At 46.8% G+C, this 72,089-nt stretch overlaps 3 protein-coding genes across 10 annotated transcripts in view; 2 read left to right on the forward strand and 1 right to left on the reverse strand.

The window, feature by feature from the left end:
- LOC139273832 (zinc finger protein 256-like) overlaps positions 1-536 on the forward strand; it is a 12,291-nt gene extending 11,755 nt beyond the window's left edge. For all 3 annotated transcript variants that reach the window (XM_070890907.1, XM_070890906.1, XM_070890908.1), the window contains one exon: positions 1-536. This exon is cut by the window's left edge and continues 3,413 nt beyond it. The gene's annotated coding sequence lies outside the window, so the exon portion shown is untranslated.
- A 13,343-nt stretch (positions 537-13,879) lies between these two features.
- Positions 13,880-50,710, reverse strand: LOC139273842 (zinc finger protein 22-like). Of its 6 annotated transcripts, none has more exons than XM_070890919.1 (5): positions 50,643-50,710; positions 49,440-49,605; positions 24,407-24,496; positions 19,753-19,838; positions 13,880-15,022 (listed from the first exon to the last, which is right to left on the reverse strand). In XM_070890919.1, the coding sequence occupies exon 5, from the start codon at positions 14,516-14,518 to the stop codon at positions 14,153-14,155; it is 366 nt and encodes a 121-aa protein (XP_070747020.1). In that variant the 5' UTR covers positions 14,519-15,022; positions 19,753-19,838; positions 24,407-24,496; positions 49,440-49,605; positions 50,643-50,710; the 3' UTR covers positions 13,880-14,152. The 6 variants fall into 6 exon arrangements, with proteins under 6 accessions (XP_070747020.1, XP_070747022.1, XP_070747021.1 ...); XM_070890921.1 differs by lacking the exon at positions 50,643-50,710 and adding an exon at positions 50,589-50,608; XM_070890920.1 differs by lacking the exon at positions 50,643-50,710 and adding an exon at positions 49,763-50,407.
- LOC139273843 (histone H4 type VIII-like) lies at positions 28,213-28,524 on the forward strand. The gene has a single exon (XM_070890924.1). The coding sequence runs from the start codon at positions 28,213-28,215 to the stop codon at positions 28,522-28,524; it is 312 nt and encodes a 103-aa protein (XP_070747025.1).
- Positions 50,711-72,089: the final 21,379 nt, after the last annotated feature.

Below are 72,089 nucleotides of genomic sequence, written 5' to 3' on the forward strand. Positions count from 1 at the left end.
GATTACAGAGATAGGGAGGGGCGAGGCCATGGAGAGTTTTGAAACCAAGGATGAGAATTTTAAAATCGAGGCATTGCTTAACCAGGAGCCAATGTAGGTCAGTGAGCACAGGGGTGATGGGTGAAAGAGATTTTAGCAATAGGCCCTGACTTGCACATACTATTAGATGAGACCCAATCTTTGTTTGAGTGCACCAGATACTGGCTGTGTGACCATCACACTAGATCCAGCATTGTGTTCAGTATAACACTAGTGTCTGCCTCTGTTATTATTGGATCCAGCACCATCTTTGTTACTTTCACAGTGGGCCATGCATTTGCTGTTATTAATCTGGACCCTGTCTCCACTCTTATTGTATGGGACCCTGTCTCTGGAATTGTTACACTAGACCCGGCCTCTGCTATGATTTGAAAATAATCTGCCCCTGTTATTCCAGTTCTAGTGCACGCCTCTATTATTATAAATATAGATCTTGTCTCTGTTGTATTCAATAGAGTATGTTTCTGCGATTGTTAAAGTAGACCCGGCTTCTGTTAGTGTGACACTATCAGCTCTTTCAGTTATTAAAGACTTTCTAGTGTAAAACTAGGCCTTGTCTCAGTTGTTAACGCACTATACACTCTCTCTGTTTATATTTCACTAGACCCTGTCTCTGTTTATATTACACTAGACCCTGTCTCTGTTTATATTACCCGAGATCCTGTTTCTGTTTATATTACACTAGACCCTGTCTCTGTTTATATTACACTAGACCCTCTCTGTTTATATTACACTCGACCCTGTCTCTGTTTATATTACAGTGGATCCTGTCTCTGTTTATATTACAGTGGATCCTGTCTCTGTTTATACTGCACTCGGACCTATCTCAGTTTATTGAACCTCGACCATGTCTCAGTTATTGCGACACTAAACAATGTCCACAAATATTCGAAATGATTGGGGAGGAAACAGTGAAAGTAACAGTCAGAAAACAGAAGACTTGAGACAGAAATAGAGCAAATTTCTCTGGATGTGTTTCATTTCTTTCCAAACAAAGGACCTAACCAGTGAGAGAATGAGAGATTTATTAATCTCACGGCAGGTATCGGTACAGCTTCACTGTTACCATCACTGACACCAATCATCACACACTGGAGGTAAATCTCAGGAGCTCTGTGTGATGGTGAGGTGATCACTGGACAATAAAGCTCAGAGACTGGTGGGGACCTGCTCATTATCCTCGATATGATCTAATCCCCTTTCCCACTGAATACTGCGGACAGACATGGTCACCTTGGTAACAGAATGGTCAGTGTGACATCACTTTCTAAACAAGAGACACACAAGACAATGGATTATCAATAAATGGTAAAGGTATTAAACACTCTGCAATTACATTTTACATAAAAGGAAATACATTGCTGGAAAAGAATTGCTGAAGATAATTTATCTCTGTGGAATTGACTAGCAAACATTAAGAATGATGTGTTTTGTTTACACACACACACACAAACATATAAATATAGCAAAGACTGTGTGTGTGATCTTTTCGGTTGTTCTGCTACACCCAATGTGATATACTTTCTGTGGATTTTACGACCCTGTGGGAGTCATCCAGCGGTGCTTGTTGGGTCAGGATATAAAGAGACCACGTGCTGTTCCTCCTCCCACTGCCTGGGGGAATGGGTCAGATATTTAAAGGGGCAGGGACTCACCTTTCTTTGCTTATTTATTGTTAAAGGAACAGTCCAGTTTATCTTGGGGTGTCATAGGACTTCACCAACCGAGCTCCCATTAACAGTTGCTCCCTTCTGTACTGTGCAGTGATTGTAAAGCTGTTTATTTCAGTGACTTGAGTCTTTCTAAATTGTGTTGGCCCAATAAGGTGAGCCCGGGCTGGCCCACAAGGGTGAGCGCTTGTTGGCCCAATAGGGTGAGCCTGAGCTGGCCCAATAAGGTGAGCCTGTGCTGGCCCAAGGTCACCAGACAACAATCAGTACAACAAGGCTCCCTTTTGGGGGCCACTGATCTGGGCACAAACATGTGTCCAATCAAACTGACAGACAGCCTGAAACTCCGCCCACCCTTTGTCCCTGCCCAAACGGCCGTGCATCGACGCGAGACCTGCCCAGACCAAGATGGTGGCCACGGAGCCCGCTCCCTCTGCCTTGCCCAAGATGGCGGCCACTGAACCCGCTCCCCCGGGCACTCACTGACCGGGCCTGGAACCGGTGGGCAAACACGGAGCCAGCGGGCTGTGATTCAGGGCCTGGGGCCGAGCCTGGATGTGTGTGAACCGGGTGGTGCGGAGTGTTGTCTCTCGGGCCTGGGCCCACACTCGGTGTGTGTGAAGCCCGTGTGTCCCCCCCGCCCCCTCTGGGGTTTATTAACCCATGGAACTATTTCTTCTGCACTTTACTGACCGACAGATAACAAGCCCCACCCCACCTCAGAGAGCTGTGGAAGTTGGGCCATTGAATAAGTTTAAGACAGAAATAGACAGTTTCTTAATCGATAAGGGAATAAGGGGTTATGGGGAGCTGGCAGGTAAGTGGACCTGAGTCCATGATCGGATTAGCCATGATCGGATTAAATGATGGAGCAGGCTCGAGAGGCCATTTGGCCTACTCCTGCTCCTATTTCTTATGTTCTTTATGTCAAGCCACCACCTCCCCCAGCCTCCCAGACCAAATCATTCCATGCAGGTGGTGCCAAGAAGCAGCACTGGGGAGGCATGCACTTGGACTGGGGTATGACATTTCAGCTGGGGGAGGGAAGCACTTGGACAGGGTAAGACACTTTGGCTGGCCCTTGCTGTCTTCTGGGGAGCTCTGTCCTCTGTCGCTTCAGGAAGTCCAAGTGGATCGAGTTAGAATTTGCAAAGTCAGTGCGACCTTGGGATGGGCGGTTCCTGTGAAACTTCATGGTGTGGCTTATCCTCCAAGGGGACCAATCATAGACAAAGGGTGGAGCATGGTGGCCATTTTTGCAGTACAAATAAGCAAATCCTTTCTTAATCTGCTCCCTCCCTCCGCCCATCTCTCACCCACTGCGCATGCTCAGCTCACACTGCTCAGCTGATTAATGGCAGCTCCCGGCCAATAGGAAGAGTGGGGGTGGGGCTGGAGGCCTGGGCAGGAGGTTGGTCATCCAACCAATCAGAGTGTGCGAGGGGCGGGGCTTGTGACCCCCAATGGATGGGGCTGAGCCCGAATCTCCCTCATTGGCTTAAACTCTGCCCCATTGTTAAAGCTGGTTTCTCTCAAACTGCAGGAGGATACTGGACCTTTCTGTTGTGGTTTTAAACAGATGGAACCCTGTGAGGTGGAGCAAACATTGCAGCATTTGGTAGTGAAATGGATTAATTCACGCCGGACAGCGGGTATTATTTCAGGAAATAACACAGTGTAGTTGTTTCTGTTTAAACAGATGAAACCCTGTCATGGAGCAACCACGCTTCTCGTGTTCTGGTCAACCACGTGCGCAACAAGTGTCGTCATCTGGAAGAGCTCGAGCTCTGGGTTTCGGAGCTTGAGCAGCAGCGAGTGTCACTGCATCCGCGAGATTGAGAGCTACCTGGATAGCGCGTTTCAGGGGGTCATCACCTCGCAGCATAAGAGTATGCAGATAGAGAGGGAATGGGTGACTGTTAGACTGACATGGAGGACCAGGCAAGTAGTGCAGGAGACCTCTCAGTACATCTCACTCTCTATACTGGTGGTTCCTCAGGGAGTACAGCCAAGTCCAAGGCATCATGGGTGGCTCAACTGTACTGGGGAGGGGGCAGGTGCAAGGTTAGGAAGGCAATATTGAAAGGGGTTTCAATAGTTCCGGGGACAGACAGGCCTTTCTGCGGCCAGTGACATAACTCCAGGATGGTAGGTTGTCTTCTAGGTGCCAGAGTCAAGGATGTAATTGAAAGGCTGCAGGACATTCTGAGGGGCCAGCGTGAACAGCCAGATTCCTGAGGGGGTGGGGACTGTACAAGCCGGATGAGGTCACACCTCAACAGGGCTGGTACCATTATCCTCCCTGGGGGTTTGCTAATGCAGTTGGGGAGGGTTTAAACTTGCTTGGTAGGGGGATGGGAACCTGAGCGTAGATTCAGAAGGGAGAGAAGCAAAACTTGGAAATGGGAGCAGAAAATGCATCAATGAGTTTGAAAGGCAGAGGAAACAAAGGCTAGAAAATCGACAAAAAAGGAGTTTGGCAGTGCTTAATGATATATAGAAACATAGAAAATAGGTGCAGGAGTAGGCCATTCGGCCCTTCGAGCCTGCATCACCATTCAATATTATCATGGCTGATCATGCCCTTCAGTACCCCTTTCCTGCTTTCTCTCCATACCCCTTGATCCCTTTAGCTGTAAGGGCCACATCTAACTCCCTTTTGAATATATCGAATGAACTGGCCTCAACAACTTTCTGTGGTAGAGAATTCCACATGCTTACAACTCTCTGAGTGAAGAAGTTTCTCCTCATCTCGGTCCTAAATGGCTTACCCCTTATCCGTAGACTGTGACCCCTGGCTCTGGACATCCCCAACATTGGGAACATTCTTTCTGCATCTAACCTGTCCAATCCCATCTGAATTTTCTATGTTTCTATGAGATCCCCTCTCAGTCTTCTAAATTGCATTGAATATAAGCTTAGTCTGTTCAGTCTTTCTTCATATATCAGTCCTGCCATCCCGAGAATCAGTCTGGTGAACCTTCACTGCACTCCCTCAATAGCAAGAATGTCCTTCCTCAGATTAGGAGGAATATTCAAGGTGTGGCCTCACCAAGGCCCTGTACAACTGTAGTAAGACTTCCCTGCTCCTATACTCAAGTCCTCTCGCTATGAAGGCTAACATGCCATTTGCTTTCTTCACCGTCTGCTGCACTTGTATGCCAACTTTCAATGACTGATGTACCATGACACCCAGGTCTCGTTGCACCTCCCCTTTTACTAATCTGTCACCATTCAGATAATAATCTGCCTTCCTGTTTTTAACCACCTAAATGGATAACCTCACATTTATCTACATTATATCGCAATGCAAGAAGTCTAGGGAATAAGGCAGATTAAGCTGAGGTGTTACAGCAGTGAGGAGTGATGATATGTTGGAAGGATCATCAAATGAGGCCATATGTGTTGAACTGATGAACAAAAGAGGGGCAATCAAAATGTTGGGAGTGTATTATAAACAGTCAGAGAGAGATAGAAAAGCAAATATGTGGGAACATTTATATGAGAATTGGAAAACCAATTAGGCAGCAATAGTCGGGGATTTCAACTACCACAGAATCATAGAAATTTACGGCACAAAAGGGAGCCATTCGGCCCACTGTGTTTGTGCCGGTCGCTAAAGAGCTATCCAGCCTAATCCCACTTTCCAGCTCTTGCTCCACAGCCTGGTAGGTTATGACACTTCCAGTGCATATCCAAGTACGTTTCAAATGTGAGGGTTTCTGTCTCTACCACCCTTTCAGGCAGTGAGTTCCAGACCCCCACCACCCTCTGTGTGAAAAGTTTCTCCTCAACTCCCCTCTAAACCTTCCACCAATTACTTTAAATCTGTGCTCCCTGGTTATTGACCTCTCTGCGAAGGGAAATAGGTCAGTTCAGAGAAGGTTCACGAGGCAGTTCAGAGAAGGTTCATGAGGTTGATTCCTGAGATGAAGGGATTGTCATATGAAGATAAGTTGAGCAGGTTGTGCTTATACTCTTTGGAGTTTAGAAGAATAAGAGGTGATCTTATTGGAATGTATAAGATGCTGAGGGGGCTTGACAGGGTTAATGCAGAGAGCATGTTTCCCCTCGTAGGGGAATCTAGAAGTAGGAGGCATAGTTTCAGAATAAGGGGTCGCCCATTTAAAATGGAAATGAGTAAGAATTTCACTCTCAGGGGATCATGAATCTTTCGAATTCTCTACCCTGGAGAGCTGTGGAGGCTGGGTCATTGAATATATTTAAGGTGGGATAGACAGATTTTTGAATGATAAGGGAGTGAAGGGTTATGAGGAACGGGCAGGGAAGTGGAGTTGAGGCCAAGATCAGATTAGCCATGATCTTATTGAATGGTGGAGCAGGCTCGTGGAGCCAGATGGCTTACTCCTGCTCCTATTTGTTTGCCTTATGTTCGTATGTCCTTCCTATCCACTCCATCTGGGACCCTCATAATTTTGTACACAATTAAGTCTACCCTCAGCCACCTCCATACCAAAGAAATGAACACAGCCCATCCAAGCTTTCTTCATAGCTCAAATTCTTCAGTCTAGGTAACATCCTCATAAATCTCCTCTGCACCCTCTCCAGTGTAATCACATCTTTCCTGTAATGTGGGGACCAGAATGTGGCCTAACTCGTGTTTTACACAGTCCTAGCATAACCTCCAGAGTCTCGAACATACTGCCTGAAAGAGTAGTCGAGGCAGAAACCCTCATCGCTTTTACCAAAGTACGTGGATGTGCATTTGAAGTGCCATAACCTACAGGGCTATGGACCAAGAGCTGCAAAGTGGAATTAGGCTGGATAGCTCTTTTTTGGCCGCACAGACACGATGGGCCAAATGACCTCTTTCTGTGTTGTAAACTGCTGTGATTCCATGACACCAATCTCCTCCTGTCTGATATATACCAACCCCACAGTCACTGACACCAATCTCCTCCTGTCTGCTATAAACCAACCCCACAGTCACTGACACCAATCCTCTCCTGTCTGATATAAACCTATCCCACAATCACTGACACCAATCCCCTCCTGTCTGATATAGACCAACCATCATCATAAAAGGCAGTCCCTCGGAGTTGAGGATGACTTGCTTCCACATTAAAAATGAGGTCTCAGTTGTTAATGTGGGAGCTACAGTCTCTATCATAGGTTGGACAGACAGTGATTGAAAGTACATTGGTTGAAGTGCCGGCTTATTGAAGTGCTTGGGTTGTTGTTTGCTCCTTCTGCCGTATGCGCTTGGTCTCCACTTGCTGAAGAGACTCGAAGTGTTCAATGCCCTCACGGATTATTCTCTTCCATTTTCAGCGATCTTGCGCCAGGGATTTCCAGGTGTCAGTGGGGATGTTGAACTTCTTCAAGGAGGCCTTGAGGGTGTCCTTGAAGCGTTTCCTCTGCCCCCTGGGGCTCGCTTGCTATGTCGAAGCTCCGAGTAGAGCGCTTGTTTTGGGAGTCTCGTATCGGGCATATGGACGTCCATCGTAGCTGATTGAGCGTGGTCAGTGCTTCAATGCTGAGGATGTTGGCCTGTGCAAGAACAAACGTTAGTGCACCTATCCTGCCAATGGATTTGCAGGATCTTCCTGAGGCAGCGTTGATGGTACTTCTCCAGTGCTTTGATGTGCCTGCTCTATAGTCCATGTCTGAGAAGCACATATGAGGGCAGGTATCACTACTGATCTGTAGACCATAAGCTTTGTGCCGCTTTTAAGGTTCTGGTCTTCAAACACTCCATTCCTTAAGCAACCAAAGGTTGCGCTGGCACACTGAAGGCAGTGTTGGATCTTGTCTGCCCTTGTTGACAGTAGCTCCCGACGTATGAAAAATGGTTCACATTGTCCAAGGCCTCATCATGGAATTTGATAATCGGGGGAGGGGGTAGTGCTGTGTGGTGGGGGCAGGTTGATAGAGCACCTTTGCTTTCCGGATGTTTAGTGTAAGGCCTATGCTCTCAGACGCTACGGTGAACGTGTTGACGATGGTTTGCAATTCGTCCTCCGAGTGAGCGCAGACGCAAACATCATCTGCATATTGCAATTCGATGACAGAGGATGGCATGACCTTGGATCTGGTCTGAAGGCGATGGAGGTTGAACAGTTTCCCGTTTGTTCTATAGATTATCTCCACTCCAGCGGGAAGCTTACTGATGGTGAGAAGTGGTATTACAGCTGTGATAGAATCATTTAGTACCTTGCACTCCCTACATGGTCTGTGGGGATCTGCAGCTGGATCCTCTGCTGGGATCCACTGCGGGTCTCACGAGAGCAGTCAGAACCATCAAGGGTTTACTCACAGTTTTACCCCTGTGCCCTCAGCCCCACAGGTTTAACTCTATGAACAGTAAGTTCTGGAACCTAACCCTATTTAATCCGTGGTATTTCTCTATTTGGAGTTCCAGCTCCGCCTCACTCCCCTAGTTTACCAGGAGTTCACTGATCAGGTGTCCCTTAATTTATTTGCGATGGTTATTATTTTCCCCATCCTGGGATCCCGGGTCTGCAGCAGAGGTCACGGTCCGTGGTTATAATGGAATGGACACCAGATTGGAAAGTCTGTCATTCTATATCCGCCCTTCTGTCTGTTCCCTCTGCACTGCACAACTGTATGAGCGGGACGTATTTGCACTTCTAGGAGCACAGCCATTGGTCAGTCTTACCCTCCTGCCCACAACACAATTATTCTCAGACCATTCATCAAGTTCCCTCCAAACTCTCCGGGTCTCTGGCATTACAATGTGGTACAGTACACACAACAATGCCTTGTTATTATCTCATGTGTGTCCTTAATGTGAACCATTACAAACTGGGATTGCTGTTGGGTGCTGTTTATATGTTTTAACAGACCTGTTTTTGTCTATTCGGTAATATTCTACTGGCGCACGATGGCTGCAGTATGTACCATCTACAAGATGCAGAAACTCGGCAAGGCTTCCAGTACCTAGAAGGACAAGGGCAGCAGGCGCATGGGAACACCATCACCTCCAAGTTACACGCCACCCTGACTTGGAAGTATATCGCTGTTCATTCATAGTCGCTGATTCACAAACCTATAACTCCCTATCTAACCACATTATGGGAATATATTCACTCGACTGTTTAGTCTGTTTGTTCAAGGAGGCGGCTCACCACCATCTTCTCACGGGCAATAAGGGATGGCCAATAAATGCCGGCCTTGCCAGTGATGTCCTCATTCCATTAACGAATAAGAAGATCCCTCACTGCCCTGACTTTGCCTTTTTGAGGGACTGTGGCCAGGTATGTTTGTGTTCGAGAGGGAGGGGCCGCATGCCAGGGAGAGACCATAGAGAGAAAGGAGGAAAGGTAGAGAGGGACAGAAGGATAGAAAGTGGATGACTGTCACAAAGAGAGCCGGCTAATCAGAAAAAGGAACAAAAAACAAAGGAAGAGAAAAACAGATAGAGAGGGGGAAGGGGGACAGGAGAGATGGAAGATGCTAAACAGAGAAATAGAACTGGCCAGATCTTTCTCCTTGCACATTTCGTCTCTCGGGAAATTACAGACTGTTTCTATCGTAGCATCAATGCGCTCAAAGTACTCAGTTAGATCACGTCAAGCTCTCTTCATATAATGGTGGGGGTGGGGGGGAACTGCATCTCAGCATAGAACCAGTCACAGACCATTTCATAACAAGCTCTAGCATTTGTTTTCCATTTTTGGTAGTTACCCAATGAGGAACTATTTTTAATAACCGATCCAACACGATGCTGATGTCGATGGCGGTCTGGATCATTGGAGATGTCCAGTTGTGTCATAAGAAAATAAGAACATAAGAACTAGGAGCAGGATTGGGCCATTCGGCCCATCGAGCCTGTTCTACCATTCAATAAGATCATGGCTGATCTGATCATGGACTCAGTCCCATTCCCTGCCCGCTCCACATAAACCTTTACTCCCTTATCGCTCAAAAATCTGTCTATCTCCGCCTTAAATATATTCAATGACCCAGCCTCCACAGCTCTCTGATGCAGAGAATTCCACAGATTTACAACCCTCTGAGTGAAGAAACTCCTCATCTCAATTTTAAATAGGCGGCCTCTTATTCTGGGACTATGTCCCCTAGTTTTAGTTTCCCCTATGAGTGAAAATATCATAATATCACCTCTCATTCTTCTGAACTCCAATGTGTATAGGCCCAACCTACTCAACCCATCTTCAGAAGTCATAAGTGTCCTCTGGTCACTGGGTGGACTGATCCCTTGGTTGTACCTGTACACCTGCAGTTCGGCTTTACCTCTCCTGTTACTTACTGTCACCATAAGAACATAGAACTAGGAGCAGGAGTAGGCCATTTGGCCCCTCGAGCCTGATCCACTATTCAATGAGATCGTGGCTGATCTTCTACCTCAACTCCATTTTCCTGCATTATCACCATATCCCTTGATTCCCTTAGTGGGTAGGGAAGTGGAACTGAGTCCATGATCAAATCAGCCATGATCTTATTGAATGGCGTAGCAGGCTGGTTGGGCTAAATGGCCTAATCCTGCTCCTATTTCTTATGTTCTTATGACACTGCTGGACATCTCCAATGATCTCGTCCGCCATCGACATCAGCATCGAAATCTATCGATGTCTGTCTTGAATATACACAAAGACTGAACTTCCATAGCCGTCTGAGGCAGAGAATTCCAAAGATTCACCACCCTCAGAATGAAGAAATTTCTCCTCATCTCGGTCCTAAATTGCTGACCCCTTAATCTAGATTCCCTAGCCCGGAGAAACATCCTCCCTGCATTTACCCTATCAAGCCATGTAAGAATTTTGCAGGTTTCAAAGCGATTAACTCTCACTTTTCTAAACTGTAAACTACTCAATCTCTCCTCATAGGACAATCCCCACCATCCCAGGAAACAGTCTGGTGAACTTTTGTTGCACTCCTTCTATGGCAAGTATATCCTTCCTTAGGTAAGATCATCAAAACTGTACACAATACTCCAGATGTGGTCTCACCAGGGCCCTATATAATTGCGTAAGATGCGTTTACTCTTATACTTAAATCATCTTGTAATAAAGGCCAACGTACCATTTCGCTCTCTTAATTGATTGCTGTACCTGCAAGTTAACTTTCAGTGAGTCTTATATAAGGACACCCAGGTCCCTCTGAACACCAACATCTCTTACTATTTAAAAAATACTCCTCTTTTCTATTTTTCCTACCAAAGTGAGTATCTTCACATTTCTCCACATTATATTCCATTTACCATGTTCTTGCCCACTCACTTAGCCTGCCTATATTCCCTTGAAGCCTCTTTGCATCCTTCTCACAATTTGCAATCCTACCTTGCTTTGTATAGTCAGCAAATTTGGATATTTTACATTTAGTCCTCTTATCCAAATCATTGATATTATTGTGAATTGCTGAGACCCAAGCACCAATCCTAGTGGTACCCCACCAGATACAGCCTGCCAACCTAAAAATGTACCTATTCTGTTTTCTGTCAGTTAACCAATTCTCAATCCATGCAAGTATATTACCCACAATCCCATGAGCCATAATGTAATTATCTCATGTGGCACCTTATTGAATGCCTTCTGAAAATCCAAATACACCACATCCACTGGTTCCCCCTTATCTATTCTGCTAGTTACAACCTCAAAAAACTCTAAACATGATTTCCCTTTCCTAAAGCCGTATTGACTCTGCCCAATCTTATTATTTTCTATGTGCCTGTTACCACGTCCTTAATAATGGAATCTAGCATTTTCCCTATGACTGATGTCAGGCTAACTGGCCTGTAGTTCCCCGTTTTCTCTCTCCCTCGATTCTTAGATATCTCGGTTACATTTGCTACCTTCCAATCCATGGGAACCGTTCTAGAATCTATGGAATTTTGAAAGATGGCAACTAATGCATCCACTATTTCTATAGCTACCTTTTTCAATACCCTAGGATGTAGGCCATCAGGTCCAGGGGATTTATTGGCTTTCAGTCCCATTAATTTCTCCAGTACCATTTTTTTTAACTAATATTAATTTATTTCAGTTCCTCATTCTTGCTGGACCCTTGGTTCTTAAATAGTTCCGGCAAGTTTTTTGCGTCTTTTTCTGTGAAGACAGACACAAAGTATGTGTTTAATTTCCCTGCCATTTCATTGTTCCCCATTATAATTTCTCCTGTCTCAGCCTGTAGGGGACCCACAGTTACTTTTGCTAATATTTTCCTTTTTATATACCTATAGAAGCTTTTGCAGTCTGTTTTTTTGTCTCTCGCTATTTTACTCTTGTATTCTATTTTCCCTTTCTTTAGGAATTTCTTGGTCCTCCTTTGCTGAATTCTAAAATCTTCCCAACCCTCAGGCTTACTGCTCTTTTTGGCAACATTATAAGCATCTTCCTTTGATCTAATACTATCTTTAACTTCCCTTGTTGGCCACGGATGGATCACTTTTCTTGTGGGATTTTTGTGCCCTAAATGAATGTATGTTTGTTGTAAATCACGTATTAATTCTTTAAATGCTAGCCATTGCTTTTCTACCATCATACCTTTTAGTGTAGTTTCCCAATCTACCTTAACCAACTCCCCCCTCATACCTACATAGTTTCCTTTATTCAGATTTAAGACCCAAGTTTCAGATTTAACAAAATCACTTTCAAACTTAATGTAAAATTGTATCATATTATGGTCACTCTTTCCTACTATAAAAAGGTTATTAATTAACCCTTTCTTATTGCACAAAAGATCTAAAATAACCTGTTCTCTAGTTTGTTCCTCAACATACTGATCTGGAAAACCAGCTTGTATACCTTCCATGAATTCGTCCTCCAAACTATTACTGCAAATTTGGTTTGCCCAGTCTATATGCAGATTAAAGTCCCCCATGATTACTGTATTACCTTTGTTACATGCACCTCTAATTTCCTGATTTATACTGTGCCCATACATTACCACTGCGGTTTGGGGACCTATAAACAACTCCCACCAATGGTTTCTGCCCTCATTGTTTCTAAGCTCAACCCAAACTGATTCTACTTCTTGACTTTACGAGCTAAGATCCTTTCTCTCCACTGTCTTTCTCCCATTCCTTATCAGGGCTTCCCCTTCTCCTTTTCCATTATGCCATTTCTTCTAAAAGTTCCGTATCCTGGAATATTTAGTTCCCAACCGTGGTCACTTTGCAACCACGTCTCCGTAATGGCTATTAGATCAAACCTATTAATTTCTATCTGCGCTATTAATTCATCTATTTTGTTGCGAATACTTCATGCATTCAGATATAGTGCCTTTAGCTTTGACTTTCTTCTATTTTTCCTTGATGTCTCCTTAATCAGTAATGCCCTATTACCTTTGTTACTCTCTCTGTCTCTTCTTGACCCACTCTGCTTATGTTTACCCCAAACTCTGCTCGAGAGCCTTGACATATCTTTTGCTAATTTTTCTCTGTATCTAAACCATGCTGTACACTTTCCTGGATCTCCCCACCCTGCTTTCATTAGTTAAAGCCCTGTTTACTTCCCTAGTTATTCGATTCGCCAGGACACTGGTTCCTGCCCAGTTCAAGTGGAGCCCATTGCAACAGAACAACTCCCTCTTTGCCCGGTACTGGTGTCAGTGCCTGTAAAGCAAAACCCCTGCCTCTTACACCACTCTTTGAGCTATGCATTTAATGTTCTAATCTGATTATCCCTTTAACAATTGGTATGTGGCTCAGGTAACAATCCAGAGATTATTACCTTTGAGGTTCAGCTTTTTCATTTGGACCCCAACTCCTCCATCTCTTACAGCAGAAGCTCATTCCTAGTCCTACCTATGTCGTTGGTTCCTACATGGTCCGTGAATACTGGATCCTCCCCTTCCCATTCCAAGTTCTGACCCTGAGCTGCCCCAGGGAGGGGGCAGTGTGTGATGTCCCTGTGGGTGCAGTATGTTCAGTGTCTGACCCTGAGCTGCCCCAGGGAGGGGGCAGTGTGTGATGTCCCTGTGGGTGCAGTATGTTCAGTGTCTGACCCTGAGCTGCCCCAGGGAGGGGGCAGTGTGTGATGTCCCTGTGGGGTGCAGTATGTTCAGTGTCTGACCCTGAGCTGCCCTCATTCCTCCTGCTCTAGGGAGCAGTCATGTTCCTCTCAGTCGGAGTTAATTGGAGGGACTGCGTCATCTACTGGACACCGGCGGTATTTCAAGGCACATCATGTCTGGCTCCATCCCAGAGAAATCCAAAACCAAACTGCAGATTCAATTCATTTTATTATTAATTGTTAACAAAGCTTAGCTCCATTTGTTGCAGCTTTCAGTATTTGAAGAAATCCCTTTAAAGAGCTAAGTATGGATGCAAACACAATCAGCATTATTTTTATCTGACCCTTTTTCCATTGATTAAATGGCCAAATATCTAGAATATTAAACTCCAGCCCAGTTATAGGGGAATCAATATCAGCAGAAAGAAACCCCAACTGTCAGAATAGAGACTATTCAATCTGGGGTAACAGCAGAACCAAACCCTGCAGTCACTTGTGAACTCGCTGATGTCTTTGCAGGTAGGATGACCGAACGTATTCTTTCCCACACACGGAGCAGGTGAACGGCTTCTCCCGAGAGTGAACTCGCTGGTGTACCATCAGATGGGATGACCGAGCGAATCCCTCCCCACACACGGAGCAGGTGACCGGGCTCTTTCCAGAGTGAACTCGCTGGTGAGTTAGAAGGTTGGATGAACAAGTGAATTCCTCCCCACACACAGAGCAGGTGAACAGCCTGTCCCCAGTGTGAACTCGCTGGTGAGTTAGAAGGTTGGAATAACAAGTGAATCCCTCCCCACACACGGGGCAGGTGTACGGTCTCAACCCGGTGTGAATTCGCTGGTGTGTCAACATGTCGCTTGACCGAGTGAATCGATCCCCACACACGGAGCAGATGAACAGCCTCTTCGCAGTGTGACTGCGCCGATGTTTTTCCAGCTCAGACGGGGATCTGAATCCTTTCCCACAGTCCCCACATTCCCGCGATTTCTTCGTGGTGTGGGTGTCCTTGTGACTCTCCAGGTTGGAAGATCAGTTGAAGCCTCGTTCACACACAGAACACGTGCACGGTTTCTCCCCGCTGTGAATAGTGCGATGTTTTTCAGGCTGTGTAACTGGTTAACGCTCTTTCCACAGGCAGTGCACTGGACCACCCTCACTCAGGTGTGTGTGTCTCGGTGCGTTTCCAGTCACATTGATGTTTGAAATCTGTTCCCACAGACAGAATTGGCAAATATTTCTCCTTTAACATTCAAAGGCCGATGATATTTAGGTCCTGAGGAATCGAGTGACTCTGTCAGATCTTGACGTGATGTTTGGTTTGAGTTTCCCGTCTGCAAATCCTCCCCTTCTTATACCCTGGAAAATGAGTTTACGAAAATCATTACTTCAAGTACAGGACAGAAACTCAGAACAGGCAATTCTAGATTCTATGGAACATTCTTTCCTCTTGTTCCTCCAAAGCTGTAAATCCCCATCCCATGCACTCTCCGTCCTCCCTGTCCTGAAATTCAAACACATCGCATGTCTGAAGACAGCTTGTCCTCCACTCCCAGTTTTCACCACCAACTCTGTCTGGGTTCAGTTCTACACTCACTGGTTCCCCTCCCTCTCCTCCCCTGAAGGTGCTGACTCTGGCTGGGTTCAGTTCTACACTCACTGGTTCCCCTCCCCTGAAGGTGCTGACTCTGGCTGGGTTCAGTTCTACACTCACTGGTTCCCCTCCCTCTCCTCCCCTGAAGACGCTGACTCTGGCTGGGTTCACTGGGACCCTGAAGCCCCGCCCACACATTGCTCTTTTGCAAAGATGGCCACACATGGGTGCTACAACTCCATGAATCTCGATGGCAGCGCACAAACCCGCAGCTTCCTTTATTATTATTAGTAATAATAACTTTTATTTATATAGCACATTTAACGTAGTACAACACCCAAGGCACTTCACAACCGTGTTACAAGACCAGTTAGCCAAACATCTGTCGCAGGACATTTGGAAAAGCATAATTCAGTCAAGCAGAGTCAGCATGGTTTTATGAAAGGGAAAATCATGTCTGACAAGTTTTCTGGAATTCTTTGAGGATGTAATGAGCAGGGTGGATAAGGAGGAACCAGTGGATGTGGTGTATTTGGATTTCCAGAAGGTATTCGATAAGGTGCCGCATAAAAGGTTACTGCACAAGATGAAAGAAAGTTCAAGGGGTTGAGGGTATTATATTACCATGGAAAGAGGATTGGCTAACTAACAGAAAACAGAGAGTCGAGATAAATGGATCATTTTCCGTTGGCAAACAGTAACTAGTGCGGTGCCACAGGGATTGGTGCTGGGGCCTCAACTATTTACATTCTATATTAATGATTTCAATGAAGTGACCGCGTGTAATGTAGCCAAGTTTGCTGATGATACAAAGATGGGTGGGAAAGCAAGTTGTGAGGAGGACACAAAAAATCTGCAAAGGGATATAGACAGGCTAAGTGAGTGGGCAAATATTTGGCAGATGCAGTATAATGTGGGAAAGCGTGAGGTTGTCCAATTTGGCAGAAAAAATAAAAAAGCAAATTATTATTTAAATGGAGAAAAATTGCAAAGTGCTGCAGTAGAGGGACCTGGGCATCCTTATGCATGAAACATAAAAAGTTAGTATGCAGGTACAGCAAGTAACCAGGAAGGCAAATGGAATGTTGGCCTTTATTGCAAGGGGGGAAAAGAGAGGATAAAAGCAGAGAAGTCCTGCTACAACTGTACAGGGTATTGGTGAGGCCACACCTAGAGTACTGCATGCAGTTTTGGTTTCCTTATTTAAGAAAGGATATACTTGAATTGGAGGCTGTTCAGAGAAGGTCCACTAGGTTGATTCCGGAGATGAGGGGGTTGATTACGAAGAGAGGTTGAGCCTATACTCACTGGAGTTCAGAAGAATGAGAGATGATCTTATTGAAACATAAGATAATGAGGAGGCTTGACAAAATGAATGCAATGAGGATATTTTCACTCATAGGGTGAACCTAGAACTATGGGACATAGGTTCAGAATTAGGGGTCGCCCATTTAAAACTGAGATGAGGAGGAATTTACTCTCTCAGGTGGTTGTAAATCTGTGGAATTCTCTGTCCCAGAGAGCTGTGGTGGCTGGGTCATTAAATATATTTAAGGCGGAGGTAGACAGTATTTTGAGTGATAAGGGAATAAAAGGGTTATGAGGATCGGGCAGGGAAGTGGAGATGATCAGACCAGCCATGTTCTTATTAAATAGCGGAGCAGGCTCGAGGGGCCAAATGGCCTACTCCTGCTCCTATTTCTTATGTTCTTATGTTCTCATTGCACAGTACCAGATCTAAGATAGCCTGCTCCCTGGTTGGTTCCGCAGTGTACTGTTTAAGGAAACTATCCCAGATACATGCTATGCTCAAGGCTACCTTGACCTATTTGATTTGTTCAATTAATATGAAAATTAAAATTACCCATGATTATTCCCATTCATTTTTTTATAAACAAGCCTCCATTATTTCTTGATCTATACTCCATCCAACAGTGTAGCTACTGTTAGGGGGCCTATAGACTACGCCCACCAGTGAGTGTAGTATTTATTCTGTATGTGTCAGTCTCTGGTTAGCGAGTGTGGCTTTTCCTTTATACCTGTAAGTTTATGGTATGGAAGAGGGGTTTTCACTCTGTACCTGTCAATTACTGGTAAGTGAGTGTGGGTTTCATTCTGTATCTTTCAATCTCTGGTATGCGAGTGTCGGATTTACACAGTCCCTGTCATTTTCTGATATGTGAGTGTGGGTTTTACCTGTGTCTGTCTGTTTCTGATATTTGTGTGTGGGTTTTACACTCTCTCTCTGTCTATGGTATGTGAGTGTGAATTTTACTCTGTATATAACAGTTTTTGTTGTGCGAGTGTGGATTTCACTCTATAGTTGTCAGTCTGCGATTCCTCTTCGCCACTGGACCAAGACCTAGCTCTGTCAAGCCCATGTGGTGGCTGGTGTGCAATGGCTACCACACGTTAATAAAATCCATCCACAGGCATCTTCCACCCTTCAAGATGTAGTTTGGGATCTGGAATATTAGGTCCTTCATTGAAACAACTGTGAACTCATCCCTTTTTGGCATGGAAGCAAGTCATCCTCGCTTCGAGGGACTGCCTATGATGATGAATTTGCGATTCCTCTATTCCAGTCAGTTTCAGTTATGTGAATGCGAGCTGTATTCTGTACCTATCAGTTTCTGAAATGTGAGTGTGCATTTTACTCTGTCCATGTCTGTTTCTACTCTGTCATTGTGGGTTTTCCTCCGGCACTGTCAATTTTTGGTATTTGAGTGTTGATTTTCTTTATGAGTGCGGTTTTACTCTATTTGTCAGTGTTTGATATGTGAGTGAAAGTTGTAATCTGTATCTGTCAGTTACTGGTGTGTGTGTGTGTGAGTGTGGTTTTCACACTCTACCTTTCAGTCTCTGGTATATGTGTGGAATTTATCTGTAAATTTCAATCTCTGGTAGGTGAGTGTGGGCTTTACTCTCGGTCAGTTTCAGGTAATGTGGGCTTTTGTCTGTATCTGTCTGTTTCTGGTATTAGAGTGGGGCTTCATTCTGCACCTTTCAGTTTCTCTGATGCGAGTGTGGGTTTTATTCTGTATCTGCCAGTTTCTGGTATGTGAGTGTGGGTTTTGTCCTGTACCTGTGAGTTGTTTCATTCTGCACCTTTCAGTATCTCTTGTGTGAATGTGGATTTTACTCTGTACCCGTCAGCTTGTGTTATATGAGTAAGTGTTTTAATCAGTACAATAACTCCGAGTGTCTGGTGAGGGATTGCATATTTTAGTCTGTATCCATCACTCTCGACGATATGTGTGTGTTTTATTCTTTATCTGTCAGTCTCTGGGATTTGAGTGTGGGTTTTTTCTCTGTATCTGTCAGTTTCTGGTACATGGGTTTGGGTTTTATCTGTATGTGTCAATCTCAGTAACATGAATGTACATTTTTGTCTGTATCTTTCACTCTCTGGGATGGGAGTGTGCGTTTTATTCTTTACCTGTCACTCACTTTTATGAGTGTGTGGATTTTACTCTACAGCTGTCATTCTCTGGGATGAGAGTGTGATCTTCACTCTGTATCTATTAGTCTTTGGTGTGAGTGTGGGATTTACTCTGTGTCTGTCAGTCTACGGTATGTGAGTGTGGGTTTTACTCTGTATCTGTCAGTCTACGGTATGTGAATGTAAGTTTTACTCTGTATCTGTCAGTCTATGGTATGTGAGTGTGGGTTTTACTCCGTATCTATCGGTCTCTGGAATGCAAAAGTGTTTTTTTTCTGTATCTGTCAGTTTCGGCGGAGTGACTATGGAGTTCACTCTCTAACTATCTGTCCCTGGTATGTGAGTGTGAGTATTTGTCTGTAGCTGTAAGGGCCTGGTATGGGAGTGTGGGTTTCACTATCAGTCAGTCAGTCAGTCAATCTCAGGTACTGGAAGTGATTGTGATTCTCTCTCAATCTGTCATTCAATGTGTCTGAGTGTATGAATCATGATGTTTTTCTCAGTCTCTGGTGATGTGTGTGAGTGTGGGATTGATTATGTATCTGTTAGAATGGTGATGTGTGTGAGTGTGGGATTGATTATGTATCTGTTAGACTGGTGATGTGTGAGAGTGTGAGATTGATTATGTAATTGACAGTCTCTTGTACTGAGCTATTCTTCCTTCTCCACCTGCTGTACGCGGATGATAGTTTGAGATTATCGATGACTGTCTCAGGAGGAGGTTTGGTTCAGTCCACTCCTTCAGTTTCTCTGCTCTTGTATGTTAGCTGTTGGGTTTGGGAGTCAGTGTACAGACAACAATGTGGATTGACACCGTGTCAGTGTCTTTCTGTTCGTGGGAGTGAGTAAGGGAGTGAAATTGGATCTGCCTTTCAATGCGATATGATTGGACTTTGAAACAACATATTATTGTACTGCTCCAAGTGACTGTGGGATTCATAATATAACTCTGGAAATTTGGATCACTGTGGGACTGACAGCTTCTGCTGCCTGTGACAATATGATTGAAGTCAGTTCTGTGTCTCTGCACTCTGTGAGTGATAATGTACTTACTGTGTGTGAGAAGGAGCTGCCTGCACTGTTCCTTGTATTCCGAGTTGAGGAAAGATCAAATTTATTCTGTCTTGAAGTATTTTGCTCTGAGAATAATAATAAGAGAACACTATTAGATATGATATGGACAGGTGATGGAAAATATAAAAATAGTTATAATTAATGTGTTTGTTTGTAATAAAGTAAAGTATCTGGAGAGCGGAATCGTGATACAAACAGTGACATTGTCTGACCTCACTGCAGTACAGCGACACTCAGATTCACCACACCAGGTGTGTAGGACAGTTCTATAGTAAGTTATCAGCATTCAGACACAACCCAAACCCAGTACTGGTCCATGAATGGGAACACCCGATTGGCACAGTCCAGGTTTATATCTCCCACTCCCATGGGAGTACCTGTAAAATTCCTGGAATATAAGCACCGTACCTGGGCTGTACAACAATTGTTCTCAGTCTATTGAAACAGAGTTGCGGGCTTGTGACATTAACAAAATGTCACAGTGACCAGATGCTGATGTATCTGAAGGGGCGACAATGTATCTCTCGATCACCAGCAACACGGTTCTGGAGAACTCAATGCATCGAAACAAAATAACCCATTTTTGAAATGTCTCCTGTCGCACTCCTCTTCTGGTGCCTGCAATAGATGCACTTTGTGACACTCCTCACATCCTCACTGTCAGGCTGTGTTTCCACTGTTCAATGTCCAAGAACAACAGACACTGAGATTGGAACTGAATCAGGAACATTCATTACTGGTTTGGGGAAAGAAAGCAGCAATGATTTGAAAGAGCGAGGTGATTTACTTTCTCTGTTACCTTACACCGTACACACACAGCCCGAGAATGGCCTCTCCCTTCCCCCATTCACTCCATGTTCCAGAACTAGTTCCTGCTCCATTCCGCCTCTTACAGACAGCTCCCGACTGCCGCTGAACTTACCCTGGCTCAAAGCCCATCTGCGGACACAGTCCCAATGTGATGAGCTGCTGTTTGCCCCCTTACTCGGGCCCGGGATATCTCCGCTCCCTGATGTGTTCAACGATCATCAGCCCAGCAGAGAGGAAACGGCAGCCGCTGACAGAGCTGGGGGAGGGGAGCTCGCCTGGGCCCTTCCTGTCGGTTAAAACACTGTGTGGGGAGGGGAGGAGCAGCATGTATTTCGTGCATGCTCAGACCATCTTTTTGTCACAAAGTAAATTAGCAAAAATGGGATTATTTCACAAGTTGCTTTTATCACTAATTAAATGGGGCCACATTGAGAGCACGTTCGTTGTCATCCAAATTACTGAAAAAAACGATTGTGTGAGCCTGACACTGGAGTAAGAGTGCCTAAACTGTTTTACACGTTCAGTCAGTGTATTTCCCTGTCAGTTTGCAATAGGTGTGTATGGGTTTTACTTGCATATTATTGTTCGGATACGTGGGTATGGGTTTCATACGGTGCCTGTCAGTTTCTGTACCTGTGTGCTGGTTTTATTCTGTATCTGTCAGTTTCTGGTATGTGAGAGTGTGTTTTATCCTATATCTGTGAAATTTACAGATCAGAGACAACCCCAAAAGACAATAGTTTTTCACATTATATTGGACGAATGAGACTCAGAAATATTTGGAGTAGAGACGAGCTATTAGTACATTATATAAACCATATCTGTCAGGGGTACAGTGAGTGAATGTGGGATTCACTCTGTATGTGTCAGTCAGGGGTACAGTGAGTGAGTGTGGGATTTATTCTGTATCTGTCATAAATGCAAGTGTTTGTTGTTGCTGTAGAAATGAAGCTTTTCAGTTACTTAAGGTGGTTAACATTTATACATAAGAAAATGTCAGAAGCAGCCTCTTGGATAACAGTCGGGAAAGTGCTGTTACTGTATCGGTGAGATCACGATATACTCGATTTAAACTTGACATAACTCTGGAGGTGATGGAAAAGAAAGCAACATTTGGGGACGTTTGAGTGAGATGAGAAAACATAATCAGCACGAGGAGCCCGATCAGAGAGCTGGAGGACAAGAAGCATTGAGCTCCTGTTTACTGCCTGATGCTATTTCCAAAACAACGGGGAAGAACAGTCCCTGGATCTGGGAACTTGAGGAGGCCTTTCAGCACATGGAACCTGGAGGCAAATCATCCCTTCGAGCCTGTTACATAAGGAACAGGAGGAGGCCATTCAGTCCCTCGAGCCTTTTACATAAGGAACAGGAGGAGGCCATTCAGTCCCTCGAGTCTGTTACATAAGGAACAGGGGGAGGCCATTCAGTCTCTCGAGCCTGTTACATAAGGGACAGGAGGAGGTCATTCAGTCCCTCGTGTCTGTTACATTGGAACGGGGGAGGCCATTCTGCCCCATGACTATTACATTAAGAACTGGAGTGGGCTGTTCAGCCTTGGAATCTACTTTACAGGAATGGATGGACCCTATTCAGCCCCTCGAACCTGTTACAAATGAATAGGAGGCCATCCAGATCCTCGTGTTTGTTGCATAGGAACAGGAGGTGGGCATTCAGTACCTCAGCCTTGTTATAAAGGAATTAGTGGTGGCAATGCATCGACTGGATACTGTTACACAGGAATAGAGGAGGCCATTCCTCCTCTGGAGCTTTTTACTTTGGAACGGGAGGAGGCCATTCAGCCACCTCGAGCCTCTCACAGCAGAACATGAGTAGGCCATTCAGACCCTCAAGCATGTTATGTAGGAACTGGAGGAGGCCATTCAGTCCTCCGAGAATGTTATAGGAACTGGAAGAGGCCAATAAGCCAGTCGCACATGTTATATTAGAAATGGAGGAGGCCACTCACCCTGTCTAACTTATTACACAGGAACAGGAGGTGGCTGTTCAGCGCCTAGAGTTGTTAGACAGGAACAGGATGAGGCCATTCTTCGCCTCGAGCCTGTTACATTGGATCAGGAGGATGCCATTCAGCCCTTCCATTGTTACGTGGGAAGAGGAAGAGGCCAGTCAGCCTCTCTAACATTAGAAACACAAGCAGACCGCTCAGCCTTTGATTCTGTGACACGGGAACAGCAGGACATTATTCATTCCCTCGAGCTTTTTACATTAGAAACAGGAGACGACCACTCAGTCCCTCGGGTCTGTTACATAGGAATAGGAGTAGGCCAATTCCACCCCTCGGAACTGTTAACCAGGAACAGGAGGTGCCCATTCATCCCCTCGAGCCTGTTACAGAGGAACTGGAGGAGGACATTCAGCCCCTCGCGCATGTTAAATTAGGATCACAAGCAGGCCATTCAGCCCTTTGACTCTGACATGGGAGCAGGAGAAGGCCATTCAACCTTTCGAGAATGTTATATAGGAACTGGAAGAGGCCACACAGCTCCTCGAGCCTGTTACATTGGATCAGGAGGATGCCATTCAGCCCTTCCATTCTGTTACATGGGAAGAGGAAGAGGCCATTCAGCCTCTCAACATTAGAAACACGAGCAGACCACTCAGCCTTTGATTCTGTGACATGGGAACAGCAGGACGTTTTTCATCCCCTCGAGCTTCTTACATTTGGAACAGGAGGTGGCCATTCAGTCCCTCGGGTCTGTTACAGAGGAATTGGTGGAGGCCTTTCAGCCCCCTCCTGCATGTTATATAGGAACCGGAGGATGCCATTCAGCTCCTCGCGCATGTTATACAAGAACTGTAGGAGGACATTCAGCCCCTCAAGCATGTTAAATTAGGATCATGAGCAGGCCATTCAGCCCTTTGACCCTGTGACATGGGAGCAGGAGAAGGCTGTTCAACCCTTCGAGAATATTATATAGGAACAGGAGGAGGCCATTCAGCTCCTCGAGCCTATTACATTAGTAACTGGAGAGGGCCATTCAGCTCCTCGAAACTATTACATTAGTAACTGGAGAGGGCCATTCAGCAACTGGGGTTAGAAAGCAATAGGACGATGCAATTCTGCCCCTTGGGTTTGTTACATTAGGAATAGGACAAGAACATTCACGCCCACCGGACTGTTTCATGAGAACATGAGGAGGGCATTCAGCCCATCGAGCTTGTTACATAGGAACTGGAGGAGGCCAGTCAGCCCCTGGAGTCTGTTACACAGGAATAGAAGTGGCTATTCGGCCCCTGGAACCTGTTACATAAGAAGAACTAAAGGAGGCCATTCATCTCATTCTAGCCCGATATAGGTACAGTGGGAGGTCATCTGCCTCTAGAGCTTGTTATATATGAGCAGGAGGAAGCCATTATGACCCTCGTGTTTATTACATTAGGAACATGAGAAGGTTACTCAGTATCTCCAGTCTGTTAAATTAGGAACAGGAGGTGGCCATCGGCCCCCTCGGGGCTGTTACACAGGAATAGGAGGAGGCCATTCAGCACCACAGACATGTTTGTCTGTGTATCCGCACACTAGAGGCCCAGGGCAGCACGGGCCAGCCCACACTGCAAAATATGTGTGCATTAGATCCGTGCAGCAGAGCAGGTCTCCAGTCATCTTGGTTAACCCTTGCCATTGGATAAAGGCCGAGCTCTGTCAAGCCCGTGTGGTGGCTGATATGCAATGGTCACCACACATTAAAAAAATCCAAGCACAGGCATCTTCTCCCCTTCAATTGGAGTTCAGGACTGGAATATCGGGTCCTCGTTCGAGGGACCGCCTATGATGATGACACTGTGATAGGTACCATACCTACTGTGTTTACAAGGAGCCAGTTGCACTGTTCCATATGTCTCAGGTGGAAAAAACTTCACATTTGTTCCAGTTCCTTCAATTCCCTGCCTGTAGGAAGAAAAGGTATCTCTGATAATTCAAGAACAGGAAAGGTAGAAAATACAAAAGTGATGAATGTAATCGTTCACTTAATATTCATTATGAACATTCACAAAGGGAAGCCAGCGATACAAACAGTGTCAGTGTCTGACTCCATTGCAGTACTCAGCTTCTGCACACCAAGTGTGTTGGGCAGATTTACAGCAATTTACTGACATCCAGACACAACCCAACCCCTGCCCTGCTTCAGGAATGGGACGACCCGATGGAGCATGGACTTTTACACAGCTCAGATTGCTACTCCCCTCTCCCAGGGCACTAACCGCTGTTTAAAACGTGTCCTTCACATTTCTCACCCGGTGCCTGCAATAGATGCTCCTTGTATAAATCCTCAGTGTCCGGCTCTGCTTCCACTGCTCGCTGTCCAATGACAACAAACACGGTGAGACTGGAACTAAAGCAGGAACGTTCACTACTGGTTTGCAGGGAGAAAGCAGCAATGATTGTAAACAGCAGAATCCTTCCCATTCTGTCTCCCTTACCCGGGACACACGCTGTCCACACACAGCCCGAGAATGGCCTCTCCCTTCCCCCACTCACTCCACGCACTGAGACCAGTTCTTGCTTCACTCCGCCTGAACTTCCCCCGGACTCAGTGCCTATCTCTGAGCCCATCTGTGGACACGCTCCCAAAGCGATGTGCTGCTGTAAGGAGGCTACTGCTCGCTGCCTTACCCCGAGGCCGCGGTGTCTCTATTCCCGGCTGTTTAAACCATCTTCTTCCGCTCACTGAGTGAATGGCGCTCACAGGCTGGGCTGGGGGAGGGGAGGGCGCATGCGTTCTTCTGCTTCCTGGAAATCGACACAGGGGGCGGGGCTTAACCGCACATACGCAGCTCTCTGCAATAATTCAGCCTTTAAAAATCAAAGTGAACTTTTCCCGATTTACTTTTAGCAGAATCTGAACAAAGGAACTGGGCCTGGGGGGCAAGGACAGAGAATGTTTAAAGCTGGGGACCTTGCCCCCTTGGGATCATTCCGTGCAGGGTGTTTTTCTATTCATGAGCCCGTCCTCACAAAGCAATCCTGCAGAAACATCGGAGGGACGGGGGAATAGGAGTGTTTGCTGGGACTGTGCAGGAGTTAATATCTGACAGAAACTGTCCCAGTTTAATTTACTGAGAGTAATACCGAACGGCCCTGAGCTGCAAGATTACAGAGAGTACAACAGGCAAGCGAGGGTTAAATGTGGGACCTTGTTTCTCTCACTCTCTGACACTGTCCCGCAGTGTGGGATTAATAATGTGTCTGTCTGTGGTACACTATCAGTGAGAGAGGGGACTGCATCTTCTGTCCCTCCAATGGGATCTTTCAGGATAAAATCGGACCTCACAGGTCAGTCTGGAACTGATACTGTGCATGTTTCTGTGTCTCACTGCCCTGCCTCGCACTTCTCTGTCTCTCTCAGCATTCTGTCCCGCCCCGCTCTCTCTCTCTATTGCTATCCCCCTTCTCTTGTACTGTTTGGGAAGGCACGATACTGTTACTTAGCGTGGAAACACTATTGGAAGTACAACCCTGATACTCTCTTTATTCTCTCCCTGGTGCTATACATAACGGTGTGGCAGTGTTACTGAATGTAAGATGGAGACACCAATACAAAGTGTAATACATACCAATACATACTGTGCCTGTCTTCTGCTGGTACTGCTGAATGTGTGATGTGTGATACTAGTATTGAGCGTAATATGGAGACAGATAGCGTGTTTAGGATGTCTATCTCTGCCGTTCTCTAAGATAGCCATCTCTGGGTGATGAGGATGGGATGGATAGGTCACCAGTTACAGTTAAATGTCCCTCAGTTTAGGTGGAGAGACACAAAAAGAGGCTGGTGTGACGGTGAAAACATAATTTGTATTTTCACATTAATCAAACATATTTCTGCGTGCGAACAATATAACAACTTAGCAACAGATATGGGTTAAGCCAGCCACTGCTGTGATTGGCTCCTGTCCCTGAATTTGGGGAACAGACAGTGTGAGGAGCGCCAGCTTACTGAGCTGGGAGACTACAACTAACCCCGAAAATCGGCAGCACAGGCCGAACGGAGAGGAAACCCTGTGCTGGGAGCTGTAAATCTGGGACAGTTTGTGCTGTGAATGTGCAGATGTGAACATTGTGTGAGTGATAGTGTGTGTCTATTGTTATATGGTCCACGTCTCTGAGCCATACAGAAGGGCGGGTAGCACTACTGCCATGTAGACCATGAGCTTGCTGGCAGATTTGAGGGCTTGATCTTTGAAAACTCATTTTCTCAGGCAGCCGAAGGCTGCGCTGGCGCACTGGAGGCGGTGTTGAATCTCGTCCTTGATGTCTGCCCTTGTTGATAATAGGCTCCCAAGATATGGAAAGTGTTCCAAGTTGTCCAGGGCCACACTGTAGATCTTGATGGAAATCGCTGGAGGTATACCACCAATGATGTCTCCGCAAGATCCTGCAAATCCCCTGGGAGGACAGATGCACCAACATTAGCATCCTCAATCAGGCCAACATCCGCAGCATCGAAGCACTGACCACACTCGACCAGCTCTGCTGGGCAGGCCACATTGTTTGCATGCCTGACAGAAGACTCCCAAAACAAGCGCTCTACTCGGAATTCCTACACAGCAAGCGAGCCCAAGGTGGGCAGAGGACATGTTTCAAGGACACCTTCAAAGCCTCCTTGATAAAGTGCAACATCCCCACCGATACCTCGGAGTCCCTGACCAAAGGCCGCCCAAAGTGGAGGAAGTGCATCCGGGAGGGCGCTGAGCATCTCGAGTCTCATCGCCGAGAGCATGCAGAAACCAAGCGCTGGCAGCGGAAAGAGCGTGCGGCAAACCAGTCCCACCCACCCTTTCCTTCAACGACTGTCTGTCCCACCTGTGAGAGACTGTAATTCCCGTATTGGACTGTTCAGTCACCTAAGAGCTCACTTTCAGAGTGAAAGCAAGTATTCCTCGATTTCGAGGGATCATCATAGGCAGTCCCTCGGAATTGAGGAAGACTTGCTTCCACTCTTAAAATGAGTCCTCAGATGGCTGAACAGTGCAATACGAGCACCACAGTCCCTGGCATGAGATGTCCGGCCCGGGCCTCATTGTAACTGGGAATGTGTTCGGCTCCAGTCTCAGTTCCTGATCATTGTCATTTCACAGATTCAGGGGGAGATTCTGTGAGACAGTGATACTGGCGGAGATACCCAGCCTCACAACTCAAACTCCAAAAACCAGATTCTCCAAATCAGCTGGAATAAGGTGTATTATAACTGCTAAACCCATCTGTGAGGGGAAGTGTTGGGAGATGGAACACGGTCTGAGATTGACAGGGAACGGACTATATAGGCAGAAATATTCGTGATTGTCAATTGTAACGGGATCTTATTAAAAGCTTCTGGTTCCTGGAAGCCTTGAAGATGAATTCCGAGTCTGTAAGGGTTTTTGCGGAGCGCTGTGTTTCGGTTCTATTGTCGGAAAACGGTTTTAAATTGGCGGTTGCAGAAAGCTGGAGGCGGAGCTGGAAGACCAGAGGCCGCTCTCTGCTCTGTCTGTCAATCTTGACTCTGTCTCCTCCCCTTCCCGCCTCTCTCACTCTGCGCTTTCTCAGTCAGGTCGGCTCCGGCTCTATAAAAAGGAGCCGGGAGCAGTTCGCTTTTCATTCAGCAGCAGTTTGAGTGAAGAATCATCATGTCTGGTCGAGGTAAAGGAGGCAAAGGACTGGGTAAAGGCGGAGCCAAGCGGCACCGTAAAGTGCTCCGTGATAACATCCAGAGCATCACCAAACCCGCCATCCGCCGCCTGGCTCGCCGTGGCGGTGTCAAGCGGATCTCAGGCATGATCTACGAGGAGACCCGTGGGGTGCTGAAGGTTTTCCTGGAGAATGTGATCAGGGATGCAGTCACCTACACTGAGCACGCCAAGCGCAAGACGGTCACTGCCATGGATGTGGTGTACGCTCTGAAGCGGCAGCGCCGCACTCTCTATGGATCCGGCGGCTGAACAACTCGACTCTTCCAACCAAGCACAACACAAAAGCTCTTCTAAGAGCCACCCACCGCCTCACAGAGAGAGCAGTGACCTGGGGATGGGAGTGTAGACAGTTTGATTGGGAAATTATTTCAGCTATTTTAATTAATGGAATGATTTGGATTTATATAGTGCCTTTCACGACCACCAATCTTCTCAAAGCCAACGAAGTACTTTTGGAGTGTAGTCGCTGTAGGAATATGGGAATTATTAAATATTTTATAACTTTTAATATGAGAGATATGAAACTCCGGGTGATAGTCAAAATTACCAGGCAGGGATACAGTCTCCTTTACAACTCACAATCTCACCTAGTTTTGTGTCATCAGCAAACTTGGAAATATTACATTTGGTTCCCTCATCCAAATCATTTATATATATTGTGAATAGCTGAGGCCCAAGCACTGATCCCTCTGGTACCCCACTAGTCACGTCCGTCACCACGAAAAAGACCAGTTTATTCCTACTTTTTGATTCTTGTCAGTTAACCAATTTCCAATCCATGCCAATACATTACCTCCAATCTTATGTGCTTTAATTTTGCACACTAACCTCTTATGTGGGACTTTATCAAAGGCCTTTTGAAAATCCAAATACACTACATCCACTGGTTCTCCCTTATCTATTCTATCAGTTACATCCTCAAAAAACTCCAGTAGGTTTGTCAAACATGATTTTCATAAATCCATGTTGACTTTGTTAAATCCCATTAATATTATCTAAGCGTGCCGTTATCACATCCTTTATAATAGACTCTAGCATTTTCCCTACTACTGATGTCAGGCTAACCGGTCGATAGTTCCCCGTTTTTTCTCTCCCTCCTTTTTTAAATAGTGGGGTTACATTTGCCACCCTCCAATCTGCAGGAACTGTTCCATAATCTATAGGATTTTGGACGATGTCAACCAATGCATCTACTATTTCCATGGCTGCCTCTTTTAGTACTCTGGGATGCAGACCATCAGGCCCTGGGGATTTATCGGCCTTCAGTCCCATTAGTTTCTCCAGCACTACATTCTTACTAATAATAATTTCCTTTAATTCCTCTACATCTACTGGTTCCCCTTTATTCACTCTGCTCATTACATCCTCAAAGAACACCAACAAATTTGTCAAACATGATTTCCTTTTCATAAAACCATGCTGACTCTGCTTGACTGTATCATGATTTTCTAAATGTCCTGCTGCTACTTCCTCCATAATGTTCTCCAGCATTTTCCCAATGACTGATGCTAGGCTAACAGTTTCCTGCTTTCTGTCTCCCTCCTTTCTTAAAAATAGGAGAATTACATTTGCTGTTTTCCAATCCGCTGGGACCGCTCCAGGATCCAGGGATTTTTGGTAATTACAACCAATGCAGCCATCATCTCTGTAGCCACTTCTTTTAATACCATAGAATGCAGGCCATTAGGTCCAGGGGACTTGTCCATCTCCTCATAGCCCCTTGATTATCCATTATTGGGATGCTTTTAGTGTCTTCTGTAGTGAAGACTGATACAAAATATTTGTTCACATTTTTTGCCATTTCCCTGTTTCCCATTATTAATTCCCCAGTCTCATCCTCTAAGGGACCAACTTAGCTACTCTCTTCCTTTTTATATACCTGTAGAATCTCTTACTGTCTTGAGAATGTGAAAAAGGATTGCGAAAGTGGTAGATGGCTAGAGAAGGTAGCAAAAGGATGGAGATAGGGAATCATGGGTAAATGGCTGACCAAAGATGTCATGCTGTGATAACTACAATGTCAGCACAAAAAGGGGTTACTCAGAGTTGTGGTCAAACACGAGTTACGCGAAAAAGCAAAAGTTAGACATGAGTCAGACGAGGGGCTGCTAAATCCAGCCATGAAATAGGGAAATGCCATGAAAATCGAAACAATAAACACATCCCTGGAGCCCGCCCTATTTGGAGAGTTGTTAGCCTGCAATTGGGTATGCTATGGGGGAAATCGACCAAGATTGTATAAACTGAGTGTCACTCAAATGTGTTCTGCTGTAACAATGTATAAGTGTTGAGCTTTTGTACTGTTACGAGACTTGTCAGGAGAGAGGTGGACAGACTCGAATCGAGAGTGTTCCCTTTATCTTAACAGGTCCCGGCCGGAGAATCTCTAATAAAGGTCTTATGTTGCTAAGACTAAAAGTGTTCGTGTGTCAGTGAATTCGCTGAAACAGATTGAAGGGAAAAGAATCCAGTATCTACAGTCTCTTTTTATATTTCTTGCTAGTTTACTCTCAATCTATTGCCTTTCCCTTTTTTCTTTTTTTAGTCGTCTTTTGCTCTTTTCTAAAAAGTTCCCAATCTTCTGGCCTTCCACTAATCTTCGCAACATTGTATGCTTTTGTTTTCAATTTGATACCACCCTTTACTTCTTAGTTAGCCATGGCTGGTTCATTCTTCTTCAGAGTCTTTCGTTCTTACTGGAATACATCTTTGCTGAGAGTTCTAAAATATCTCCTTAAATGTCTGCCACTGCTTATCTACTATCTTACCCTTCTTTGCATTTCCTTTATTTATGTTCAGGGCACTAGTATGAGACCCAAGTTTCTCAACCTCAAACTGAATTTGAAATTATACTATGTTATGATCACTCTTCCCAAGAGGATCCTTTACTATGAGATCATTAATTAATCCAGTCACATTACATATTACCAGATCTAAAATAGTCTGCTCCCTGGTTGGTTCCAAATCGTATTGTTCTAAGAAAACATCCCGAATACACTCTATAAACTCTTCCTCAAGGCTACCTTTTCCCAATTTGATTTGTCCAATCAAAATGAAGATTAAAATCGCCCATGATTATTTCAGTATTTCTTACAGGCCTCCATTTTTTGTTGATTTATACGCTGTCCTACAGTGTAGCCACTGTTAGGGGGCCTATAGACTACTCCCACCAGTGATTTATTTCCCTTATTATTTCTTAACTCCACCCAAACTGATTCTACATCTTGATCTTCTGAGAGGAAAAGGCTGAAGTGTTTACAACCACCTTCAGCCAGAAGTGCCTAGAGGATGATCCATTTCGGCCTCCTCCTAAGGTCTCCACCATCACAGAAGCCAGTATTCAGCTAATTCGATTCACTCCACGTGATGTCAAGAAACGGCTGAATGCATCGGATACAGCAAAGGCTATGGGCTCCGACAATATACCAGCTGTTGTGCTGAAGACTTGTGTTCCAGAACTACCCGCGCCTATAGCCAAGTTGTTCCAGTACAGCTACAACACTGGCATCTATGCAACAATGTGGAAAACTTCCCAGGTATGTCGTGTCCACAAAAAGCAGAACAAATCCAATCCGGTCAATTACTGCTCCATCAGTTTACTCTCAATCATCAGCAAAGTGATGGAAGGTGTTGTCAACATTCCAACAAGCGGCACTTACTCATCAATAACCTGCTCACCGATACCCAGTTTGGGTTCCGCCAGGACCACTCGGCTCCAGACCTCATCACAGCCTTGGTCCAAACATGGACAAAAGAGCTGAATGCCAGAGGTGAGATGAGAGTGACTGCCCTCAAAATCAAGACAGCATTTGAACAAGTGTGGCATCAAGGAGCCCTCGTAAAACTGAAGTCAAATAGGAATCAGGGGGAAAACTCTCCACTGGCTGGAGTCATACCTAGCACAAAGGAAGATAGTTGCGGTGGTTGGAGGTCAATCATCACAGCCCCAGGACATCGCTGCAGGAGTTCCTCAGGGCAGTGTCCTAGGCCCAACCATCTTCAGTTGCTTCATCAATGACCTTCCTTCCATCATAAGGTCAGAAGTGGGGATGACGACACAGTATTCAGTTCCATTCACAACTTCTCAGATAATGGAGCAGTTCATGCCCGCATACAGCAAGACCTGGACAACATTCAGGCTTGGGCTGATAAGTGGCAAATAACATTTGCGACACAAAAGTGCCAGGCAATGACTATCTCCAACAAGCGAGATACCACCACCCCATAACATTCAATGGCATTACCATAGCCGAATCCACCATCAACATCTTCGGGGTTACCATTGACCAGAAACTTAACTGGACCAGCCACATAAATACTGTGGTAACAAGAGCAGGTCAGAGGCTGGATATTCTACGGCGAGTGTCTCACCTCCTGACTCCCCAAAGCCTTTCCACCATCTACAAGGCACAAGCCAGGAGTGTGATGGAATACTCTCCACTTGCCTGGATGATCGCAACTGCGACAACACTCAAGAAGCTCGACACCATCCAGGACAAAGCAGTCCGCTTGATTGGCACCTCATCCACCACCTTAAACATTCACTCCCTCCATCATCGATGAACCGTGGCTGCAGTGTTTACCATGTACAAGATACACTGCAGCAACTTGCCAAGTCTTCTTCGTCAGCACCTCCCAAACCCGCGACTTCTACCACCTAGAAGGATAATGGCAGCAAGCGCATGGGAACACCACCACCTCCACGTTCCCCTCTAAGTCACACACCATCCTGATTTGGAAGCATATCGCCGTTCCTTCATTGTCGCTGGGTCAAAATCCTGGAACTCCCTCCCTAACAGTACTGTGGGAGTACTGCAGCAGTTCAAAAAGGTGGCTCCCCACCATCTTCTCAAGGGCAATTATGGATGGGCAATAAATGCTGGCCTTACCAGCGATGCCCACATCCCATGAACGAATTTTTAAAAAGAATCAGAACCTCAAGAATCTGGCCTCTCAAGTGGGTGTAAAAGATTCCATGATGTTATTTTGAAGAAAAGAGATCTCTCCAGTGTCCTGGCTAACATTTATCCTTCAACCAACATCATTAAAAGAGAGGCTGTGAAAAGCATTTTATAAATACAAGTCTTCCTTTAACAAAAGAGAAAAGGTTCAAAAATGGAACAGTCGGTAACAGGACATCAATTAGTCTCCTCTTGGCGAAATCAAGGAATCGACTCACTGTTTGTAGGATACAAAGCTGATTTATTTGACAGTTGTTTGACAGAGGGTGCAGAAAAGATTTACAAGAATGATTCCAGGGATGAGGGACATGGATAGACTGGTGAAGCTGGGGTTGTTCTTCTTAGAACAGAGAAGGTTGAGAGATTTGATAGAGGTGCTCTAAAATCATGAGGGGTCTGGACAGAGTAGAGAAAATATTCCCATTGGTGGAAGGGTGGAGAACCAGAGGACACAGATTCAAGGTGATTGGCAAAAGAACCAAAGGCGACATGAGAATTTTTTTTTGAGCAGCGAGTGGTTAGGATCTGGAATGCACGGCCTGAAATGCTTGTGGGGGCAGATTCAATCATGGCTTTCAAAAAGGGAATTGGATAAGTACCTGAAATAAAACATTTGTAGGGCTACAGAGAAAGGGCGAGGAGTGGGACTAGCTGAAGTACTCCTGCAGAGAGCCAGCACGGTCCGAAAGGCCTCCTTCTGTGCTGTAACCATTCTATGATTCAATGATATCCAGAAAATTAAACTCCATCCCAGTTATAGGGATTAATTACACCAGCGGCAACAAAACCCCAACTGTCCGAGTGAACATGATTCAGTCCTGGATGTGATTAACGGCAACAATAACAGCCGAGTCCAACCCCTGCAGTCACTTGTGAACTCGCTGGTGTCTCAGCAGGTGGGATGATCATGTGAAGCCCTTCCCACATTCAGAGCAGATGAATGGCCTCTCCCCAGTGTGAGTGCATTGGTGTGTCCACAGGTTGGATGACTGAGTGAATCCCTTCCCACACACGGGACAGGTAAATGGCCTCTCCCCATTGTGAACACGCTGGTGCTCAGTGAGGTTCGAAAAACGAGTGAATCCCTTCCCACACACGGGGCAGGTGAATGGCCTCTCTCCATTGTGACGCCGTCGATGAGTTTCCAGCGCAGAGGGCCAATTGAATCCATTCCCACAATCCCCATAATTTCACCGTTTCTCCATGGCGCGGGTGTCATTGTGTCTATCCAGGTTTGACGATCAGTTGAAGCCTCGTCCACATACACAATACATGAATGGTTTCTCTCCGCTGTGAATGGTGCGATGTTTTTTCAGGCTGTGTAACTGGTTAAAGCCCCTACCACAATCAGTGCACAGGAACACTCTCACTCGGGTGTGTGTGTGTCTTGGTGCTTTTCCAGTTACATTAATGTTTAAAATCTTTTCCCACAGACAGAGCAGACAAACATTTCTCATTCCACATTCAAAGACCGATGATATACAGGTGAATCGAGTGACTCTGTCAGATCTTGATATGATTGGTTCGAGTTTCCCGTCTGTAAATCCTCCTTTTCTAATATCCTATAAAAGGAGTTTACAAAAGTCAGCACTGGAAGTGCAGGATAGAAATGGAGGGCAGACAATCCTAGTTTCTATGGAACATTCTTTCCTCTCTTGTTCCCCCAAAGCTGTAAATTCCCATCCCACGCACTCTCCCTCCACCTTGTACTGAAATCCAAACTCATCACACCACCTCCATCATTTCTTTCTTCCATCTGCAGTTTTCTCACTCCCTCTTCTCTGGTTGGGTTCAGTTCTACATCCTATGTGTGCAGACTGAGAATAAATGAGTAAATTATTTTTTCTCCTGGTCACTGGGACCCTAAAGCCCCACCCGCCCTCTGCTCCTGTACCAAAATGGCCGCGCAGGCACCCTGATCCTGTCCAAGAATTCGGCTAGTTACCCCGAGCGGTCGGGTCTATCATCGCAGGTCAAACATGGAGCCTGCAGGCTCGTATTCGGGGCCTGAGGCCTACACCAGGTGTTTATGAAGCTGCCCAGCCCACCCAGGGGTCCAATTCCTCCGCTGAGCCCACAAGCTCCTACCGACTCGCAGAATGTCACTTCCGCCTCAGACCACCTCCACCACTGGCACTGCGCCTGCTCAGAGCACAGCCCGGTCCCGTGTCTGGGCTCCTGTTGTCATTGATAGAGCACTTTACCCCTGCACGGGGGATTCTGGCTGCAGAAGTAAACATCGCAACATTTGGTAGTGAAATGGACTGACTCAGGACAGACAGCAGGGATTATTGCAGGAAATAACACAGTGCAGTGAGAAAGGAAATGCAGTGGATGTTGTGTAGATGGATTGTCAAAAGGTGTTTGATAAGGTGCCGGACAGGAGGCTTGTTGATCAAATTAAGGCTCATGGTATTAAAGGGAGTGGGGCCACGTGGAGAGGAAGTTGGGTAAAGGGCAGAAAACAGAGAGTTGTGGTTAATGGATGTTCTTCAGACTGGAGGGATATAAACAGTGGTGTCCCCCAGGGTCAGTGTCGGGACCATTGCTCTTAATATAGAGACAAGATGTGGGCTAGGGAATAAGAAGCAGGAGTAGGCCCTTTGGCCCCTCGAGGTGGTCCGCCATTCAATACGATGATATTGATTCATCAATTGATCCACCGCTACGAAAAACAATAATAAGAATAAAACCGGACGGACCACCCAGCATCGACCTCCGCACCGGCAACGGACCCGTCAACGGCACACCCAGCCCAGTCTTTCTCACCAATACCTGGGGACTGGTGCCAAAATTGGAAGAGATGTCCCAGACTAGTCAAGCAACAGCCTGACATCGTCATACTCACAGAATCATACCTTTCAGCCAATGTTCCAGACTCCTCCATCACCATCCCTGGGTGTGTCCTGTCACACCGGTGGTGGTACAGTAGTATACAGTCGGGAGGGTGTGGCCCTGGGTATCCTCAACATTGATTCCGGACCCCATGAAGTCTCCTGGCTTCAGGTCAAGCATGGACAAGGAAACCTCCTGCTGATTACCACCTACCGCCCTCTTTCAGCTGATGAATCAGTGCTCCTCCATGTTGAACACCACCTGGAAGAAGCACTGAGAGTAGCAAGGTGCACAGAATGTACTCTGGGTGGGCGACTTCAATGTCCATCAAGACTGGCTCAGCAGCACCACTAGTGACCGAGCCGGCCGAGTCCTGAAGGACATAGCTGCTAGACTGTGCAACACGAGGGGAAAAACCTACTTGTGCGCATCCCTTCGGAAAGGACACGAGAGTGGGAGTGGTGGTAAGCCTACAAAGGACGTGAGTCAGCCGAGCAGCGGGACTTCGGAAAGGGCGTGAGAGTGGGAGCAGCGGTAAGCCTACAAAGGGCGTGAGTCAGCCGAGCAGACAACCGAAACAGCACCAAGTGACCTGGGAGGGTAAGAAGTAAAAAGATTCAAAATGTGACATCACAGGAAAGCAGGGAAGTGATTGGTTGGTCAGTTTTTCTCTCTTTTCTTGGGCATTGGTTTAAATTAAGAGCTGGGATTAAAAATCTAAACTTTCAAAACGTGAAAACTTAACTCAATCCATTCGAGATGGCAAGGCAGGCGAAGTGTTACTGCTGCTGCATGTGGGAGCTGGTTGACCCCATTGAGGTCCACGGCGACCACATCTGCAGTAAGTGTTGGTTGCTCGAGAAACTTCGGCTCCGCGTTGATGAGCTGGAGTCCGAGCTGCAGACACTGCGACACATCAGGGAGGGGAAGAGTTACCTGGACCCTGTGTTCCAGGAGGCAGTCACACCCCTTAGATTAATTCATTCAACTTTGGCCCGTGGTCAGGGACAGGAGGGTGTGACTACGAGCGAGGCAGCTGTGGGGACCCAGGAAGTAGTGATGGAGGAGTCTCAGCCCTTGCAATTGTCCAACAGGTATGAGATTCTTGCTCCCTGTTTGGACGAGGGCAGGGACTGCAGGGAGGATGAGCAAAATGACCACAGCGCCGTGGTACAGGAGGCCATTCAAGTGGGGGGAGTAAAAAGAAATGTTGTAGTGGTAGGAAGGGGGATAGATACTGTTAGGGGGATAGATACTGTTCTCCGCAGCCGAGTGCGTGAGTCCCGAAGGCTGTGTTGCCTGCCCGGTGCCAGGGTTAAGGACATCTCCTCCGGGCTGGAGAGGAACTTGGATTGGGAGGGGGAAGATCCAGTTGTCGTGGTCCACGTAGGGACCAATGACATAGGCAGAACCAAGAAAGAGGTTCTGCTGAGGGATTTTGAGCAGCTAGGGGCTAAATTAAAAAGCAGAAACACAAAGACAATAATCTCTGGATTACTACCTGAGCCACGAGCAAATTTGCATACGGTAAATAAGATGAGAGAGATGAACACGTGGCTCAAAGACCGGTGTGGGAGAAATGGGTTTCGATTCATGGGGCACTGGTGTAAGAGGGGTAAGAGGGAGCTGTTCCGTTGGGACGGGCTTCACTTGAACCAGGCCAGTACTAGTGCCCTGGCGAAGCAAATAACTAGGGCTGTAAAGAGGGCTTTAAACTATAGGCCCCTTAACAGTAGCTACACTGTTGAATGGAGTATAAATCAAGCAATAATGGAGGCTTGTAAAAAAGGCACGGCAATAATCATGGGCAATTTTAATCTTCATATTGATTAGACAAATCAAATTGGCCAAGAGTTCATAGAGTGTATCCGGGATAGTTTCCTTGAACAGTACGTTGTGGAACCAACCAGGAAATAGGCTATCTTAGATCTGGTACTGTGTAATGAGACAGGATTAATAAATGATCTCATAGTTAAGGATCCTCTTGAAAAGAGTGATCATAGCATGAATTTCCATTCAGTTGGAGGGTGAGAAAGTCAGATCTCAAACCAGTGTCCTAAATTCTAAATAAAGGTGACTACAAAGATATGAAAGCAGAAGTGGGGATGTTCGCTGATGACGGCACAGTATTCAGTTTCATTCACAACTCCTCAGATAATGGAGCAATCCATGCCTGCTTACAGCAAGACCTGGACAACATTCAGGCTTGGGCTGATAAGTGACCAGTAACATTCGCGCCATACAAGTACCAGGAAATGACTATCTCCAACAAGCAAGAGTCTAACCACCGCCCCATAACATTCAAAGGCATTACCATCGCCGAATCCCCTCTTCTTCTTAAGCGGTCCCTCGAATCGAGTATAACTTGCTTCCACGCCAAAAAGGGATGAGTTCAATGATTTCACAGGTGTTTCAATGAAGGCCCTAATATTCCAGGTCCGAAACTATATATTGAAGGGTGGAAGATGCCTGTGCGTGAATTTTTTTAAACATGTGGTGGCCGTTGCACACCAGCCACGACGTGGGCTTGACAGAGCTTGGTCTTAGTCCAGTGGCAAGGGTTAACCAAGATGACTGGAGACCAGCTCTGCTGCATGGACCTAGTGCACATATCGCAGTGTGGGCTGGCCTGTGCTGTTCCTGGACCCTCACCTCTTCTGGGCCCCGAGCACATCGCTCTGCAATCTCTTGCCGCTCCTTCACCCCGACCTCGCCGCTCCTGTTGTACCTGCCCACATTCTAATCACCGACCTGGGTTATGGTGAAGTCCAATCCGGTCGCCCTCTTCACACACCTCGCCCTCCTGGACCGGCTCGCGCTGTACCCTGCAGTGGTATGCCGCCGTGCTGCTCCTAGGCCACCCCTTGCCGCTCCTTTTAAGGCCCCGACCTGCCGCTAATGTTCCTAACCTGCGTGGGAACATCAGCAGCAGGTCGGGGCCTTAAAAGGAGCGGCAAGCGGCGGCCTGGGAGCAGCACGGCAGCCCTTATCAACAACATCCTGGGGGTCGGCATTAACCAGAAACTTAACCGGACCAGCAATAAGAGCAGGTCACAGGCTGGGTATTCTACAGCGAGTGTCTCACCTCCTGACTCCCCAAAGCCTTTCCGCCATCTACAAGGCACAAGTCAGGAGTGTGATGGAATACTCTCCACTTGCCTGGATGAGTACAGCTCCAACAACACTCAAGAAGCTCGACACCATCCAGGACAAAGCAGCCCACTTGATTGGCACCCCATCCACCACCTTAAACATCCACTCCCTCCACCACCGGCGCACCGTGGCTGCAGTGTGTACCATCTACAAGATGCACTACAGCAACTCGCCAAGGCTTCTTCGGCAGCACCTCCCAAGCCCGCGACCTCTACCATCTTGAAGGACAAGGGCAGCAAGCACCTTGTCCACCCCCTCCACATTCCCTTCTAAGTCACACACCATCCTGACCATTCCTTCATCATTGCTAGGTCAAAATCCTGGAACTCCCTCCCTAGCAGCACTGTGGGAGTACCACAGACTGCAGCGGTTCAAGAAGGTGTCTCACCACCATCTTCTGAAGGGCAATTAGTGATGGACCATAAATGCCGGCCTTGTCAGCGATGCCCACATCCCATGAACTTATAAAAAAAACTTGGCTGAAGTGAACTGGGAAAACAGATTAAAGTGTAAGATGGTTGATAAGCAGTGGCAGACATTTAAGGAGATATTTCCTAACTCTCAATAAAAATATATTGTAGTGAGAAGGAAAGAATTTAAGAGGAGGGAGAACCATCCGTGGTTAACTAAGGAAGTAAAGGATGGTATCAAATTGAAAACAAATGCATACAAAGTGGCCAAGATTAGTGGGAGGTCAGAGCATTGGGAAATTTAAAAAAAACAGCAAATGATGACTAAAGAAATAATAAAGAGAGGGAAGATAGATTATGAGAGTAAACTAGCAAGCAATATAAAAACAGATAGTAGCAGCTTCTACAGGTATGTAAAAAGGATAGGGTAGCTAAAGTAAACGTTGGTCCCTTAAAAGATGAGATTGGGAAATTAATAATGGGGAACATGGAAATGGCAGAAACTTTGAACAAATATTTTGTATCAATCTTCACGGTAAAAGACACTAAAAATATTCCAATCATGGATAATCAAGGGGCTATAGCGAAGGTGGACCTTGAAGCAATCACTGAAGAAAAAGTGTTCGGTAAAATAATGGGACTAAAGGTGGAAAAGTCCCCTGGACTTTATGGCTTGCAATCTCGGGTCTTAATACACGGCAATGGTCCCTCTACACTGTCCCATCAAACACTGCCAGGGCACGTACAGCACGGGTTAGATACAGAGTAAAGCTCCCTCTACACTGTCCCATCAAACACTGCCAGGACAGGTACAGCATGGGTTAGATACAGAGTAAATCTCCCTCTACACTGTCCCATCAAACACTGCCAGGGCAGGTACAGCACAGGTTAGATACAGAGTAAATCTCCCTCTACACTGTCCCATCAAACACTGCCAGGACAGGTACAGCATAGCATGGGTTAGATACAGAGTAAATCTCCCTCTATACTGTCCCATCAAACACTGCCAGGGCAGGTACAGCACAGGTTAGATACAGAGTAAATCTCCCTCTACACTTTCCCATCAAACACTTCCAGGGCAGGTACAGCATGCGTTAGATACAGAGCAAAGCCCCCTTTACACTGTCCCATCAAAAACTCCAAGGGCAGGTATAGAACATAAGAACGGAAGAAATTGGAGCAGGAGTAGCCCATCTGGCCCTCGAACCGGCTCTGCCATGCAATAAGATCATGGTTGATCTGATCCTGACCTCAACTCCACTTCCCTGCCCACTACACATGACCCTGACGCCCCTATCTTTCAAAAATCTGTCTACCCCCACCTTAAATATATTCAATGACCCAGCCTCCACACTCTCTGAGGTAGAGAATTCCAAAAATTCATCACCCTCAGAGAATAAATTCCTCCTCATTTCCGTTTTAAATGAGCGACCCCTTATTCTAAAACTATGCTCCCTAGTTCTAGATTCCCACACGAAGGGAAACATCCTCTCTGCATCTACTCTGTCAAGCTCCCTCAGAATCTTACACGTTTCAATAAGATCACATCTAATTTTTCTAAACTGCAATGGGTATAGGCCCAACCTATCTTCATGTGACAACCCCTTCATCTTTGCAATCAACCTCGTGAACCTTCTCTCACACACTTGCAGAGCAGGTACAGCAGGGGTTAGGTACAGAGTAAAGCTCCCTCTACACTGTCCCAGCAATTATTCACAGGGCAGGTACAGGATGGGGAGGAGCAACGAGCCTATAAGGGCCCAGCGGTGGCCCCTGGTCGGCGGCAGTTCGGGGAGGAGCGAGCAACGGCCTATAAAGGCCCAGCGGCGGTCCCAGGTCGGTGGCAGTTCAGGGAGGAGCAGCTAGCTGCAGCCGGTGCAGGGTCAAAAGTAAGAAATAAGTCAAAAGTAATCGCGGTGTGACGCCAAAGCCAAGAGGGTAAGTGATTGGATGGTTGATTGGTGAGCAGTTTTTCTTTATCTTTATCTTCTTTCTTTTTCTTATCAGTAAAAAACCTTTGGCATTGTTACCAATTAAGTTCATCTAAGGGTTAAGTCATGGCAGGAGAGCCCAGACCCGTGTCATGCTCCTCCTGGGCTATGTGGGAAATCAGGGACACTACCTGTGGCCTGACAACTACATGTGCAGGAGGTGTATCCAGCTGCAGCTCCTGACAGATTGCATTGCGGCACTGGAGCTGCGCATGGATTCACTCTGGAGCATCCGCGATGCTGAGGATGTCGTGAATAGGACGTTAGTGAGTTGGTCACACCGCAGGTAAAGGTTACACAGCCAGATAAGGAATGGGTGACCATCAAGCAGAGCAGTGGAAGGAAGGTAGTGCAGGGGTCCTCTGCGGTCATCTCCCTCCAAAACAGATACGCCACCTTGGGTACTGTTGGGGGAGATGACTCGTCAGTGGAAGGCAGCCACAGCCAAGTCCATGGCACCAGGGCTGGCTCTGCTGCACAGATGGGCAGGAAAAAGAGTGGGTATTCGACTGTAAGGGGAATAGATAGGCGATTTTGTGACCGCAAACGAGACTCCCTGATGCAAGGGTCAAGGATTTCTCGGAGTGGCTGCAACGCATTCTGGAGGGGGAGGGTGAACAGCCAGCTGTCGTGGTATATATAGGTACCAACGATATAGGTAAAAAACGGGATGAGGTCCTACAAGCTGAATTTAGGGAGCTAGGAGTTAAATTAAAAAGTAGGACCTCAAAGGTAGTAATCTCAGGATTGCTACCAGTGCCACGTGCTAGTCAGAGTAGGAATTGCAGGATAGCTCAGATGAATATGTGGCTTGAGGAATGATGCAAGGTGGAGGGATTCAAATTCCTGGGACATTGGAACCGGTTCTGGGGGTGGTGGGACCAGTACAAACCGGGCGTTCTGCACCTGGCCAGGACCAGAACCGATGTCCTAGGCGGAGTGTTTGCTAGTGCTGTTGGAGAGGGTTTAAACTAAAATGGTAGGGGGATGGGAATCTATGCAGGGAGACAGAGGGAAGTAAAAAGGGGGCAGAAGCAAAAGGTAGGAAAGAGAAAAGCAAGAGTGGAGGGCAGAGAAATCAAGGGCAAAAATCAAAAAGGGCCACATTACGACATAATTCAAAAAGGACAAAGAGAGTGTTTAAAAAAACAAGCCTGAAGGCTCGAGTCTCAAAGCGAGGAGCATTTGTAATGGATGAATTAACTGCGCAGATAGCTGTTAACAGGTATGATGTAATTGGGATTACGGAGACATGGCTCCAGAGCAAGCAAGGCTGGGAATTCAACATCCAGGGGCATTCAATATTCAGGAAGGACAGACAGGAAGGAAAAGGAGGTGGGATAGCGTTGCTGCTTAAAGAGGAAATTAATGCAATAGTAAGGAAGGACATTAGCGTGGATGATGTGGAATCTATATGGGTAGAGCAGCGAAACACCAAAGGGCAGAAAACGTTAGTTGGAGTTGTTTACAGACCACCAAACAGTCGTAGGGAGGTTGGGGATGGCATCAAACAGGAAATTAGGGATGCGTGCAATAAGGGTACAGCAGTTATCATGGGTGACTTTAATCTACATATTGATTGGGCTAACCAAACTGGTAGCAATACTGTGGAGGAGGATTTCCTGGAGTGTTTCAGGGATGGTTTTCTAGACCAATATGTCGAGGAACCAACTAGAGAGCAGGCCATCCTAGACTGGGTCTTGTGTAACGAGAGAGGATTAATTAGCAATCTGGCCCCTTAAGGAAGAGTGACCAGAATATGGTAGAATTCTTCATTAAGATGGAGAGTGACATAATTAATTCAGAGACTAAGCTCCTGAACTTAAAGAAGGGAAACTTCAACAATATGAGACATGAATTGGCTAGGATAGACTGGAGAATAATACTTAAAGGGTTGACGGTGGATAGGCAATAGCAGATTTTTAAAGATCACATGGATGAATACAATTGTACATTCCTGTGTGACATAAGAATAAAAAAGGGAAGGTGGCTCAACCGTGGCTAACAAGGGAAATTAGGGAAAGTGTTAAATCCAAGCAAAAGGCATATAAATTGGCCAGAAAAAGCAGCAAACCTGAGGACTGGGAGAAATTTAGAATTCAGCAGAGGAGGACTAAGGGTTTAATCATGAGGGGGAAAATAAAGTATGAGAGCAAGCTTGCAGGGAAGATAAAAACTGACTGCAAAAGCTTAGAAAGATATGTGAAGAGAAAAAGATTAGTGAAGACGAATGTAGGTCTCTTGCAGTCAGAATCAGGTGAATTCATAATGGGGAACAAGGAAATGGCAGACAAATTGAACAAATACTTTGGTTCTGCCTTCACTAAGGAAGACACGAATAACTTCCCGAAAATACTAGGGGACCGAGGGACTGCGGGAAGGGGGAACTGAGGGAAATCCTGATCAGTCAGGAAATGGTGTTAGGGAAATTGAAGGGACTAAAGGCCGATAAATTCCCAGGGCTTGATAGTCTGCATCTCAGAGTACTTAAGGAAGTGGCCCTAGAAATAGTAGATGCATTGGTGGTCATTTTCCAACATTCCATGGACTCTGGATCAGTTCCTATGGATTAGAGGGTAGCTAATGTAACCCCACTTTTTAAAAAAGCAGGGAGAGAAAAAGCAGGGAATTATAGACCGGTTAGCCTGACATCGGTGGTGGGGAAAATGCTGGAATCAATTATTAAAGATGAAATAGCAGCACATCTGGAAGGCAGTGACAGGATCAGTCCAAGTCAGCATGGATTTATGAAAGGAAAATAATGCTTGACAAATCTTCTGGAGTTTTGAGGATGTAACTAGTAGAGTGGATAAGGGAGAACCAGTGGATGTGGTGTATTTGGACTTTCAAAAGGCTTTTGACAAGGTCCCACACAAGAGATTAGTGTGCAAAATTAAGGCACACGGTATTGGGGGTAATGTATTGAGGTGGATAGAGAACTGGTTGACAGACAGGAAGAAAAGAGTGGGAATGAACGGGTCCTTTTCAGAATGGCAGGCAGTGACTAGTGGGGTGCCGCAGGGGTCAGTGCTGGGAGCCCAGCTATTTACAATATACATTAATGATTTAGACAAAGGAATTGAAGGTAATATCTCCAAGTTTGCAGATGACACTAAGCTGGGTAGCAGTGTGAGCTGCGAGGAGGATGCTAAGAGGCTGCAGGGGGACTTGGACAGGTTAGGCGAATAGGCAAATGCAGTATAATGTGGATAAATGTGAGGTTATCCACTTTGGTGACAAAAACAGGAAGGCAGAATATTATCTGAATGGTGACAGATTAGAAAAAGGTGGGTGCAAAGAGACCTGGGTGTCATGGTACATCAGTCATTGAAGGTAGGCATGCAGGTACAGCAGGCAAAAGAAAGCAAATGGCATGCTGGTCCTCATAGAGAGGGGATTTGAGTATAGGAGCAGGGAGGTCTTACTGCAGTTGTACAGGACCTTGGTGAGACCACACCTTGAGTATTGTGTGCAGTTTTGGTCTCCTAATCTGAGGAAGGACGTGCTTGCTATTGAGGGAGTGCAGCGAAGGTTCACCAGACTGATTCCTGGGATGGCAGGACTGACATATGAGGAAAGACTGGATCCGCTAGGCATATATTCACTGGAATTTAGAAGAATAAGAGGAGATCTCATGGAAACTTCTACAATTCTGACAGGACTGGACAGGTTAGATGCAGGTAGAATGTTCCTGATGTTGGGGAAGTCCAGAACCAGGGGCCACAGTCTAAAGATAAGGGGTAAGCCATATAGGACCGAGATGAGGAGAAACTTTTTCACCCAGAGGGTTGTGAACCTGTGGAATTCTCTACCACAGAAAGTTGTTCAGTCCAGTTCGTTGGACATATTCAAAAGGGAGTTAGATGTGGCCTTTATGGCTAAAGAGATCAGGGGGTATGGAGAGAAGGCAGAGGTGGGGTACTGAGGTTGTATGATCAGCCATGATCATATTGAATGGCGGTGCAGGCTCGAAGGGCCGAATGGCCTGCTCCTGCACCTATTTTCTATGTTTCTATAAGATACAGCGTAAAGTTTCCTCTACACTGCCCCATCAAACACTTGCAGGGCAGGTACAGCTCTGATTAGATACAGAGTAAAGCTCCATCTACACTGTCCCATAAGACACGCCAGGGAAGTTACAACACTGGTTAGATACAGAGTAAAGCTACCTCTACACTGTCCCATCAAACAATGCCAGGGCAGGTAGAGTACGGGCTAGATACAGAGAAAAGCTTCCCCAACAACAACCCATCAAACGCTCACAGGGCAGGTACAGCATGGATTAGATACAGAGCAAAGCTCCATCTGCAGTGTCCCATCAATCACTCACGGCAGGTACAGCGTGGGTTATGCAGAGAGTAAAGCTCTGTCTACACTGTCTAATGAAACGCTCCCAGGGCAGATAGAGCACGGATTAGATAGAGAGTAAACCTCCCCCTACACTGTTCTGTCAAACAATCCCAGGGCAGGTTCAGCACGGGTTAGATACAGAGCAAAACTCCCTCTACACTGCCCCATCAAACACTCCTAGGGCAGGTACAGCACAGGTTAGATACAGAGTAAACCTCACTCTACACTGTCCCATCAAAGACTGCGAGGGCAGGTACAGGGTGAGTTAGACACAGAATAAAATTCCTTCTACATTGGTCCGTCCAAAATTTCCAGGGCAGGTACAGCACGGGTGAGGCAGAGAGTGAAGCTCCCTCTACATTATCCCATCAAACACTCCCAGGGCAGGTACAGCAACATTAGATACAGAATAAAGCTTCCTTTACACTGCCCCATCAAAAACTCCCAGGGCTGCTTTTGCAGAGGTTAGATACAGAGAAAAGTTCCCTCTACACTGTCCCATCAAACACTCCCAGGGCATGTACAGTCCGGGTTAGATACAGAGTAAATCTCCCTTATTACAACAGTGACAACAATCCAAAAGTACTTCATTGGCTGTAAAGCGCTTTGAGAGGTCCGGTGGTCGTGAAATGCACCAAATAAATCCAAGTCTTTCTCCCTCTACACTGTCCCATCAGACACTGCCAGCCCATAATGAGCTGGGGTCAGTGAGGTTGGTTGCTAGGCACTGCAGTGATGTCATAAAGCAGGGCCATTCAGCCCAGCGGGTCCTCTCCTTGTCCCTTTAAAGGTGGAGAGCTGGGACATCCTGTCTCAACACACATCCCCCTGTTCATACTGAGAATCCCCGGGGAAGGCCCAGGGCCCAGAGTGTGGAACACAACCAAGGGGGAAAGAGGAGGAGAGACGGTGCAGTGTGGGAGATGAGGGAGGAGTCTGCTCATTCCCAGGGGAAGATCAGACAAAGTGCTTTGAGTGGTGGGTCCAGCAATGAAACTGAAATGAAACCATAGGAACAAATAAAGATCCAATCCAAGGGAACAAGCAATGGGTAATTGGGTAGACATCACAACCGGCCCAAAGTTATTCAATGGGCGAGCATCGATTGCTTATTGTGGAAAGTTCCACACTTCAACCATCCAGTGAGTGAAGAAGTGTTTCCTAACATCTCTCCTGAATGGCCTGGCTCTAATTTTAAGGTTATGTCCCCTTGTCCTAGACACCCCAAGCAGCAGAATAAATTTCTCTCTATCTACCCTAGCAATTGCTTTCAAATTCATACTAAATTCCCACAGACTAGGTGGAGTATGGGTTGGATACAGAGTAAAGTTCCCTCTACACTGCCACAGGGCAAACTTCGGTGTCTGTCCCGACCGCGCTGCTGGTAGTTTATCAATTAAAATTCAGCAGCAGTACGATCTGCCACTGCACTGAAAACTTTCCACCCACAGCTCCTGGTCAGTTTCATGTTAAAGCTCCCTCTAAACTGTCCCATCAAGCACTCCCAGGGCAGGGACAGCACAAATTAGATGCACAGTAAATCTGTGTCAGAGGAACTATATCCCAGTGAGAGTCAGTGCCAGAGGAAACTGTACCCCAGTAAGAGTCAGTGCCAGAGAAAACTGTACCCCAGTGAGAGTCAGTGCCAGAGGAAACTGTACTCCAGTGAGAGTCAGTGCCAGAGGAAACTGTACTCCAGTGAGTCAGTGCCAGAGGAAACTGTACTCTAATGAGAGTCAGTGCCAGAGGAAACGGTACTCCAGTGAGAGTCAGTGCCAGAGGAAACTTCACTCGAGTGAGAGTCAGTGCCAGAGGAAACTGTACTCCAGTGAGACTCAGTGCCAGAGGAAACTGTACCCCAGTGAGAGACATTACAATTCGAAATATCTTCAGTTATCTGCAACAAATTGCATTAATATCACGCCTGAAACATAGTAAAATGTCCCAAGGCATTTCACAGGACCTTTATTAAACAGAATTTGACACCCAGTCACATAAGGAAATATTAGCACAAGTGACTAAAAGCTTGTTCATAAGGGTAGGTATTAAGGAGCATTTTGAAGGTGGAGGGGTTTAGGGAGGGAATTCCAGAGCTTATGGCCTCGGCAGCTGAAGGTACGGCCACCAATATTGGAGGGATGAAAATTGGGGCTGCTCAAGAGGTCAGAATTGGAGGAATGCAAAGATCTCTGAGGGTTGTCGGGCTGGAGGAGGTTACAGCAATAGGGAGGGGCAAGGTCCTGGACGGATTTCAAAACAAGGATTAGAATTTTGAAATGGAGGCATTGATGGAGCAGGAGCCAATGTAGTTCAGCGAGCTCAGGGGTGATGAGTAAACGGAAATTGATGCAAGTTGGGATGAGAGGGCTGACAGATTGAGTAGAATGGGCCTATATTCTCTGGAGTTTAGAAGAATGGAAGGTAATATCATTGAAACATAAAATTCTTAGAAGAATTGACAAGGGCTGGATAGTCTAGAACTAGGATCTAGTATGAGGATAAGAGATTGGCCATTTAAGACTGAGATGAGCTATTTCTTCACTTAGAGCTGTGAATCTTGGAAATTCTCTATCGAATAGAGATCTTACTGAATGTCGGAGCAGACGCAAGGGGTTGTACGGCCTACGCCTCTGCTACTTCCTGTGTTCTTGAATAAGTATACGGGCAGGAGTGTTTTTGATAAGCTTAAGTTTACGGAGCGTGTGAGGCCGATCAGGAGAGCATTGGAATAGTCCAATGTCGTAGTATCAGAGGCATGGATGAGGGTTTGAGCAGATAAGCTGAGGAAGGGGCAGAGACCGGCGATGTTATGGAGCTGGAAATAAACGTACTTGGTGATTGAGGAAATATGGGTTCGGAAACTCATCTCGGGGTCAAGTACGACGGCAATCAATAAATTGCAACTCTCCATATCTGTGTTTCAGTATATTCGAATACTACATACCTCGAGTGATCAATGCTTCAATGTTAGTATTTATCAATATATTTACTTACAATTCTAAATGTTCATGAATGAATAATTGATTCTGTCGGTGATAAGCCGTGCTGGTATTTCAGATTGGTCTGTGCATTGTGATCAGTGAATTGACGATGTGCTTCCGGTTCAATCTTTCCATTGGTTTTCTCACCAGATGGGAAATATTTGAACATTGAGATCTGATGGTGTCGGTGTGAATTCAGCCCCACCTAATGTACAGAGATGGGTCCATCTGCTGGGCTCTGCCTCAAACTGGAGTTACCTCTTAGATCAAAGCCCTTTACTCTAAAACACACACAAGATTCACTGTGACTGTGTGTTTAGAGACAGAAACTGATCTCACTTCACATCCCATTGCATGGCCTCATGCTGGATAATTGTGCTCAGTGGTCAGACTCTCCCAGTCTCATTTCCTGTCTTACCTTGTAATCTGTGTGTACTGTCTACAGGACCAGTGTGTATCTGAGTAAATGGCACTTTCTCTTACCTTTCTCCCCAGTCGATCTATTGAAGCGCTTTCAATCGGAAAGGGCTCCCTGGTTGGTGCTCTCACAATCCTGTGCTGGGTCACCTGCTGTTGTTCCTCAGTCCACAATCCCTATTTCCTTTCAGCTGTGGAACTTTCTCATTCACTCCACCATTCACTGGGAGATCTAATTATGACCGATCAGAAAATTAGAAGAATATTAATGTTGTGAAGTGGAATGTAGTGTAAAATGTTTTTGCAATGTTTCAGAAAAGTATATGTCCAGTATTTCTGTTTGATTTTATCATTTTCCTCAGCTCTCTGTCCCACCCGTTTGGACTTACAGAAAATCACCAGAATTCACCCCGGGTTACACACTGTCCGATCTTACTGGGCCCCCGGGTGACACACTGTTCAATCTCATTGAGCCCCCGGGTTACACACTGTCTGAGCTCACTGGACCCCCAGGTTACCCACTCTCTGATCTCACTGGGCCCCCAGGTTACACACTGTTCGATCTCACTGGGCCGTCGGGTTACACACTGTTTGATCTCACGGGGCCCCGGGTTACACTGTCTGATCTCACTGGGCCCTCGGGTTACACGGCGCCTAATCTCACTGGGCCCCCGGGTTACACACTGTCCGATCTCACTGGGCCCCCGGGTTACACACTGTCTGAGCTCACTGGGCCCTCGGGTTACACACTGTCTGATCTCACTGGGCCCCCGGGTTACACACTGTCCGATCTCACTGGGCCCCCGGGTTACACACTGTCTGAGCTCACTGGGTCTCCGGGTTACACACTGTCTGATCTCACAGGGCCCCCGGGTTACACACTGTCTGATCTCACTGGGTCCCCGGGTTACATACTGTCTGATCTCACTGGGTCCCCGGATTACACACCGTCTGAGCTCACTGGGCCCCCCGGGTTACACACCGTTTGATCTCACTGGGCCCCCCGGGTTACACACCGTCTGATCTCACAGGGACCCCGGGTTACACACCGTCTGATCTCACTGGGCCCCGGGTTACACACTGTCTGATCTCACTGGGCCCCCGGGTTACACACTGTCTGATCTCACTGGAAGTTTCAGTCTATCTCCCGCATGTCCCCAAACCCTGAGCTCCGGGGCTGTGTGTTCAGTTCGGTGTTTTCCCTCAGAGACGCACCGCAACCTCCCCGCCCGCCCGGCCGAGCGCTCTGCCCCGGCCCCGGTCGCCCACCATCAGTCCGGTTCCCTGCGGCCCCCGGTTCCCCACATTGTCCAACCGCTTGTTACAGCAAACTGCGCGGCATCCGGGGACTGTGGGTGGGGAGGGCGGCCACAGAGCGCCTTCGCTGCATGAATTAAGACTGTCAGTGAGTCCGGACCGTCTATTGGCTGCACGCAGCAGATTGCCAGCCACTCCCACCAATAGGAGACGGCAGCACCACAGAACCTCGCCCACTGTGTTGAAAGAAGAGCGCTGGGCAGCTCGGCGGTCACGTGGCTCCTGATTTGAAAGCGCGGCGGTTAAAAACTTTAACCATGAACGTTATTGCCTCGCCCACATCGCCTGTGACGTCGGTGTTGAGGGGCCGGACTCCCAGCTCACTCCTGCAGTATTAATAATAACTTTTCTTTATAGAGCGCTTTTAACGTAGTAAAACGTCCCAAGGCGCTTCACAGCAGTGTTACAGGACACAACACATACACTTAACACCGAGCCACAGAAGAAGAAATTGCGGCAGATGACCAAAAGCTGGGTCAAAGAGGTAGGTTTAAAGGAGGGACTGAAAGTAGGAAAGAGGCGGAGAGGTTTAGGGAGGGAGTTCCAGAGCTCGGGGCCCAGGCAGCTGAAGGGCCGGACACCGATGGTGGAGCGATTATAATCAGGGATGGTCAAAGGGGCAGAATTTGAGGAGTGCAGACATCTTGTGGGCTGCAACAGATTCCAGAGATCGGGAGGGGCGAGGCCCTGGAGTGATTTGTAAAAAGTGATTTGTGATTATTAACAACAGCAACTTTTAACAGTGAGTCTTTGTTTTGTTTATTTGTACATGGGACATGCTGGCAACGGAAGAATGGCCATAATATGATAGAATGTTACGTTGAGTTTGAAAGTGATTTTGTTGAATCCAAAACTAGGGTCTTAAATCTAAACGAAGCAAACTTTTTAGGTCGGAGGAACGAGCCGAAGGTAGATTAGGAAACTACGTTAAAAACTATGAAGCTAGATAAGCAATGCCTCGCATTAACTAATTAATACATAGTTTACAACAAACATACATTCCTTTAAGGCACAAAAACCCCACAGGAAAGGTGGTCCAACTGTGGCTAACAAGAGAAGTTAAAGATAGTTTTAGATCAAAGGAAGAGGCTTATAATGTTGCCAAAAAAAGCAGTAAGCCTGGGGATTGGGAGCATTTTAGAATTCAGCGAAGGAGGACCAAGAAACTGATAAAGAAAAGGAAAATAGAATGAGAGTAAATTAGCGAGAGACCTAAAAGACCTCTAAAAGTTTCTATAGGTATGTTAAAAAGGAAAAGATTAACAAAAGTAAATATGGGTTCCCTACAGGCTTAGACAGGAGAAATTATAATGGGAATAAGGAAATGGCAGAGAAATTGAATACATACTTTTGGGGGGGGGGTGGGGCGGAATTGCGGTAAGAGGCTTCCTTTTTAACAAAATGACCTGGTGGTCCTGCAGAAACATAGGATTGCGGTCGGAGTCCGAGTGTCGCATTGCAGCATACAGGAACATGTCTTCCAGGTATGTATTTGTATCCTGGGATCACGTGGGCCTGGACCACCAATGAACATCTAGTATTCTCATTGATCATAAAGGGAGCTCCATTTGTACAAGCTCCCATTGCTGTGAACAACAACAGCTTTTATTTGTATAGCGCTTTTAAAGTAGTAAAATGTCCCAAGGTGCTTCACAACAGTGTTATAAGGCAAAAAATAAATTTGACACTGATCCACATGAGAACAAATTACAGCAGATGACCAAAAGCTTGGTCAAAGAGGTAGGTTTTAAGGAGCATCTTAAAGGAGATAAGAAATGTCCAGAGGCAGAGAGGTTTAGGGAGGGAGGCCCAGGCAGCTGAAGGCACGGGCACCGATAGTTGAACAGTTCTGATCAGGAATGCTCAAGAGGGCAGATTTTGAGGAATGCAGACATCACGTGGCGTTGAGGCTGAAAGAGATTGCAGAGATAGGGAGGGGGCGAGGCCATGGATGGATTTGTAAACCAGGATGAGAATTTTGAAATCAAGGCATTGCTTAACCTGGAGCCAATGTAGGTCAGAGAGCAAAGGGGTGATGAGTGATCGGAGACTTAGTTTACGTAGGGTAGAATGTGGAAGGCCATTCAGGAGTGCATCAGAAGTCTAGAGGTAACAAAGGCATGGGTGAGGGTTTCAGCAGCAGATGAGCTGAGGCAGGGGCAGATGCGGGCAATGTTATGGAGGTGGAAATAGACGGATTTAGTTATGCCGTGGATATGAGGCAGAAACATAGAAAATAGATGCAGGAGTAGGCCATTTGGCCCTTCATGCCTGCACTGCCATTCAATGAGTTCATGGCTGAACATGCAACTTCAGTACCCCATTCCTGCTTTCTTGCCATACCCCTTGATCCCCCTAGTAGTAAGGACTTCATCTAACTCCTTTTTGAATATATTTAGTGAATTGGCCTCAACAACTTTTTGTGGTAGAGAATTCCACAGGTTCACCACTCTCTGGGTGAAGAAGTTTCTCCTCATCTCGGTCCTAAATGGCTTACCCCTTATCCTTAGACTGTGACTCCTGGTTCTGGACTTCCTCAACATTGGGAACATTCTTCTTGCATCTAACCTGTCTAAACCCGTCAGAATTTTAAACGTTTCTATGAGATCCTCTCTCATTCTTCTGAACTCCAGTGAATACAAGCCCAGTTGATCCAGTCGTTCTTGATATGTCAATCCCGCCATCCCAGGAATCAGTCTGGTGAACCTTCGCTGCACTCTCAATAGTAAGAATGTCCTTCCTCAAGTTAGGAGGCCAAAACTGTACACAATACTCCAGGTGTGGCCTCACCAAGGCCCTGTACAACTGTAGTAACACCTCCCTGCCTCTGTACTCCAATCCCCTTGCTATGAAGACCAACATGCCATTTGCTTTCTTAACCGCCTGCTGTACCTGCATGCCAACCTTCAATGACTTCTGGACCATGACACCCAGATCTCGTTGTACCTCCCCTTTTCCTAATCTGTCACCATTCAGATAATAGTCTGTCTCTGTTTTTACCACCAAAGTGGATAACCTCACATTTATCCACATTATGCTTCATCTGCCATGCATTTTCCCACTCACCTAACCTATCCAAGTTACTCTGCAGCCTCATAGCATCCTTCTCGCAGCTCACACTGCCACCCAACTTAGTGTCATCCGCAAATTTGGAGATACTACATTTAATCCCCTCATCTAAATCATTAATGTAGAATGTAAACAGCTGGGGCCCCAGCACAGAACCTTGTGGTACCCCACTAGTCACTGCCTGCCATTATGAAAAGTACCCATTTACTCCTACTCTTTGCTTCCTGTCTGCCAACCAGTTCTCAATCCACGTCACCGCACTACCCCCAATCCCATGTGCTTTAACTTTGCACATTAATCTCTTGTGTGGGACCTTGTCGAAAGCCTTCTGAAAGTCCAAATACACCACATCAACTGGTTCTCCCTTGTCCACTCTACTGGAAACATCCTCAAAAAATTCCAGAAGATTTGTCAAGTATGATTTCCCTTTCACAAATCCATGCTGACCTGGACCTATCATGTCACCTCTTTCCAAATGCGCTGCTATGACATCCTTAATAATTGATTCCTTGAAGCTAATTTCAAGGTCAAATATGATGCCTAGGTTGTGAACAGTCTGGTTTAGCCTCAGATAGATGCTGGGGAGAGGGATGGAGTCAGTGGCTGGGGAACACATTTTGTGGCGTGGACCAAAGACAATGGATTCAGTTTTCCCAATATTTAATTGACGAGCGTGTCTGCTCATCCAGTACTGGATGTTGGAGAAGCAGTATGACAATTTAGAGACTATGGAGGGGTCGAGAGAAGTGGTGGAGAGGTAGAGCTGGATGTTGTCAGCGTACATGTGGAACCTGACTCTGCTTTCGGATGACATCGCCAAGGGCAGCATATAGATGAGAAATAGGAGGGGGCCAAGGCTAGATCCTTGGGGAACACCAGAGGTAATGATGTGGGGGTGGGAAGAGAAGCCATTGCAGGAGATTTTCTGGTTATGATTAGATAGATAGGAATGGAACCAGGTTAGTGCAGCTGGACGATGGTGGAGAGGCATTGGAGGACGATGGAGTGGTCAACTGTGTCAAAGGCTGCAGACAGGACGAGGAGGACAAAGTGGGATAGTTTACCTTAGTTTTTGTAACTATGACAGTCATTTGTGACTTTGATGAGAGCAGTTTCAGTACTGTGGCAGGGACGGAAACCAGATTGAAGGGATTCAAACGTGGAGTTCTGGGAAAGTCGGGCATGAATTTGGGAGGAGACAACACATTCAAGGACTTTGGAGAGGAAAGGCAGTTAGAGATGGGGCGGAAGATAGCAAACACAGTGGAGTCAAGGTTATTTTGAGGAGAGAGGGGTGATGACAGCAGATTTGAAGGAGAGGGGGACAGTTGTTCTTCGGCAGTCCCTCGGAGTCGAGGATGACTTCCATATTAATGAGTTCTCAGGTGGATAAGTCCAATGTGGGACCTGCAGTCTCTGTCACAGGTGGGGCAGATGTTGGTTGGATGGACGGTGGTTGAAGGGACAAGTGGGTGGAGTGCTTGGGTTGTCGTCATTCCTTCTGCTGTTTCGGCTTGGTCTCCGCTTCCTCCCAATGAAGAGACTTGAGGTGTTTGGTGCCTTCCTGGATGCTTCTCCACTTTGAGCAGTCTTGGGCTAGGGATTCCCAGGTGTCAGTGGGGATGTTGCACTTTTTCAAGGAGGTTTTGAGGGTGTCCTCGCAGTGTTTGCTCTGCCCACCTGGGGCTTGTTTGCTGTGTCGGAGCTCCGAGTAGAGCACTAATTAGAAACATGGAAAATAGGTGCAGGAGCAAGCCGTTCGGCTCTTCGAGCCTGCACCGCCATTCAATAAGATCATGGCTGATCATTCCCTCAGTATCCCTTTCCTGCTTTCTCTCCATATCTCTTGATCCCCTTAGCCATAAGGGCCATATCTAACTCCCTCTTGAATATATCCAATGAACTGGCATCAACAACTCTCTGAGGCAGGGAATTCCACAGGTTAACAACTCTGAGTGAAGAAGTTTCTCCTCATCTCAGTCCTAAATGGCCTACCCCTTATCCTAAGACTATCCCCTGGTTCTGGACTTCCCCAACATCAGGAACATTCTTTCCGCATCTAACCTGTCCAGTCCCATCAGAATCTTATATGTTTTTATGAGATCCCCTCTCATTCTTCTAAACTCCAGTGAATAAAGGCCCAGTTGATCCCGTTTCTCCTCATATGACAGTCCAGCCATCCCTGGAATCAGTTTGGTGAACCTTCGCTGCACTCGCTCAATAGCAAGAAAGTCCTTCCTCAGATAAGGAGACCAAAACTGAACACAATATTGCAGATGAGGCCTCACTCAGGCCCTGTACAACTGCAGTAAGACCTCCCTGTTCATATACTCAAATCCCCTAGCTATGAAGGCCAACATACCATTTGCCTGCTTCACCGCCTGCTGTACCTGCATGCCCACTTTCAGTGACTGATGAACCATGACACCCAGTTCTCGTGAAAAGGACCAGTTTTTCGCGACTCTCTTTTTCCTGTCTGCCAACCAGTTCTCTATCCACGTCAGTACATTACCCCCCAGTACCATGCGCTTTCATTTTGCACACCAATCTCTTGTGCGGAACCTTGTCAAAAGCCTTTTGAAAGTCCAAATACACCACATCCACTGGTTCTCCCTTGTCCACTCTGCTAGTTACATCCTCAAAAAATTCCATAAGATTCGTCAAGCATGATTTCCCTTTCATAAATCCATGCTGACTTGGTCCGATCCTGTCACTGCTTTCCAAATGTGCTGCTAGTTCATCCTTAATGATTGATTCCAACATTTTCCCCACTACTGATGTCAGGTAACCGGTCTATAATTACCCATTTTCTCTCTCCCTCCTTTTTTTAAAAAGTGGTGTTACATTAGCTACCCTCCAGTCCATAGGAGCTGATCCAGAGTCAATATGGAAAATGATCACTAATGCATCCACTATTTCTAGGGCCACTTCCTTATGTACTCTGGGATGCAGACTATCAGGCCACGGGGATTAATCGGTCTTCAGTCTCATCAATTTCCTTAAAACAATTTCCCACCTAATAAGGATATTCTTCAGTTCCTCCTTCTCACGATACCCACTGTCCCCTAGTACATTCGGAAGTTTATTTGTGTCTTCCTTCGTGAAGATAGAACCAAAGTATTGGTTCAATTGGTCTGCCATTTCTTTGTTCCCCGTTATAAATTCACCTGGATCCGACTGCAAGGGACCTACGTTTGTCTTCACTAATCTTTTTCTCTTCACATATTTATAGAAGCTTTTGCAGTCAGTTTTTATGTTCCCTGCAAACTTCCCCTCTCACTCTATTTTCCCCCTCTTAATTAAACCTTTAGTCCTCCTCTGTTGAATTCTAAATTTCTCCCAGTCCTCGGGTTTTTTGCTTTTTCTAGCCAATTTATATGCCTCTTCCTTGGCTTTAATACTATCCTTAATTTCCCTTGTTAGCCATGGTTGAGCCACCTTCCCAGTTTTATTTTTACTCCAGACAGGGATGTACAATTGCTGAACCATGTGAACCATTGCAATGTTTGCCATTGCTTATCCACCATCAACTCTTTAAGTATCCTTTGCCAGTCTATTCTTGCCAATTCACGCCTCATACCGTCGAAGTTACCTTTCCTTAAGTTTAGGACCCTAGTTTCCGAATTAACTGTGTCACTCTCCATCTTAATAAAGAATTCTACTATATTATGGTCACTCTTCCCCAAGGGACCTCTCACAACAAGATTGCTAATTAGTCCCTTCTCATTACACATCACCCAATCTAGGATGGCCTGCTCTCTTGTTGGTTCCTCGACATATTAGTCTGAAAAACCATCCTTAATACACTCCAGGAAATCCTCTTCCACCGCATTGCTACCAGTTTGGTTTGCCCAATCAATATGTAGATTAAAGTCGCCCATAATAACTGCTGTACCTTTATTGCACACACCCCTTATTTCTTGTTTGATGCTGTCCCCAACCTCACTACTACTGTTTAGTGTCTGTACACAACTCCCATTAGTGTTTTCTGCCCTTTGGAATTCCGCAGATCCACCCATACCGATTCCACATCATCCAGGCTAATGTCCCTCCTTACTATTGCATTAATTTCCTCTTTAACCAGCAATGGCACCCCGCCTACTTTTCCTCTCTGTCTGTCCTTCCTAAATGCTGAATACCCCTGGACGTTGAGTTCCCAGCCTTGGTCACCCTGGAGCCATGTCTGCGCAGTTAATTCGTCCACCTTATTCTGAATACTCCTCGCATTGAACATAAGAACATAAGAATTAGGAACAGGAGTAGGCCATCTAGCCCCTCGAGCCTGCTCCGCCACTCAACAAGATCATGGCTGATCTGGCCGTGGACTCAGCTCCACTTACCTGCCCGCTCCCCGTAACCCTTAATTCCCTTATTGGTTAAAAATCTATTTATCTGTGATTTGAATACATTCAATGAGCTAGCCTCAACTGCTTCCTGGGCAGAGAATTCCACAGATTCACAGCCCTCTGGGAGAAGAAATTCCTTCTCAACTCGTTTTTAAATTGGCTCCCCCTATTTTGAGGCTGTGCCCCCTAGTTCTAGTCTCCCCGACCAGTGGAAACCACCTCTCTGCCTCTATCGTGTCTATCCCTTTTATTATTTTAAATGTTTCTATAAGATCACCCCTCATTCTTCTGAACTCCAACGAGTAAAGACCCAGTCTACTCAATCTATCATCATAAGGTAACGCCCTCATCTCTGAAATCAGCCAAGTGAATCGTCTCTGTACCCCCTCCAAAGCTAGTATATCCTTCCTTAAGTAAGGTGACCAAAACTGCACGTAGTACTCCAGGTGAGGCATCACCAATACCCTGTACAGTTGCAGCAGGACCTCCCTGCTTTTGTTCTCCATCCCTCTCGCAATGAAGGCCAACATTCTATTCGCCTTCCTGATTACCTGCAAACTAACTTTTTGGGATTCATGCACAAGGACCCCCAGGTCCCTCTGCACCGCAGCATGTTGTAATTTCTCCCCATTCAAATAATATTCCCTTTTACTGTTTTTTTTTCACAAGGTGGATGACCTCACATTTTCCGACACTGTATTCCATCTCCCAAACCTTGGTCCATTCGCTTAACCTATCTAAATCTCTTTGCAGCCTCTCTGTGTCCTCTACACAACCCGCTTTCCCACTAATCTTTGTGTCATCTGCAAATTTTGTTACACTACACTCTGTCCCCTCTTCCAGGTCATCTATGTATATTGTAAACAGTTGTGGTCCCAGCATCGATCCGTGTGGCACACCACTAACCACCGATTTCCAACCCGAAAAGGACCCATTCATCCCGACTCTCTGCTTTCTGTTAGCCAGCCAATTCTCGATCCATGCTAATACATTGCCTCTGACTCCGCGTACCTTTATCTTCTGCAGTAACCTTTTGTGTGGCAGCTTATCGAATGCCTTTTGGAAATCTAAATACACCACATCCATCGGTACACCTCTATCCACCATGCTTGTTATATCCTCAAAGAATTCCAGTAAATTAGTTAAACATGATTTCCCCTTCATGAATCCATGTTGCGTCTGCTTGATTGCACTATTCCTATCTAGATGTCCCGCTATTTCTTCCTTAATGATAGCTTCAAGCATTTTCCCCATTACAGATGTTAAACTAACCGGCCTATAGTTACCTGCCTTTTGTCTGCCCCTTTTTTTAAACAGAGGCGTTACATTAGCTGCTTTCCAATTGAGGCACAGAGCCTTCAGGCTTGCCTTTTTAACATACTTTGTCCCTTTAGGGTTTTGCTGTAATGTGGCCCTTTTTTGTTTTTTGCCTTAGGTTTCTCTGCCCTCCACTTTTACTATTCTCCTTTCTATCTTTTGCTTCTGCCTCCATTTTATTTCCCTTTGTTTTGGAGTCTAGTATTGAGCAAGTGGACAATGTGGCCCATCCATCAGAGCTGATTGAGCGTGATCAATGCCTCGATGCTGGGGATGATGTCTTGAGCGAGAACACTGACATTGGTGTGCCTTTCCTGCCAATGGATTTGCAGGATCTTGCAGAGGCAGCATTGGTGGTACTTCTCCAGTCTTTGAGGTGCCTGCTGTACATGGTCCATGTCTTTGAAGCATATAGGAGGGTGGCTTTCACTACTGCTCTGTGGACCATGAGGGGGACAGTACCTGAGGAGAGAGAACCATTAACAATGTTAGCTAACATGGGAGCTAGAAAACGAAGTTGTGTGGTCAGCAGTTTAGTGGGAATAGGGTCAAGGGAGCGGGAAGTGGGTCTCATGGATAAGCTGAGTGGGGAGATCAGAGACAAACTAGAGAAAGATGCGAGTTTAGAACTCGGGCAAAGGGGCACCTCAGAGGAACATTGCCCCCGTGGGCTAGAGGAAGGAAGGGAACTGGAAGAGGCAGATGATCGAATGGTCTCAATCTTTGCGACAAAGGTCCATGTTGTTGGAGGTGAGTGTGGTGGAGACAGGGGAGAGGGATTTAAGGAGACGATTAGCAGTAGAGAATAGTAGCCGGAGGTTATCTTTGCATTCCAGAATGATCCTGGAACAGTGAGCAGTTTTTGCAGACAAGAGTAGGACCCGAGAATGCTTTATGTGGTCGAGCCAGATCTGGGGGTGAATGACTAAACCACTTGTCCACCACGTCTGTTGAAGTCTGCGCCCCTTGGACTTGGAGCGAAGATAAGGGCTGTACCGGGGGAACGGCCAGGGTGAGTGAAAGTAATAATAGGGATTAGGGCATCAAAGGTGGTAGTGAGGGTGGGGGTGAGCAGATCGGTGGCTGCAGAAATGTCATGGTGAAAGGAGGTCCAAAGGCTGGACAGTTTGGAGTTGATGAGTGCAGTTATAAGAGTTTGGAGAGAGTTTTCCAGGGGCGGATGCAGAAGGAAGTAGATTTGGGTGGGGGACGGGGGACGGGGGATGTGGATGGAGAGCGATACAAGGAAATGGTCAGAGATGGCCTTATCTGTAATTGACACGGTAGGAATAGCGAGGCTACGAGAGATGGCAAGGTCAAGGGGGAGAATGTGAGTATGGGTTGAGGAGTTCACATGGAGGGAGAGATTAAAGGAGGACAGGAGGATAGTGAACTCGGGAGAGAGAGAGCTTGATGAATTGAGATGGACGTTGAAGTCACTTGGTGCAGAGGCTGAGGGAGGAGAGCAGTGAGGATATATCCTCGATAACATTTCAATCATACTTGGGAGGGAGGTGGAGAACAAGAATTTTAAATGAGGTGAGAGGGGTGGAATAAGGCGAGATGTTCAAAGGAGGAGAAAGTGCCGGAGGAGTAGGGGGACAGACCAAGGTATGATTTGATGATGAGAGCCACACCACCACCACATGTTCTGGGCGGGGCAAGTACTGGAAGGTATAGCCGGGAGGGGAGGCTTTGTTTAAAGGTAATGTGCCATCATCCCTCGGCCAAGTTTCCATGAGGATCATGATGTCACTGCAATCATCCACGATAAGCTCATGGATGGCAAGGGCCTTGTCCGCAAGTGAACGGACATTCTGCAAGGAGATGCGGAGAGGATCGGTGATGGCTGACCCACTGCCAGCATCCACGGGTCAGGGATTGGACGGGGAGGAGATTGGTAAGGTTAGCCCCCTTCTCCCTCCTCCCCCCCCCCCCCCCCCCCATATCCCCCCGGGCAAGCTGAGTGGCAAGGTGGGTGAGAGGAGGATGGGACAGTTGGGGTTGCTGCTCGTGAGGAGAAAGCGACGAGTGCCACAGTGGGCTCTTCGGCAGATGCCAAGAGAGGCACAGAGGGAAGCTGCAGACTTGTCTCAAAGGGAGTCGAGCCTGGGACAGTGGCAGGAGAGTAGGGAGGTCGGAGAGTAATGAAGGGTTGGAGGAGGGTTTTGGGAGGGCAGAGTATCCGAGAGAGGAGAGATGGTCAGGGATGGATAGAGAGAAAAGAAAAAGCGGGAGAAGGAAGTGGAAATAGAAGGGAATGGCTCGGGTCCGAAGCGGCAGCGAATAGACACTGAGAAAAACTCAGTTTACTTGGTGCACAGGGAATACTACAATAGGGATTCTACAATAGTACAATCAGTATAAACAATATCAATTATATTGAAACAAAATTGATTAATATATAGATTAATTATAAGTAAATTTAAAATCAGAACTTGAGCAAGTGAAAAGTTAAATCCGTCTCTAGCTGTCTCATTAAATCAGTAAATCAATTCTTGGGTAGATCAAAAGGCACAATGAGAAGTGATCATTCCAAAGACCGTTGATTGTATGAACTGGAGCTCTCCACTCTCTGTCCTGTGATTTGTATGAACTGGAGCTCTCCACTCTCTGTCCTGTGATTTGTATGAACTGGTGCTCTCCACTCTCTGTCCTGTGATTGTATGAACTGATACTCTCAACTCTCTGTCCTGTGATTATATGAACTGATGCTCTCCACTCTCTGTCCTGTGATTGTATGAACTGGAGCTCCCCTGAAGGTGCTGACACTGGCTGGGTTCAGTTCTACATTCACTGATTCCCCTCCCCTGAAGGTGCTGGGTTCAGTTCTACACTCACTTGTTCCCTCTCCCTTTCCTCCCCTGAAGTTGGTGGTGGAACAAATTGGCATCTCAGCACCCGGCCCAAAATCGTGACTGAATTACTGCCAAAAAATAGGAATTATTGATCTATGTCTATCTATCTGACTGCAGCTAAGGGGTAATAGAAGGCAGCCGCTGCTGACGGGATGATTTGGAGATTAGATTTAAAAGTGAGAGTGAGATTTAGCCGAGCGAGGTGGCGGCTGGAAGCCAGCATGGCTGGAGAGAGGGCGATAAAGCCCTGTAGCTGCAAACGGCAGTAGTTTAAGTTATTCCCGGCTTGCAGCGTACACAAATTGTTTATGAAGCCTCCCCGTCCATCTGCTGGACCATTACTGCCCTCCGCTCCACCGGTCCGCAACAACCTCCCGCTACAGAGAATCCACCGGCAGCAACTCAAATCTTCATTTCAAAACTAAAATTCTAAAAGCCGTTGTTCCTGTTTGTTTCATGCTGTCTTGCAACTAATTATGTCTAGAGGGAGCAGAATGGGAAGGCGGAGGGGATTTGCAGTGATCAGGATCAAACTGTACCCGGAGCGAGTGTGTGTCGGTGTAAACAATAAAGTGAGCAGAAAAGGATGGGGTAGTATAAAGAGAGCTTCCCTCTGTATTTTAAACTGAAACATTATAGAAATTATGAATTGAAACTTTCACAAGACAGAAGAATGGAGAGCACCAGTTCATACAATCACAGGACAGAGAGTGGAGAGCACCAGTTCATACAATCACAGGACAGAGAGTGGAGAGCTCCAGTTCATACAATCACAGGACAGAGAGTGGAGAGCATCAGTTCATACAATCACAGGACAGAGAGCGGAGGACATGTTTTCTTCAGACGTGCAATGTGTTTGAATTTCAGCACAGGGAGGACGGAGAGTGTATGCGACGGGGATTTACAGCTTTTGGAGGAACAAGAGAGGAAAGAATGTTCCATGGAATCTAGAATTGTCTGTTCTGAATTTCTGTTCGGTACTTGATTTTTGTAAACTCCTTTTACAGGGTATTAGAAAGGGAGGATATGCAGACAGGAAACTCAAACCAAACATCACATCAAGATCTGACGCAACCACTCGATTCCTCAGGACCAGGCTGTGTAACTGGTTAAAGCTCTTTCCACAGTCAGTGCACTGGAACACTCTCACTCGGGGGTGTGTGTCTCGGTGCTTTTCCAGTCACATTGATGTTTAAAATCTTTTCCACAGACAAACATTTCTCCTTCCACATTCAAAGGCTGATGATTTTCAGGCCCTGATGAATTGAGTGACTCTGTCAGATCTTGACCAGATGTTTGGTTTAAGTTCCCAATTTGCACATTTTCTCTTTTTTATTATAACCTGTATAAGTAGTTTACAAAAATCATTACTGTAAGTGTAGGATAGAAATTCAGAACAGACAATTCTAGTTGCTGTGGAACATTCTTTCCTCTCTTGTTCCTCCAAAGCTGTAAATTCCCATCCCGCACACTCTCCCTCCCCCCTGTGCTGAAATCCAAACCCATCGCACCATTTTCTCCCCCGCTCCCAGTTTTCTTGCTCCCTCTGCTCTGGTTGGGTTCAGTTCTACACCTGCTGTGCGCAGAGTGAGAAAATCAATGAGTTGCTGATTTTCTCTGCTGGTCACTGGGCCTTTTGTGCAGTAGGGCAAGGCCAGGCCGGGCCCAGTAGGGCGGACCTGGATCTCCCTCATTGTCAGCTGTGGCTCAGTGGGTAGCACACTCATTTCTGAGTCAGAAGGTTGTGGGTTCAAGTCCCACTCCAGGGACTTGAGCACATAAATCTAGGCTGACACTCCAGTGCAGTGCTGAGGGAGTGCCGGAGGGGCAGTACTGAGGGAGAGCTGCACTGTCGAGGGGCAGCCTATCGGATGAGACGTTAAACCGAGGCCCTCCGTCTGCTCTCTCGGGTGGATGTAAAAGATCCCATGGCACTATTTGGATGAAAAGCAGGCGAGTTATTTCCAGTGTCCTGAAAAGCATTTAAGCTTCGATCAACACAAGTTTATCTGGACATTATCTTGGGAGCTTGCTGTGCAAATTGTTTGTCCCGTTTCCCACATTAGAACAGTGACTGCACTCCAAAAGTACTTCATTGGCTGTAAAGCACCTTGAGACATCCAATAGTCGTGAAAGTCACTATATCAATGTAAGTATTTCAGGACAGACAGCAGGGATTATTTCTGGAAATAACAGTGCAGTGAGAAAGGAAATGCAGTGGATGTTGTGTAGATGGATTGTCAAAAGGTGTTTGATAAGGTGCCGAACAGGAGGCTTGGTATCAAATTAAGGCTCATGGTATTAAAGGGAGTGGGGCCGCATGGATAGGAAGTTGGGTAAAGGCAGAAAACCGTAGTGGTTAATGGATGTTCTTCAGACTGGAGGAATGTCCACAGTAACTGACACGAGGTCAGCCCGCTGGATGGAACCTCGGGCGCCCTGAGCTTGATCTCCGGTGTCTCCAGTCCCGATTACCCCCTTACATCAGTCTCCCCTCACTTTTATACCCTGCAGTGATCCATCTCTGGCACCGGACTCTTCTTTGTCTTCTCTGCTGAGTTTTGGCAGGAAGTGAGGAAAAGACAACTGGAACTTCTCTAATCTGTGATTTACAAGGTCACTTTCCCTGGTTCCCAGCAGTTACTTTTCTTCAGTAATTTTCTTTATCCCTACCCTGCCTCCTGTTAATTCTGTTATTTCTTATAGTTTCACAATTATAGGTATAAACATCACACATTATATTCTAATCTATTCTATTATTCACATGGTTTAAGTTTATATTGTGTTTAGTAACCGACAAACCCTGTTCTTTCCTCTGATCTGATTACGGATTCCAAACAGTGGGTTCAGTGAATGGAATGTCTTATCAGTGTTGCCATGGCAACCTGTCTGCAGTGAAGCGCCTATTTGAGTTTCTAACTCAGACTAAACTTCTATTTCCCATAAAACACATTATATCAGACATTTTATGGCAATGTATTTTAACCATTACATTAAAATATGTTTGTCTCTGAAGATTATTGCCCCATTGGAGATAGTTTTTGGTATTTGGGAAACCCCGTTAAAGTGCGTTTGGTAAAGTATCAAACGCCACTGGAGGCAAACACAATCAGCGGTATTTTACTCCCCTTTCAGGGGCAAGAGTCAATCTGACCTTTCACCCTTTGATTTATTTGATATGTATCCAGAATATTAAACTACAGCCAGTTATAGGGGTCATTAACATCAGCAGAAACCAACTCCAAATGTCAGAATGTACTTGGTTCAGTCCTGGATGTGATTAACAGCAGAATCCAACCCCTGCAGTCAATTGTGAACTCGCTGGTGTGTCAGCAGGGTATATGACCGAGTAAATCCCTTCCCCCACACAGAGCAGGTGAACGATCTCTCCCCAGTGTGAACTCGCTGGTGTCTTAGCAGGCTGGATTACGTAGTGAATCCCTCCCCACACACGGAGCAAGTGAATGGCCTCTCCCCAGTGCGAACTCTTTGGTGTACCAACAGGTTGGATAAGGTAGTGAAACCCTTCCCACACTCAGAGCAGGTGAACGGTCTCTCCCTAGCATGAACTCGCTGGTGTGTCAGCAGATTGACTGAAGCCTTATCCACATACAGAACATGTGTACCATCTCTCCCCACTGTGAACAGTGCTTTTTGCTTCCATATTCAAAAGTTGATGATATGCCGTCAGATCTTGATGTGATGTTTAATTTGAGCTTCTAGTCTGCAAATCTTCCCCTTTCAATATTCTGTTCTTTAAAAAAAAAAAAAAAATTCAACCAGGAAAGGGGGAGGATGAGAAAGAAGCACAAAAACACAAAGGCAGGAGCTTAATTTAGCTGGTTATTTGTGCGGCCTTCAGCAGAACAAAGTGACCGTGAAAGTTGCCGGATTGTCATAAAAACCCAATTGGTCACTAATGTCCTTCAGAGAAGGGAACCTGCCACCTGGTTTGGGCCTACACATGACTCTGGCCTCTATGGGAGGAGAGAGATGGTGGGGAGGGATTTAATACACCTGCAACTTGACCAGAGCTTTGACAGAGCCTCTAAATCCTGTGTCCTCTACCACCGAGATGGACCAGAGCAGCGGGAAATCCATCACCTCCAAGTTCCTCTCCAAGTCTCTCATCATCCTGACTTTGACAGATACCGCCGTTCCTACATCGGCACTGGGTGAAAATCCTGGAACTCCTCACCTAACCGCACTGTGGGAGGACCTTCACCACGCAGACTGCAGCGGTTTGAGAAGGCAGCCCATGTCACCTTGTCAGGGGAAAAATGGAAATTGGAAATAGATGCTGGCCTTGCCTGCGACACCCACATCCGAAGAATGGATTAAAACAAATCTGTATCTTGAAAATCTCTACAGAAATTCTTGTTCCGAAAACAATGTTCTCCTACATTGTACGGACAGTGTCAGTTTAGCAACCTAATTTCCCCAGAATGCACCTCTGTTGACAGTCTCGCATTGGAAATTGTTGGACCTGACTATCCTCAAAAATACTGGGGGTTAAACCTGGCAGCTTCTCCCCCCTTTCTACTCCAGCTCAAAATGATGCAACAAATGGGAGGCCAGGGACTGACTTCCGCATCCAGCGCCCACCCTGATATAAACCGGCTCTGAATTGGTCGCTCTGCGTTCCCAGTATAGAAACACTTAAGATAAGCATATGAGGGCAGAAGGGAATAGAGGCTTATGCTGACAGAGTTAGAACCATGGAATTAGAGCATGGTCATCTTCTGTGCTGTAACCAATCTGCCCGTCGAGCCCGTGCCGGCTCTCTGCAAGAGCACCCTCAGCCAGTCCCACTCTCCCGCCCGTACCCCATAGCCTTGCAGATGTTTTTCTTTCAGGAACTTATCCAACACCCTTTTGAACGCCATGATTGAGTCTGCCCCCACCTCCCTTTCAGGCAGCGCATTCCCGATCCTAACCACTTGCAGCGTAAAAAATTTTTTTTTTTTATGTCGCCTTTGATTCTTTTGCCAATCACCATCAATCCGTCTCTTCTGGCTCTCGACCCTGCTGCCATGGGAACAGTTACTCTCTACGTTGTCAAGGCCCCTCGTGATTTTGAACACCTTGATCCAATCTCTTCTCAACCTTCTCTGCTACAAGGAGAACACCCCAGTTTTTCCAGTCTGTCCACATAACTAAAATTTCTCATCCCTGGAATCATTCTTATAAATCTATTTTGCACCCTCTCAGGCCTTCACACCCTTCCTAAAGTGCGGTGCCCAGAATTGGACACAATACTCCAGTTGAGGCCGAACCAGTGTTTTATACAGGTTCATCATAATATCCACACTTTTGTACTCTATATCTCTATTCATGAAGCCTAGGATCCCGTAAGTTTTTTAACTGCTTTCTCAAACTGTGCATCAACCTTCAACCTCCGCTCATGGACCCCCCTTTAGGATTGTAACCTTTAGTTTATATTTCCTATCCTCATTCTTTCTACCAAAATGATTCATTTTGCGCTTTTCTGCCCATTCCACCAGCCTATGTCTTCTTGAAGACTACCACTATCCTCCTCACTGTTCACTATACTTGCATGTTTCCTGTCAAGTGCAAATTTTGAAACTGTGTCCTGTAAACACCCACATCAAAGTCATCAATATAATATCAAGAAACGCAGTGGTTCTAGTGCTATATAAACAGAGACATGGTCTAGTGCAGTAATAAGCGAGACAGGGACTAATGTAATAAAAAACAGACAAGGTCGAGTACACTAACAACAGAGGCAGGGTCGGGTGTGATGTAAACAGAGGCAGGGTCGGGTGTGATGTAAACAGAGGCAGGGTCGGGTGTGATGTAAACAGAGGCAGGGTCGAGTGTGATGTAAACACAGGCAGGGTCCTAAATTGCCCCTTCCCTTAAGGCCTTAAGGATTTCCCGCTGGAAATCAGCTGCACACATGGCGGAGTGGAATGGCCGCCAAATTTTCGTAGAATGGCCGCCATTTTGAGAATTGCCCTCATGAGGTATCCCAGCGGTGACCCCACGCTACCGATCCATCCCAAGTGCATCAAATGAGTGCACACCGCCAATATTCACCAAACGCGAAATTCTGTGAAGAAAATCTTCCCGCCGCCACTCTGTGCCACCGACAGCTTTTTCTGCCGCTGCACTGTGCTTGCAGTGTTTGTAAAATGGCGGTGCGGCCGCCATTAAAGGAGAGGACGCACTGTCGCGACCGTCATCATACTGTTTTTTGTCGTCTGACTGCCAGGTCAGGCCGACAATTATGGCCCGGGGATCGGCTGGGTCACCAACAAGCGGCCTGGCATCCCCTCTTGGGTGCAAGGCCACTGGCCCAGCCAAAATCCTCCCTGGTATCAGTCGCAGAGACTCTCGCCTTGAAGTGAAGGGGCGAGACGTGGTGATGCGCCAGCGTGCTGTCGCCAGCGTGCTGTCACCAGCGCTACACTTGGGGGTGACAGCGGTGGACGCTCCGCCCGCCCTCACTTCCGCCTCTCCACTGACCGATCTGAAGCTCGCCGCCGCACTTCCGCCCCCATTATGACCGACTTCCGGGCCGTTAGGAAAAAAAACTAAAGAGCGGAATTTCGCTCAGGAGGCCACTGTATCCACCGTGGCGGTAAAAACAGCTGAAACAGGGTAGGCACGCCACGTTTCGGCGGGGGACAATTTCGGCCCAGGGTGTTTCCATTAGTGTGTCAGTATTTGCAGGGGGTCCCCAGGAGTGTGTCAGTATTTACAGTAAGTCCCCGGGGAGTGTGTCAGTATTCATACAGGGGCTCCGGGGAGTGTGTCAATATTTATAGGAAGGACACGAGGTGTGTGTCAGTATTTACAGGGGGTCCCCGGGAGTGTGTCGGTATTTACAGGGGGTCCCCGGGAGTGTGTCGGTATTTACAGGGGGTCCCCGGGAATGTGTCGGTATTTACAGGGGGTCCCCACGAGTGTGTCGGTATTTACAGGGGGTCCCCGGGAGTGTGTCGGTATTTACAGGGGGTCCCCGGGAGTGTGTCGGTATTTACAGGGGGTCCCCGGGAATGTGTCAGTATTTACAGGGGGTCCCCATGAGTGTGTCAGTATTTACAGAGGGTCCCCACGAGTGTGTCGGTGTTTACATGGTGTCCGCAGGAGAGTGGCAGTGTGTGTTGGTATTTACTTACTTGTCGCTGAGCTTTTGGGGGAGCTCTCTGCTGGCTGTGAGCCCGGGCTGGGCCCGAGGGCACGGGAGTGACATCAAGCCTGACATCTGTAAAAGATCGGACAGAGAGTGGTGTCACAGAGTCAGCAATAAATTTCTCCCTGCACCGAACCCCCGGTGTTCTTCAATTATGCCCCAAGACTCTTCCTCTTGTCGAGGTGATGACCCCACACTGAGGTATTCGCCTGTGAAGGGCTTCACAACCAACCCGAAACGTTGCCTCTCCCACGCGCATGCTCCACATGCACACTCCACACTCGCTTACTCCCTCGCAAGGGTCATAGAATCATAGCAATTTACAACACGGAAGGAGGCCATTTCGGCCCACCGTGTCTGCGCTGGTCAACAAAGAGCTATTCAGCCAAATTCCACTTTCCAGCGCTTGGTCCGTAGCCCTGTAAGTTACGGCACTTTAAGTGCACATCCAAGCACTTTTAAAATTTGGTGCGGGTTTCTGCCTCTATCAACCTTTCAGGCAGAGAGTCCCAGACCCCCACCACCCTCTGGGTAAAGAAATTTCCCCTCAAATCCCCTGTAACCCTCATACCAATTATTTTAAATCTTTGCCCCATGATTGTTGACCTCTCTGCTAAAGGAAACAGGTCCTTCCTATCCACTCTATCTCGGCCCCTCATAATTTTATACACCTCAATAAGGTTTCCCCTCAGCCTCCTCTGTTCCAAAGAAAACAAATCCAGCCGATCCAATCTTTTCTCACAGGTAAAATTCTCCAGTCCAGGCAACATTCGTGTAAATCTCCTCAGTACCCTCTCTCGTGCAATCACATCTTTCCTGTAATGTGGTGACCAGAACTGCACGCAGTACTCCAGCTCAGGCCTAACCAGTGTTTTATACAGTTCAAGCATAACCTCACTGCTCTTGAATTCTTGGGCCGTTGGATAGCGAGCAGGAGCAGCGGTCCTGGCTGATTTGCAAACCCCACTGTTCCCCTACCCAGCAACATCAAGCTCCAATCATGTCCCGATTCCTGCATACCGGCCAAGATCAGGTTAACCCAGACAGGGCCAGGGATGGAGACGGGGCCTTCCCTGCGAGCGCTGTGTGAATTGGTCCCACACGCATCCCCTCCTCCCCCTCCGTCAGTACGTGCGTTGCTGTCTTGCTGGGCTTGGGGAAGGTGGAAGGTGGAAGGTGGAAGGTGGAAGGTGGAGTGGTCAGGGTGACTCGAGCGGGCAAACTGTTTGACGAGGGGTTTGTGGTGGTGGTCTTTCTGCCGGGTGGAGGCAGGAGTGGGACGGGACCTCCGGACTCTCCTGTAGCCCGCGGCCTCGATCTGTCCAGCTTTTTAATGTTCTGAAACGCAAGCATGGAAAGATCCCGCAATTAGAGCGCACCCTCAGCTCCATTTACCGGCCCTCCCATAACATTTCACAGCACAGAAACGGGCCATTCGGCACAACCGGTCTCTAATTGCAACCTTCTTCCCTTAACCTAGCACAGCCCAGGGATGAAACTGTGAGGCCTCCCCAGGTCGATCAGCTCCATGCTATACTGGGCACGAGGGTGGGGGAGACTGAACGGTGTGGTATTAACAAGCAGTTGCATTTATATAGCACCTCTAAGATATTAAAACGCCCCGAAACGCTTCACAGGAGCGATCGTCAAACTGCAGCCCCTGCCCCGATTTCTCTCCCCTCCATCGCCCCGCCCCTGACCCCCCCCCCTCCATCGCCCCGCCCCTTGTATACCCTGTAGCCGAGCTCTCTGTTTCCCCCCCCCCTCCCCGTCTGTGTATCTCCCTCCAATCGATCCAGGGTTCGTATCAGTCGGTTGCCTTTTAGGATCGGATTCTCCTCGTCATCTCTTGGCTTAAAAATAAAAATATGCCACGTTGGTTTAAAAAAATTAAACTGCGCGCATGAGTACTGGTGCCGGCCGCCTGTGACGTCAGACCGGGGGGTCGGTCAGTTTGAGCCGATTGTCCCCAGTGTGGGCAGTGAGGGGGGAAATGGGTGGAGACCCAGTGAGGGGGGGGGGGGAAATAGATGGAGACCCAGTGTGGGCAGTGAGGGGGGGAAATGGATGGAGGGGCAGTGAGGGGGAAATAGATGGAGGGGCAGTGTGGGCAGTGAGGGGGGAAATGGATGGAGGCCCAATGTGGGCAGTGAGGGGGGAAATGGATGGAGACCCCAGTGTGGGCAGTGAGGGGGGGAAATGGATGGAAACCCCAGTGTGGGCAGTGAGGGGGGAAATGGATGGAGACCCCAGTGTGGGCAGTGAGGGGGGAAATGGATGGAGACCCCAGTGTGGGCAGTGAGGGGGGAAATGGATGGAGACCCCAGTGTGGGCAGTGAGGGGGGAAATGGATGGAGGGCCCAGTGTGGGCAGTGAGGGGGAAATGGATGGAGACCCCAGTGTGGGCAGTGAGGGGGGAAATGGATGGAGGGCCCAGTGTGGGGTGGGTGCTGAGAGGATATTTCCCCTGGTGGGGAATCCACAACTGGGGGGCATCGGCTCACGATAAGGGGTCGCCTATTTACAACTGAGGAGGAGGAGGAATTTCTTCTGAGGGTTGTAAATTTGTGGAATTCTTTGCCCCAGAGAGCTGCGGAAGCTGGGACATTGAAGCAATTTAAAGCGGAGATTGACAGATTCTTAAACGATA

The sequence above is a fragment of the Pristiophorus japonicus genome, chromosome 9, assembly GCF_044704955.1.
Source record: "Pristiophorus japonicus isolate sPriJap1 chromosome 9, sPriJap1.hap1, whole genome shotgun sequence".
Lineage (NCBI taxonomy): Eukaryota > Metazoa > Chordata > Chondrichthyes > Pristiophoridae > Pristiophorus > Pristiophorus japonicus.

What these genes read in the sequence shown, in the direction of transcription:
- LOC139273842 (XM_070890919.1), bottom strand. Translation starts at nt 14,518, where the DNA reads ATGTTGACACACCAGCGAATTCACACCGGGTTGAGACCGTACACCTGC.
- LOC139273843 (XM_070890924.1), top strand. Translation starts at nt 28,213, where the DNA reads ATGTCTGGTCGAGGTAAAGGAGGCAAAGGACTGGGTAAAGGCGGAGCC.